The sequence below is a fragment of the Nicotiana tabacum genome, chromosome 8 (genome assembly GCF_000715075.1).
Source record: "Nicotiana tabacum cultivar K326 chromosome 8, ASM71507v2, whole genome shotgun sequence".
NCBI classification, from domain to species: domain Eukaryota; kingdom Viridiplantae; phylum Streptophyta; class Magnoliopsida; order Solanales; family Solanaceae; genus Nicotiana; species Nicotiana tabacum.
Window position 1 is genome coordinate 155,145,504 of NC_134087.1, and position 72,089 is coordinate 155,217,592.

General features: G+C 37.0%; 3 protein-coding genes across 4 annotated transcripts in view; 1 reads left to right on the plus strand and 2 right to left on the minus strand.

The window, feature by feature from the left end:
* Positions 1–26,118: 26,118 nt before the first annotated feature.
* Positions 26,119–36,702, plus strand: LOC107801795 (DExH-box ATP-dependent RNA helicase DExH10). Its single transcript, XM_016625185.2, has 16 exons — positions 26,119–27,263; positions 27,536–27,850; positions 27,959–28,063; positions 28,148–28,216; positions 29,225–29,392; positions 29,473–29,544; positions 29,630–29,746; positions 31,023–31,247; positions 31,378–31,536; positions 33,325–33,414; positions 33,537–33,629; positions 34,013–34,166; positions 34,740–34,888; positions 34,962–35,057; positions 35,947–36,039; positions 36,325–36,702. The coding sequence occupies exons 1-16, from the start codon at positions 26,208–26,210 to the stop codon at positions 36,433–36,435; spliced, it is 3,072 nt and encodes a 1,023-aa protein (XP_016480671.1). The 5' UTR covers positions 26,119–26,207; the 3' UTR covers positions 36,436–36,702.
* A 2,511-nt stretch (positions 36,703–39,213) lies between these two features.
* LOC107801792 (uncharacterized) lies at positions 39,214–46,579 on the minus strand. Its single transcript, XM_016625182.2, has 2 exons — positions 45,868–46,579; positions 39,214–39,445 (listed from the first exon to the last, which is right to left on the minus strand). Exons 1-2 carry the CDS (start codon positions 46,557–46,559, stop codon positions 39,286–39,288), a joined length of 852 nt encoding a protein of 283 aa, XP_016480668.2. The 5' UTR covers positions 46,560–46,579; the 3' UTR covers positions 39,214–39,285.
* Positions 46,580–71,160: 24,581 nt separating this feature from the next.
* Positions 71,161–72,089, minus strand: part of LOC107801794 (uncharacterized) — a 9,117-nt gene continuing 8,188 nt past the window's right edge. For both annotated transcript variants that reach the window (XM_016625183.2, XM_016625184.2), the window contains exon 7: positions 71,161–71,595. In XM_016625183.2, coding sequence (XP_016480669.1) covers positions 71,269–71,595 — 327 coding nt within the window. In that variant the 3' untranslated portion in view covers positions 71,161–71,268. The remainder of the gene's footprint in view (positions 71,596–72,089) is intronic.

Here is a 72,089-nt window from a genome sequence, read left to right on the forward strand (position 1 = left end):
CAACTTGCCTTAGATCATGCTAGACCAAATGTTCCAACTCCTACTTCATCTAGTTCGCAATCATCTAAAAGAATTGTGAGCCTAAAAGCACTTAGTTCTTGGACGAGGTTTTCATATTGGTGATAGTTCACAACTAAATGAGCTTCAAGTTTATTTGTCGCAGGGACTTGAATCAGAGAATCCCGACGGCTCCTTTAATGTTTTGGAATGGTGGAAGGACAAAAAAATACTATTCGGTTCTTTCAAGGATGGCTCGAGATATTTTAAGTATTCAAGCTTCAACAGTGGCATCGAAGAGCGCTTTCATTCAAGCAAGACTTCAAATCGGTGATCATAGAGCATCTATGAGGGAGAGCTTGGAAAAATCAGTACTCTTTAGAGATTGGATCCGTTCGGAAATAAGAAATTTTGGACTTGCTAAATCACAACTGGAGATAGACGAAGCTTATGAAGAAATGCTAGCGGAACTTGCGGAGGATGATGCTTCGCCCGGAAGCGGTGATGAACAAGCTTCTTTTCTGCCACCACCAATGGAAATTCCTCCGAATCTTGAAGGATTTATGAAATTTGTTAGAGATAATATGTAGACTAATATGTAACTTGTATTTTGGCACATCTTCATTAGTTTTTTTTCCTTTTAATGGTGGTATTAGCACCTTGTTGTGCTCATTCCATTGAGGGAAGGAAGACTAAAAAAGATATTGTCATTTTTTGTTAATGTCATAATAATAAAAATTATAAGGCATTCCCTTGAATATTTCTTTACAATTTTTTTGTGTTTAAAATTTGAATTAGAAGATTTAAGTCACAATTATATAATATAATTTACAAGAAATTGCCTTAGATAAAAATATTTTTTTTAAAAATAGTACGGAACACTTAGGCCCGTGGGCCCGGCCCACTTAGCCCGGGCCCATGTGGGCTTAGGCCTACAATGGGACGGTTCCACCCTCCAGGACCGTTAAGCCCAGGATCGTTCGGCCGGGGACCGCTTGGGCCCGGCCCGCCAGAGCCCAAGACCGTTTGGCCCGGCCCGTTTAGCCCATTTTGGCCCGGGCCTGGACCACATAACAGCCTTAGCACTCACTATCACGGTCTACAACTCCTAAAACTGCACACAAAGTGTAGGGAGTAATGTGAGTACACCAACTCAGTAAGTAATAAGAATAAATAAAAACTGAGCAGTAAGAAAAAATATAATCCACGTCATAACACCACAATAAGTACAGTGTGTTTCCGAACAGTATGTAAACCAAATCATTTCGTTAAAAAATCTAGTCTTCGGTAGAAATCATTTGAAGATGTGAAAAATCCATTTAAAACATCTTTCAGCAATTTTCAAACAAGTAATGAAACAGTGAGTAAAAAAAAGCATAAAAATATAGTCGGCCCCTCGGGTAAAACTCACTCGTATACAACCCATCGGGCAACATGAATCACAAACAGCCCCTCGAGCAACATAAGTCATAAACAGCCCCTCGGCAATCATTACTGTCACTCATATACAGCCCCTGGGGCATACCTCAGAATCACTCGTAAACAGCCCCTCGGGCTCAACATGAATCAAGAACAGTCCCTCGAGCAATATCATATCACTTATTCTAGGTACCCACGCTCACTGGGGGTGTTCAAACTCCGAAGAGGCTCCTACAGCCCAAGCGTTATAACAAGCCATCTCGTAGAATAATCAATCAGGCCCTCGGCCTCACATAACAACAAGCCACCTCGTGGCATAAATCTATCAGGCCCTCGGCCTCACAATATCATGAATCAGTGACAACTTTCTGCGGCGTGTAGCCTGATCCCATAATATCCTCACAACACATGCCCTCGGCCTTACTCAGTCAGAAACCTCTCAAGCCACTCGGGCTAACAATAAAACAAGGCGTTCAGCCCAAAATATCATTTATAGTATCAAAACTGAGTAAATATCTGAGTTATGAAATCAGTAAACACAGCATGATTGAGTACAGATATTAAATCAAAACAGTGAAGAAAAATATTTAAAATCCCCTAAGGGTCCAAACAGTTGGCACGAGGCCCAAATATGGCATTAGCCCAAAATATAGTAATACTTTCCAAAACACAATAGTATCAAATAGTTTTCAATCAAATACGCGACTTAATAGTCGTACGGGATGGACCAAGTCACAATCCCCAAACGGTGCACGCCCCCACGCTCGTCATCTAGCATTTGCGTCACCTTAAAGTAGTGAAACGATGTGAAATCCGGGGTTTCATACCTTTAGGATAAGATTTACAGCCGTTACTTACCTACCGGCCAAAGCTCTAACTCGTGATGCCCTTGCCTCTCGACTCGGCCTCTAAATGCTCTGAATCTAACCAAAATAAGTATCACATCATCAATACATGCCAAAGGAACAAAACCCACACGAAAATTATCAAATTAGACCCAAAAATCCCGAATTTGCTCAAACCTGTCCTCCCCCTCCCCCCCGGCCCACGTCTCGGAATCCAATAAAAATTACAAAACTAGAAACTCCTATCACTCCCGAGTCTGTACATACCAAAATCATCAAAATCGGACCTCAAATGGCCTCTCAAATCCCCAATTTTAACTCTCAAGTTCCAACCCCTAATTCTCCAATTTTCACCCTTAAATCCCACAAATTCCAAGCTTAATCTACTGAAAATCATCATAGAATCGAGTATTAAGTTCAGAAATCTTGCCTCAACAAGTTCCCCTTGATTCTCTCTTCAAAACCCTCCAAGAGCTTCAATCCCGACTTCAAAAATGGTGGAATGGGCTAAATTTCACGAAGGGGAACTTATATACTTTTGCCCCAGGGATTCCACACTTGCGGACATTACCTCGCAACTGCGGACTCACACCTGCGGTCCCAGGTGCGCATCTGCGAAAATCACTTAAAGAACCCGGACCGCATCTGCGCCCATAAACCGCACCTGTGTTGCCGCAGATGCGTCAAAATAACCGCATCTGCGATTCTTCTCCTGATTGCTAGAACACGCACCTGCGGTCTCCTTACCGCATCTGCGGTCCTCAATCCGCAAGTGCTGAAATGATAGAAGCATCAAAATCTGCAAATACACTTAAAGCCAAACTTTCCCGTAACCACTCAAATCCATCCCGAGGCCCTCGGGACATCAATCAAACTTGCCAACAAGTCACATATCACTATTCAAACTTATTCCAACCTTCGTAACACTCAAAATAACATCAAAATATCAAATCACCCTCGGATTCAAGCCTAAGGATTTTCAAACTTTCAAATTCCACAACCGATGCCAAAACCTATCAAACCTCGTCCGAATAACCTGAAATTTTGCACAAATGTCACAAATGACACGACGGACCTACTTCAATTTTCGGAATTCCATTCCGACCCCGATATCAAAATTTTCCACTGCTAACCGGTAAACGTCAAATTTCCAATTTCGCCAATTCAAGCCTAATTCTACCACGGACCTCCAATCACATTTCGGACACTCTCCCAAGTCCAAAATCACCTAATGGAGCTAACCAAATCATAAAAATCCAAATCTGAGATCGAATACTAAAAGTCAAAACTTGGTCAAACCTTTCAAATTTAAAGCTTCAAGCTGAGAATCATTCTTCCATATCTGTTCCGATTAACCTGAGAACCAAAACCGATGATTTACATAAGTCATAATACATCATACGGGACTAGTCATGCCCAAGATCTGGCGAGCAAAGTGCAACTGCTCAAAACGGCCGATCGAGTCATTACAGGTAAATATAGTCCAATATTTAGGATGTTTGTCCTCGTGCTTTATTTATTATATTTGCAAAAACATAAACATACTAAAAAAATTCACACAAATTTAAAAGGATATTCCTTAGTTTCGGAAGATGAAAGTTGAATTCATGGATAAGAATATACTTAGAAGCACATTGACCAGTATCATAATTTTTGCATGTATGATATTATTGTCAAAACTTCTATATACCATATGTGTGCTATTACATAAGCTATTCGGCGTATCTAAGTTTTTCAGTAGCATGATGACATATTTTTCTTCATAATTAACCTATGTACAATGGAAGATCAATTTTAACTTAGTCTATTATATATACGGCGATACTAACATACCTAAGAAATAATAAACTTGACAACAAACATGTATGGTAGAAGGTTATTTGGTATTAAAGTATTTAAGTATTCTTCTTGGTAGTAATTATTAGTATCATTTTCTGCCGAGTCAAAAACTGAAAAACATTTTGTTTTTACTATAAAATTTTGCAATCAATCTTTTATTTAGTTGAACAATATATTCATTTCTACTAGCTAAGATATCTTTTTAATTTATCGTGCGATTTTCACAAATTGCATTTTAATCTAATGATAGAAATATTTCTCTTATTAAATGCACTACCATTACCATTAGGATTGATAACCAAGTATTCAAGAAGAACCAAATCATCTTTTATTGGATGCTCTTCTTCGTTTCTGACACGAAGCAAAAAGACTGAATACTGGAACTGTTCTTACTTTATATTTCTTGTCAGTTGAATTTTTTCACTTGAGGCCAGAAATATAACTTTGGCAAGCTAGCTTTTACAGTCTCTGCTTTTGTCGATTTTTGAACTACTAGTAGTACTTGGCAGAAATCACCTCCTAAATCATTAATTTTCCACAAAGCGGTTCATTAATGTCTAATATATCTCTAGAACTCCGGGCAATTATTTCGATCGTTTGACACTTAGCCATAAGTGCTTCATCCCATATTATCAATTTTGCTTTCATTATAAATTTAGCATCATTGCTCTGCTTTGATATATTTGTGATGGTTATTTAAGTTGTTTGAAGAGGTATATCAAATCTAAAGTGGGTGGCCTCACAATAAAATCGTTCTTAGTACACCACTTGTTAGTATTGTTAATAGTATCATGCCTCTTAATATGATACTAGTATTCGTACTTGCGCGATGCGCGGTCGATATCAAAGAAAATTTTTAGTAAAAAAGTAAAAACTTATTTGTTTGATATAAAAAAATTGTCATATCGCATCGACATATTTAAAATCATGTATACTTCAATAGAAATTTATGCTTATAATTTTAATTGACACTTAATATCAATATCACGATCTTAATTACTTGTTTTATATGAAAACAAAAAAGTTCTTATCATATCCCTGATATTGACATTAATAAAAATTAATGATCTCACATTATGTCAAAAAGCTTTTAATTTTATATATGTTTGGTAACACTATACATACGAAATTTCATAAACAAATAGAAGTCATATTTACCGATTTCCACAAAGTCAAAATAGTAATAGAATTCTTTTAACTTCAGTTAATATCATTAAAACTTAACATCCAACTAAAGTGAAGCATATCATATAAAAAGAAACTGACCGAATATGAAACCTACTAAGTTCTAACTTTATATTTTTGAACTCTTTCTGCACCACAGCAAAAAATTATAGTGTCGAAGCCTTCCAAATGTTCCGGAAGTATAATTAAAAGGAGTCTTAAAGCAAAACATAAAATGAAGAATAATAATAATAATAATACAAATAAAATAGTTTGTATTTGAAAATGAAAGGGATAAGAGCTCTAGTTAGGACCTCTAATACCCTACTTCAAAAAAATGATTTTGGATTGTCCTTGGTCTCCAGCAGAGACTAACCACCAGTTTCGGTTCAATTAACAAAACGAACCCAAATCTAAAAATCCATAACCTTTCTTTTATATGCACCATTATCGAATAGTGGTGGATAATGTTCAACTTCTAGTAGAAATGACTCCCTATGTTAGATTAACTAAGCAACTAAGGTAGATAACGTTCCCCTTCAATCCAAGCTACATTATCTTCTACCGGTAATTCTGACTTTTCGGACCAACTAACCAGGCAGGTCTCTCTGCATTTTTGGAGTAAAATATGTAGCAAAATCGACCAACGAATCTTAGAAGAATTTCACATTTTCAGCGTATTTGTATACTTAAAACAAAGATCCTTCAGCATAATATCTTATCAAACGTACCTGAAACGGCTTCAACATGTCAAAAATTACCTCATATTATGTATTATTATATAAGAAGAAAAATAACTCATCTTCTGCTATATCTCAAGTATGGAACAACTAAATCACCATTCCTGACTTTCACAAGGAAAGCATTACATTAGCTAGGTAAATGGATCAGACCAGTGAATGGATTGGCATATTGAGAAATGCAAAATCTAGAAAGGAAGTTAATCAATTAATTAAAAAAGAAAATTTCAGCAATTTTTTAAAGTAGCATTATAAATAAGTTAAAAGATTGCCGACGTCTGTAAGTTTAACCATACATGATGAATATTTATTACCATAGGCTTAGAGCAGATGCCAAAAGAAGTTATAATGAAGGAAGAACAGATAGTATATCACTATGAGTCATGAATTTATCAAGTTTAAGATGAACATGTGTGTAAACCTATTCAGCAACAAATATTGTTGATTGCATATCCATCTTGCTAATCGCAATTTCTGCATATTATTGAGATATAAAGTAGATTAGCAATATGGAATAGAAGTAGATAACTAATTCTGAACTCCCAGGATTTTTTTGAATGAATTACACAACCTCTTAATCTAGGAAATAAGATACAAATATGACATGCATTTAGAACCATTTGGTAATTGTTGAATCGTATGTTCTGCATGCTCATATTAAAATTAATCCATATACTGCCTAGTGCCTATTAACTCTTTCTGATGACTATATGTTATTATGTCGTCTTTGTCACTATTCAACAGTTTGTAATATATGCCATATTTAGGACCAAAGTAGCTTCGGTGGGTACTAAAAGAATTAATATTATCCCCTTAAGAGATAAAAATTTTCTGAATTGGATGAAACAACTGAGACTACATGTCTTCCAAAGAAGTACTTCTCCTCTTTAAGTGTAAATCTGAAGAAATAACATGTGTATTTTGATTATAATAACAAAGTATCCTTTAAGGATAACAAATATGATAATAAGCATATAAAGAGATCTAAAATAAAGAACAGAAGGAAAAAACAAAACTTGAAAAATGAAACAATAGCAGTATTATTTTACACTTATAAGTATCCAATTCTTTACTCCAAATCACTTGCTTCTTTAGCATTGTTGTGAACAATTAATCTTCAAAATATCATGAACACTACCACTCTTCTTATTCTATACCTCGTAAGATTACCAGATACTCTAATACCTACTAAAATTTTGCAGTTTAGGGTCGTATGAAGTAAGATCCAATTCTATCTCAAAATGAAAAAGTAATATAATACGACTCTACACATTGACTACCAAAAAATATAAACAGGCATGCTCATGTCATATGTTCCTGGACCAAAAAAATTTCAGTGCAAATCATTATGCATTGCTCTAGAAGCAAATCATTATGCATTGCCCTTAACAGGGAATTATGGAGGTCGAGTATTAAAGTTGTAGGTTAGGGGAGAGTTGTAAATATTTCTACATCACAATAGAGTGAGACTAGCCAGTTAGGAGTTAGACTAAGAATGTCATTGGTCATCTATTGATGCAGGGCTTTACCTGCTAGTCTTACTATACCAGTCATCTTTTCCGTATGTCGTATTCTGTATTTCATATCTATTGTATTGCTATTATTGTATTGTTGTTATTTTATTATGCATTTTTATGGTACTAATATATCGGCTTCTGTTGCTTTTTGAGTCGAGGGTCTCCTGGAAACAGCCTCTCTACCCTTCGGGATAGGGGTAAGGTCTGCGTACATATTACCCTCCCCAAACCCCATGTGTGGGATTATACTGGGTTGTTGTTGTACTTATAGAAAGATATGTTGGTAGAATGGTTAGAATTATATAAAAAGTTCTAGAAATGTTACAACTGCAAAATAACTGCACAACCGATAGATAATGGATTGATGTATTGATTACTTTATGCAAAACCAAGGAATCCAAATAATATAAGAAAAATGGATATTTGAGACTAAAGGATCTCAAAGGCTATCACTTCAGATAAGTTTGTACTTTAAGGACTTTGTTGTAATGACAAATACTGATGCGTGTTTATGCACACATAACTTTAGCAACATTATATTGAATTTAATGTTAAAAATCTTAAAAATTAAACTTATTAAATTTAAATTTTAGATATCAACAAAGGTTTAGGTAATTAAGTCACTACTGAAGCACGGGCTAATTAGCAAATTGCAAAACAATCAAATTTTGCTTCCATAATCAAGTATAAAATCTACTAAAACTTATGCAAACAAACAGCAGTGGTCCTAGTCTCCTAGACCTTTGTAATTTGTAGTATTCTATAGAATGAAGTATCTGACAATTTAATGATTCAATGAAGTGAAACAAACCCCTAAGACTGAATAATTCATGAACGGGACTGGATTACAAAATTATTTTTAAATTTATATCTTAAAATACGCAATGGTTGATCTTTACTTTTTACCGATTGATCTTTAATATATAATCAACCTTACATCTCTTCAGTTGCTGGCTAATCAAATGTTGTTCGTTGTTGAAGTATGGACTCAATGTATAAATTAAAAGAAAATGGATAAAATATTTACCAGGGCATAGTGATATTCTTTCAATTGATTAGGCTTCAATTGATCTTTGTAAGCAATAGTCCTGCATTAAGCATATAAAATTTCAAAAATTAGCCACAACACTGCAACAAAGAGTGATGTATTCTAAGTTGCAGGAACAAACCTTGAATAAAGTACTGTATAATTTCAATATGAAGAGATAAGAGGAGATGAAGAGAAAGATATTGTTTTTTGGTAACGAAGAGGAAAATAGTTGCAAACACCTATGGTTTGGCTTCATCCCTCCTTACCTTCAAGAGGATGAGATCCAACATTATCGCTTTTAACACCATGAAGTCCAAAGTGAAACGCATCGTTCCTCATTCTCTCGATTTCGTGTTGATAACCTTTGAGTTTGGTGACCAACATATTCAAATCTCGTAGCGTCGATATTTTATATTTTCTACAATCGTTAGCCTTAGTAATTCCCACAAGTAGCTCAAAAGATGATACTTATAAATCAAGCGAACATTCAGGAAAAAAAAAAAAAAAAGCTCCCCAAAGCTGAACTATAATATGATCAGAATGCCATAAAAGTTCACATGCAGCTCCAACAGAATGCTATATCAGCAGGGTCAAATAACTTTATGCTCCTTGAAAAAGAAACAGAGATTTTAAGAATAAGTTTTTGTAAGCAATTTAGTATAAAACTAATAGCAAAAAGAACGTTTGTATAAATCCACTTTACTAAATATAGTTCCGGATGCTTGAGCTCTAAGATACTAAAATTAAACCTACAAAAGTCTTCCATTAAAAAGTGCTAGTAATCTACCAAAATATCACTAACAAAAAAAGGGAAAAGACAGTTACCTTTAGTTTACTTCTTCATAGAGAAGCATATGTTGTGGCAGCGTCGAAAAATTAAGAGACCTAATCTTATAGCAACAATTTTGATACCTTGCAATTAGGTACGATCACTAAAGAAATTATTCAAAACAATCAAAAACTAACACCCAAGAAATTAGCAACAGAAGAAGTTCAAGTTTTGTATATCATCAAACATCTTAGGTGTATAGTCCACTTCAATTGAATTTAGAAATTACCAATCGAAGAAGTTCAAATTTGGCATGTAAAGCAGACTACTTTGAGAATTTAGATAGGAAATGAAGTGCTCCACAAATAGCAAATTCCGTTATACTTTGAAATCCTATATTGAGTCCATGTTCAACTTCTTGACGGCTCCACCGGTTTTGTATAGTTTTGTTTTTACCATTTTTTCGATATCTCCGCCACAATACGCAAGAAACTAATTATTAAAAACTAATTGTTCAGTTTTATTATTGGGAAACAGTACAACCACTTGCCAAAAAAATGTGGTTTTTATTTTGCAAGCGGTTAAGGCACCACTACTTGCAAACTGTTAAATTTTTCTTTCTATCCTACGATTGTTACTTAAAAAAAGTTGTTTTATTATTTTAAATTTTAATTTTAATAAAAAATTTAGCTTTAACTAATAACTATAACTAATTATTACTCATAACAACTACTTTTTGTCCTAAAAACTAACATGTGTCATTTTCTTATTCCGCCACTTGTCACAATCCTATGCCAAACTTCCTTCCTTTTAATAATATATATAGATAGATATATAGATTTGCAAGTAATGCATGACATAGAAATATTATTTCGATTCCGCCGGAAGCATCTACAAAGAATAATCTCGTTATACCATAGTCGACTCTTTATAATATAGTCTTGGAAACTCGTTCTTGATTAGGATTTAGTTTTGATTGTGCTCCCCAAACGCTTGTGTAGCATTTTCATTCTTAATAATATACTAACCTTTTTACTTTGTGTTCTAACGCTCTTTTTATGCAATAATTTATGTACCCTAAGACTTTTTTTAAAATTGAATAAGAATTTTACTCATATGATGAATTTAAAAAATAATTGAATTAGATTCTCTTGCTAAATAATTAATTAGAAAATTTAATTATTTGGTTTTAACATACAAAATAATTTTTTTATGTTGATTCAGATCTTAATATTAGTTCATCTCTTGTTTTGAATATTTAATTTTAATAATAATTTTATCCACCATAAAATTTATTTTCAAAGAATAAAAGATTAATATGACATTTCACTTTTAGATCGTTATGTTTGTAGAATTATTAGCTGTATTAACTCTTACCAACCATTTTTTTTCTCTTTCTCACACATTTATATTCTTAAATATTTTCTTTGTTGTTGTTTAATAATTGGGTATTTTTCAATATTACCCAAAAAATTAATTAAGAAAATATTATTGAGTAGGAAAATAGTTCAAATATAATATAAAATATATTAACGTGGGGGTATCTTTTTTTCAATTTCAACTCTTTATGCAGTCCATTTAATTTTACTTTTATTTTTCTTAGTATTGGACATTATGAAGTGGTAATGTATTTCCAATACGAAGAATTTTATGAAATTAATTTTATTAAACCTTCCTATATAATTTTAATAAGAATTTAATAGACAAAATTTTATTAATTGTAAATATTAAAAATTAGCATAGAAGGAATTGTAGTAAAAAAAAATATGTTATTACTGTTATGCCCTTTCCCTATGAGTTATTTCGCTTAATAGTTTAGGGATATTTTGGTATATTAATATTATATTTATGCTTTTATAATAATAAATGCTCTCTTTTTCTAAATAAATTTGGACAATATAATACATTCTCAAATTAAATTAGTAATAGGACATTATAATACATTTTTAAATTAAATTAGTAATAGGAATTTTTAAGAAGTATACCCTAAAAGTAATAGGATTACATGACCAAAGATATTTACTCGTTCAATTTTATATGAATTAGTCATCCCGAAATTAATTATACTAATAGGATTCCTAAAGGTAATTATAACGACTCGACTGGTCATTTTGCTTTTTAGAACCTTGTTCCCCTAAATAAGACTTCTCGTACTTGCTTTTACTGATTTATGACTTGCGGGGATGGTCGGTTCGGGATTTGGAAGAGTTTGGGCTAAAATCGAAATACTTGATTCCTTAAGGCTTGCTTAAAAGGCCAAGTTTGACTTCGGTCAATATTTTGAGTAAACGACCTCGGAATCGGGATTTGAAGGTTCCAACAGGTCTATATGATGATTTCGGACTTTGGCGTATGTCCAGATTGAGTTTTGGATGACTCGGGAGCGTTTTGGCGCCTAATAGTGAAAGTTGATTCCTTAAGGATTTTTGAAGTCCTTTAAATTTGGTTTGGAGCGGGTTTTTGTGATATCAAGTTTCGAATGGAATTCCGAGATTGAGAATAGTTCCATAATGTCATTTAAGACTTGCATGCAAAATTTGATATCAATCCGAGTAGTATAAGTGTGTTTCGTCACATTGGAAGTAGATTGAAGAACTTGAAGTTCATAAGTTTAATTCAATTGGTTTTAGGGTGTGATTCATAGTTTTAGCTTTGTTTCGAACATTCTGAGGGTTCGAGCGAGTCCGTTTTATGATTCCGAACTTGTCGGTATGTTCGAGGGGGGCCCTAGGGGCCCCGAGCGTCAATTGAACGAGGCTTGAGCTAAGTTGAAAATGTGAGAAGGAGCTGAAGCTCCAGGCTTCTGTCATAACCGCACCTGCGGTTGGCCAGCCGCAGGTGCGAGACCACAGAAGTGGCTAAGCCATCGCATATGCAGCCATGGGTGGCCAGCCCAAGAACCACAGAAGCGGCCCACTAACCGCAGAAGCGGAACCGCGGGAGCAGTTGGCCTTTTGCAGAAACGGCCCAGCAGGCCCAACCCAGGACCGCAGAAGTGGCCCATTTTTTGCAGATGCGGTTGGCGCAGGTGAGGCCCATGACCGCATGTACGGAAATTGTTGAAGGTAGTGGCCTTCATTAAATAATGGGAGTTTGTCATTTTTGACACATTTTACTCCATTCTTGGGCAATATGGGAGCTTCAAAAGGGGAGATTTCAACCTAGCTTTGCGAGGTAAATTATTTTTACTTAATGTGAGTTTAATACATAGTTTATGGGTAGATTACAATATGTAAATTAGTAAAAATTGTGGGTTAAGAGTAAAACCTAGGGTTTTGACAAAAATGAGATTTAACCACAAAATTTGTTATGAAATATAGTAGAAATCATATATTCTTGATCCTTAGGTTATGAGTAACAACTTACTTCAAAAAATTTCGGAATCCGGGCACGTGGGCCTGGGGATGAATTTTATAAGCCTTGCATTTAAGGTTGGGAAATTACTTTAATAGCAAGAATATGAACTCTTAAGCATATATTAACTAGTTCTTACCCCATTTTGAATAGTTTTGGATCGTTCGGCTCTAATTTGAGAGTTTGAGCGCATTCTTGAATTTGGAAGTAAGCTTTGGAGCAAGGCAATTCTCCTTTCTAACCTTGTAAGGGGAAATTATCCCCATAGGAAAAATAATTGAATATTTGCCACTAATTGCAGAGGCTACGTACGCACGAGGTGACGGGAGTCCGTGAGTAACTACTATTATACTTAAGTTCGGGTAGTCTAGGACCCAAAAGCATGCTTTACTTGTCGTACTTGTAACTTTGTTGTCAATTTAAATTGTGTAAATCATATTGAACTTGGCAAATGAATTTCTCAAAAGTTAAACATCATTTTCTTGACCGTTAAAAAGAAGTTAACATTACTTTGGGTAATTGATTTCCTGATGAATTTTGATTGACTGTTTGCAGTGTTTATTTGTATTTGACCGCATCGCATGTATGATTCGCGAGCGGGGTAATAGATGCATCTATGGTCCGCGCCGTTCGACCTTTCGACAGTGCACACTTTATTATTATGTTGGATCGGGCCATACAACCTCAATATTATTTGTGCATGCTATTTGCTTGGTACCTTCTGTGATTTGAACTACTTTAAATGCCTTGAAATATAGATTGTTAACTGAACTGTAGGAAACTGAAATATTATTCATGAAAGAACCTGTCACTTCTTGTTATTAACTGTATTTATTCATGACATCCATGTTTAGCGTAACATTTAAATTATATTATTATTGACCCTAGTAAGTGTCAAGTTGACCCCTCGTCACTACTTCTTCGAGGTTAGATTGGATACTTATTGGGTACATATTGTTTATTTACTCATACTACGCTTCTGTATTTAAATGTACAGGATCTAAGGCAGGTGCATCTAGCTACCAGTCGGCACGCGTTCCTAATACTTGACCGAGATTCTACATTGAGCTGCCCCTTCTGAGCCGTTCAACAGCATGTCGAAGTCTCTTTTTTTGTTATTACTATCTATTTTATTTTAGGAGTAGGATGGTTATATTCTTTTGTACATTCTACTAGTTGCTCTCGTACTTGTGACACTAGTTCCTAGCATACACATTAGCAGACTATTATTTTTGGGATTGTATTCATATTGTTATGATCCCCTTTAGTTTTTCTCGATTCAGTCACCTTATAATTTGTTAATTAACGATTGTTTTGAATTTAAGTTAAGTAAATGTCGAGAATGATTATTTAAAAGAATGAGAACTCGCTAGTTGATTAGGGTTGGCTTGCCCAACAACAGTATTGGGCGCCATCACGACCTATAATGGAAGATGGGTCGTGACAATATGGTATCAGAGCACTAGGTTCACGTAGGTCTCACAAGTCATGGGCAAACCTAATAGAGTCTTGCGGATCTGTACGGAGATGTCTGTACTTTTCTTCGAGAAGTTATAGGGTGTTAGGAAACTAATCTTTATTCATTTTCTATAGTGCAGTTGATGGTATACTAAATTTAATTCTTCTATTCTCTCATAGATGGTGAGAACGCGCACGGCAGACGTTCCAGACTCGGGAAGAGCTGCTTCCCCTATTGCTAGAGGACGAGGCAGAGGCTAGGGAAGGGCACCGGCCCGAGGTAGGGGACGAGGGCATCTCAAAGTTGCCCCAGTTGCACCACCGATGGATCCTGTGGGGGATCCTATTATTGAGGAGCAGGGCGAGGTGCCCGCAGCAAAGCCTACGCCGGCGAATTTCATAACAGCACAGGGCTTCCAGGAGGTCATAGGCCGGATGCTGCGTTTCATGGATTCTATGACCCAAGCTGGTTTATTTCCAGTGGACCCAGCCATATCTCAGGCGGCAAGGGGAGTATAGACCCCTACTGCTCAGGCTCCTGGGCATGCAGTCGTAGTGTATCAGACTCTGGGCACATTACCCGCAGATGGGGCCCAGCTAGTTACCGCAGTGGTACCCAAGCTCAGACCAGCTGCGGACGGCGATCTACAGAAGTTATTGGACAGATGGACTAGGCTACACCCTCCTATCTTCAGAGTTGAGCGTCATGAGGATGCCCAAGATTTCATTGATAGGTGTAGGGACATACTGCACAACATGAAGATATTGAAGTCTCATGGGGTTGACTTCAGTACTTTCCAGCTGGAGGGTAGGGCCCATATGGTGGCAGTCTTATGTTCTTGGCAGGATAGAGGGTTCTCTTCCTATTACTTGGGGTCAGTTCACATAACTTTTCCTGGATAGGTACATTCCACCCTCTGAGAGGGAAGAGTTGCGGTATCAGTTTGAGAAGCTTGAGTAGGGTCAGATATCAATAACCGATTATGAGACGAGGTTTTTTCAATTGTCCCGCCATGCACTGATGATACTTCCTACTGACGCAGAGAGAGTGTGTAGGTTTGTTGCAGGGTTGCATTCTAATATTAGGGCCAACATGGCCTGAGAGGTTGAGATGGGGACTCCTTATCAGCTGGTAGTGGATATTGCTCGGAGGATTAAGGGCTACCGTCTGAGAGGTAGAGAGCATATGCAGCAGGACAAGAGGGCTCGATTCTCTAGAGAGTTTAAAGGTGCCCCGGTTAGGGGCAGAGGTCAGTTTGGGAGGGGTCAACCTAGCAGGCCCCTATATTCAGCAGCACCACCTCCTCGATGTACTCTATCGCGCCCCTATTTCAGCGCCATACTAGAGAGTTCTTACCGCCGCCAGCTATCCAGGGTCCTTCCAGTGGGTATTCAGGTCCTCAGAGTTCTTCCAACTCCAACTCCGGAGAGTTCATACTGCCCACCAGCCATTCAGGGTTCCTCTAGTGGGTATCCAGGCCATCAAGGCCATACTTCAAGGCAGCAGTCTATGGTGCCGAAAGGTTGTTACGAGTGTGGAGATCTGGGTCACATGAAGAGGACCTACCCCAGACTTGGGGGCAAGCCGGTGTAGTAGGGTCAATAGCCTATGATTACATCACCGGCTGTCCAGCCGCCTAGAGGCAGGGGGAAGATTGGTAGGGGACATCCTAGAGGTGGAGGCCGGACAGGGAGAAGTCAGCCAGCTACTATTCAGTCAGGTGGAGGCCAGCCAACCGGCACTCCAACCAGATTCTATGCTTTTCCGGCCAGACCAGATACATTGGCCTCAGATGCCATTATCACAGATATTATTTCCGTCTGCGGTAGGGATGTTTTAGTACTATTTGATCTAGGGTCTACCTATTCATATGTGTCATCTCTATTTGCCCATTTCCTGGATATTCCTTGGGAGTCCTTGGGTACTCCTATCTATGTGTCCACTCCTATGAGCGATTCTGTGGTTGTGAATCAGATCTATCAATCATGTGTGGTTACATTCTATGGTTACGAGATAGAGTGGACCTTCTGTTACTTGACATGATCGACTTTGAGGTCATCTTGGGCATGGATTGGTTATCTCCATATCATGCCATTTTTTATTGTCATGCCAAGACTGTTATTTTAGGATGCCAGAGTTACCAATATTGGAGTGGAAAGGTTCCTCTGTTAGTTCATCTAGTCGGGTTATCTCTTTTTTGAAGGCTCGACATCTGGTCGAGAAGGGATGTTTGGCGTATCTGGCCTATGTTCGGGACACCACTGTAGAGTCTCCAACAATTGATTTAGTGCCAGTAGTCTAGGAGTTCACCGATGTGTTTCCTTCTAACCTTCCAGGCATGCCGCCAGATCATGACATTGATTTCTATATTGACTTGGCTCCAGACACCCAGCCTATATCTATCCCAACGTACCGTATGGCTCCGAAAGAGTTGAAAGAGTTGAAGGAGAAGATTGAGGAGTTGTTAGCAAAGGGGTTTTTAAGACCAAGTGTGTCACCTTGGGGTGCACCAGTGTTGTTTGTGAAGAAGAAGAAGGATGGGACTATGCGGATGTGCATTGATTACCGTCAGTTGAATAAAGTCACCATAATAAACAAGTACCTGTTACCTCGTATCGATGATTTGTTTGACCAGTTGCAGGGTGCTAGGGTGTTTTCTAAGATCGACTTGAGATCGAGGTACCACCAATTGAAGATTCGGGACTCAGATGTTCCAAAGACTCCATTCTGTACTAGATATGGTCATTATGAGTTTTTAGTGATGTCCTTCGGCTTGACTAATGCCCCAGCAATGTTTATGGATTTAATGAACTGGGTGTTCAGGCCTTATATTGATTCCTTTATTATTGTCTTCATTGATGACATCTTGATCTACTCACGTAGCCTGGGGGAGCACGAGCAGCATCTAGGAGTAGTGCTCCAGACATTGCGAGAGCAGAAGCTATATGCTAAGTTCTCCAAATGTGTGTTTTGGATTGAGTCAGTAGCATTCTTGGGGCATGTTATATCAAGAAAGGGTATTAAGATGGATCCGAATAAGATTGAGGTAGTTCAGAGTTGGACACGTCCTACTTCAGTGACTGAGGTCAGGAGTTTCCTGAGTTTAGCAGGTTATTACTGCCGATTTGTGCATGTTTTTTTATCCATTGCATCACCTTTGACTAGATTGACCCAGAAGGGTGCTCCCTTCCGATGGTCCGATGATTGTGAGGCGAGCTTTCAAAAGCTCAAGACAGATTTGACTACAACACCGATTCTAGTATTGCCTTCTGGATCGGAGATGTATACGATATATTGTGACGCTTCATGCGTTGGCTTGGGTTGTGTATTGATGCATAGGGGCGAGTTATTACATATGATTTGCGTTAGCTAAAGATTCATGAGAAGAACTACCTCGTGCATGAACTAGAGTTAGCAACGATTAAGATATGGAGGCATTATCTATATGGAGTGTCATGTGAGGCTTATACCAATCATCGCAACTTACAGCATTTGTTCAAGCAAAGGGATCTCAATTTGAGGCAGCGTAGATGGATTGAGTTACTGAAGGATTATGACATCACCATTCTTTATCATTCGGGCAAGGTAAATGTGGTCGCGGATGCCTTAAGCAGGAAGGCAGAAAGTGTGGGTAGCTTGGCATTCATATCAACAGAGGAGAGGCAACTAGCTTTGGACATTCAGTCATTGGCTAACAGACTTGTGAGGTTGGATATTTCAGAGCCCAGTCGGGTTTTTGCATGTGTTATTGCCCAGTCTTCATTATTGGGGCAAATCAAGGCCCAACAATGTAATAATATGCATTTAGCATTCCTTAGAGAGATGGTACTACATGGTAGTGCCAAGGAGGTTTCTATTGGCGAGGATGGTGTTCTGCGACTCCAAGGTCGCTTATGTGTCCCTAATGTCGACGGCTTGAGGGACAAGATTCTTGAGGAGGCATACAGTTTGCAGTATTCTATTCATCCAGGTGCTACGAAGATGTATCGTGACCTGAGACAATACTATAGGTGGCGGCAAATGAAGAAAGACATAGTGGAATATGTAGCTAGGTGCTTAAATTGTTAGCAGGTCAAGTATGAGCACTAGAGGCCAGGTGGCCTACTTCAGTAGATGCCTATACTTGAGTCGAAATGGGAGCACATTACTATAGACTTCGTAGTTGGGTTGTCGCGGACCTTGCGGAAGTTTGATGCAGTTTGGGTCATTGTCGATAGGTTGACCAAGTCGGCACACTTCATTTCGGTTGTGACTACCTATGCTTCAGAGAGGTTGGCTCAAATCTATATTTGGGAGATAGTTCGGTTGCACGGTGTGACTATTTCCATCATATCAGATAGAGGCCCTCAGTTCACTTCCCATTTCTGGAGAGCCGTGCAGAGTGAGTTGGGGACCTGTATAGAGCTCAGCACAACATTTCACCCGTAGACCGATGGGCAATCAGAGCGGACAGTTCAGATTCTAGAGGACATGCTTGGAGCATGTGTGATTGACTTTGGAGGGTAGTGGGATCAGTTCTTGCCTTTGGACGAGTTTGCTAACAACAGCAATTATCAGTCCAACATCGAGATGGCTCCATTTGAGGATTTATATGGTCGGCGATGTCGATCTCCTATCGGGTGGTTTGAGCCTGATGAGGCTAAGTTATGTGGTACAGATTTGGTGAAAGATGCCTTGGAAAAGGTAAAGTTGATCCAAGAAAAACTTCGCACAACACAATCCAAACAGAAGAGTTATGTAGATCAGAAGGCGTGGGATGTATCATTCATGGTCGGGAAGAAAGGCAAGTTGAGCCCGAGGTTTATAGGCCCATTTGAGGTGTTGAAGCGAGTTGGGGAGGTTGCTTATGAGCTTGCTCTACCTCCCAGCCTATCAGGGGTTCATTCAGTTTTTCACGTGTCTATGCTTCGGAAGTATCACGCCAACTTGTCTCATGTGTTAGACTTCAGTACTATTTAGCTAGATGAGAGCTTGGGCTATGAGGAGGAGCCAATTGCCATTGTTGATAAATAGGATCGCCAGCTGAGATCCAAGAGGATTTCTGTGGTAAAGGTCCAATGGAGGGTCCAACCAGTCAAGGAGGCGACCTGGGAGTCCGAGGAGGACATGCAGAGCAGATATCCACACTTAATTAGCACTCCAGGTAGGAATCTAAACCCGTTCGAGGACGAACGTTTGTTTAAGAGGTGGAGAATGTAACGACCTGACTAGTCGTTTTGCTTTCTCGTATCCCGTTCCCCTAAATAATACTTCTCGTACTTGCTTTTATTGATTTATGACTTGCAGGGATGGTTGGTTCGGGATTTGGAAGAGTTTGGGTTGATATCGTAATACTTGGTTCCTTAAGGCTGGCTTAAAAGGCCAAGTTTGACTTCGGTCAACATTTTGAGTAAATGACCTCGGAATTGGGATTTGAAGGTTCTAACAGGTCCGTGTGATGATTTCGGACTTGGGCCTATGTCCGAATCAGGTTTTGGATGACCCAGGAGCGTTTTGGCGCCTAATAGTGAAAGTTGATTCCTTAAGGATTTTTGAAGTCCTTTAAATATGGTTTGGAGCGGGTTTTTGTGATATCAAGTTCCGAAGGGAATTCCGAGACTAGGAATAGTTCCATAATGTCATTTAAGACTTGCATGCAAAATTTGGTGTCAATTCGAGTGGTATAAGTGTGTTTCGTCACATTGGAAGTAATTGAAGAACTTAAAGTTCATAAGTTTGATTCAATTGGTTTTAGGGTATGATTCTTAGTTTTAGCGTTATTTCGGATGTTCCGAGGGTTTGAGCGAGTCCGTTTTATGATTCCGAACTTGTCGATATGTTTGGGAGGGGCCCCGGGGACCCCGAGCGTCAATCGGACGAGGCTTGAGCTAAGTTGAAAATGTGAGAAGGAGTTGAAGCTCCAGGCTTCTGTCATAACTGCACCTGCGGTTGGCCAGCCACAGGTGCGAGATAGTAGAAGTGGCTAAGTCATCGCAGATGCAGCCATGGGTGGCCAGCCCAGGAACCGCAGAAGAGGCCCCCTAACCATAGAAGCGGAACCACAGGAGCGGTTGACCTTCTGCAGAACCGGCCCAGTAGGCCCAGCACAGGACCGCAGAAGCAGCCCATTTTTCACAGATGCGGTTGACGCATGTGCGGCCCAGGACCGCATGTGCGAAAACTACTGAAGGTAGTGGCCTTCATTAAATAACGGGAGTTTGTCATTTTTGACACATTTTACTCCATTGTTGGGCGATTTGGGAGCTACAAATGGGGAAATTTCAACCTCGCTTTATGAGGTAAGTTATTTTTACTTAATGTGAGTTTAATACATAGTTTATGGGTAGATTACAATATATAAATTAGTTAAAATTGTGGGTTTAGAGTAATACCTAGGGTTTTGACAAACATAAGATTTAACCACGAAATTTGTTATGAAATATAGTAGAAATCATATATTCTTGATCCTTAGGTTATGAGTAACAACTTTCTTCAAAAATTTCCGGATTCCGGGCATGTGGGCCCGGGGATGAATTTTAGGAGCCTTGTATTTAGGGTTGGGAAATTACTTTACTAGTAAGAATATGAACTCTTAAGCATATATTGACTAGTTCTTACCCTATTTGAATAGTTTTGGATCGTTTGGCTTCGATTTGAGGGTTTGAGCGCATTCTTGAATTTGAAAGTAAGCTTTGGGGCAAGGTAAGTCTCCTTTCTAACCTTGTAGGAGGGAATTATCCCCATAAGAGAAATAATTGAATATTTATCACTAATTGCGGGGGCTACGTACGCACGAGGTGACGAGAGTCCGTGCATAACTACTATTATGCTTAAGCCCGGATAGTCTAGGACCCAAAAGCATGTTTTACTTGCCGTAGTTGTAACTTTGTTGTAAATTTAAATTACGTAAATCATATCGAACTTGGCAAATGAATTTCTAAAAAGATAAATATCATTTTCTTGACCGTTAAAGAGAAGTTAACATTACTTTGGGTAATTGCTTTCCTGATGAATTTTTATTGACTATTTGATGTGTTTATTTGTATTTGACTGCGTCGCATGTATGATTCGCGAGAGAGGTAATAGATGCATCTATGGTTCGCGTTGTTCGACACTCCGGCAGTGCACACTTTATTATTATATTGGATCGGACTGTACGACCTCGACATTATTTGCGCATGTTATTTGCTTGGTATCTTTTGTGATTTGAACTGCTTTAAATGCCTTGAAATATAGATTGTTAATTGAAATGTCGGAAACTGAAATATTATTCATGAAAGAACCTGTCACTTCTTGTTATTAATTATATTTATTCATGACATCCATGTTTAGCGTAACATTTAAATTATATTATTATTGATCCTAGTAATTGTCAAGTTGACCCCTCGTCACTACTTTTTCAAGGTTAGATTGGATACTTACTGGGTACATATTGTTTATGTACTCATACTATGGTTCGGTACTTAAATGTACAGGATAAGTGCATCTAGCTACCAGTTCGGCGCGCGTTCCTGATACTTGACCGAGATTCTATGGTGAGCTGCCCCTTCTGAGCCGTTCAACAGCATGCCGGAGTCTCTCCTTTTGTTATTACTGTCTATTCTGTTTCAGGCATTAGGATAGTTATATTCCTTTGTACATTCTACTAGTTGCCTCCGTACTTGTGACACTAGTTCCTGGGACACACATTAGTAGACTATTATTTTTGGTTGTATTCATATTGTTATGATCCCCTTTAGTTTTTCCCAATTCAGTCACCTTATAATTTGTTAATTAACGATTGTTTTGAATTTAAGTTAAGTAAATGTCGAGAATGATTATTTAAAAGAATGAGAACTCACTAGTTGATTAGGGTTAGCTTGTCTAACAACGGTGTTGGGCGCCATCACAACCTATAATGGAAATTGGGCCGTGACAGTAATCATGTAGGATTCCTAACGTGTAGTATTATGTCCTAAAACTAATAGGATTGTAAGGCTTACATCTAGAATTCTGATTATGTCTTTTTATTATGAGTTATTACGCTTAATATTATAAGGTTATTTTTGTAAACCGACATTGCATTCATGCTTTTAAATATTAAAAATTAGCATAGAAGGTATTGTAATCCAAAAAATAAGTTATTACAGTTATGCCCTTTCCCTATGAGTTATTCCGCTTAATATTTTAGGGCTATTTTGGTATATTAATATTGTATTTATGCTTTTATAATAATACATGCTCTCTTTTTTCTAAATAAATTTGGAAAATATAATACATTTTCAAATTAAATTAGTAATAAAAAGTTTTAAGAAGTATATCCTAAAGTAATAGGATTACATGACTAAAGATATTTACTTGTTCAATTTTATATGAATTAGTCATCCTGAAATTAATTATACTAATAGGATTCCTAAAGGTAATTATGTAAGATTCCTAACGTGTAGTATTATGTCCTAAAACTAATAGGATTGTAAGGCTTACATCTAGAATTCTGATTATGTCCTTTTATTATGAGTTATTATGCTGAATATTATAATGTTATTTTTGTAAACCGATATTGTATTCATTTTTTTATACTATATATATGGTACGTGCGTTGCACGTGTACTTTAGCTCCAATGAGTAAATTATTTCTAAAAGTCACATAAATATTATTAAAAATTGTGTTTGAGTTATAAATTAACAATATAATTAAATAGATTGGAATTGAATGTTTTGAATAGTTAGAGCACGAAAGAGGTTGCATTTTGTTTTATAACTTTTAAAAGATGATAAAACTTGTTACTCAAGGGAAAGTTAGAAAATGTTATAAAATAAAGACCGTAAAGTAAAGACATGTACAGAGAGAAATTGTTATATTATTTGAATTCAAACTGATGTACATAATGAACTGAAATCTCTTCTATTTAGAGAAGAAAGGAAGTTGCTGTGTAAGCTGTTACTATACCAGATATGGATAATCTTCTATCGAGAGCAATGTTTATTCATAACGGAGTACTGAAAGGATAAGCTTATTATACCCGATATGGATAATCTTCTATCGGGGTAATGTTTATCCATAACTGGGTACTGAAAGGATAAACTTATTATACCCTGTATGGATAATCTTCTACCGGGGTAATGTTTATCCATAACTGGGTACTGAAAGGATAAGCTTATTATATCCGGTATGGATAATCTTCTACCGGGGATAATGTTTATCCATAACCGGGTACCGAAGTGATAAGCTTCTTCAGGAAGCTTATTTCTAATAAAGTACTAAATAGATAAACATATTTACGGTGGAGTCCCATATGAATAAGCTTCTTCAGGAAGCTTATTTATAACGGAGTACTAAATGAACATCCATAATATAATATATTTATAACAGAAAACTATTTGTAACACTTTATAGTCTAAAGATTGACTAATTTTGGACCAATATATCACCCAAAATAACTAAAATATAAAGACTTAGAATTAAATAGTTATATTAAATAAAAAAGAACCATAATATTTCATACCCTAAAGTTTTGCAAATAATAAAGATCAACAAAACTAGAAGAAAATATCTAATTAGAAAAAAAAAATACTCATATAAATAATTCTTTTTTTGAATTATGTATCTAGTCATTACTCATTCATTACTTCAGGTGAACAACGTATTTGGCTAAACGAATCATTTGAAATCCAGGTTTTATCGTATAGTATTATTTTTACTATAGCAATATTTTAAAGTGAGCCAATGCAAATCATCGGTACAAGTTAACCTCAAAGTTTAAGTTCTTTTATTTCTACTCAATCTTAATGATTCCTTTTTATTATATAAAATATTAAGAATTTTAAATTGGTGAATTTTATTTTCGTTTTGATATATTCAAAAATAAATAACAAACACGAAATCTATCATAGTTTTATATCTTATGTTGAACGCTTAAAATATTTAAATTTGATTGGGATAACTCAAAGTTCAAAATCTCAGTGCTACACTACTTATTATTACTATGAGTTCATTCATAATTTTCGACTGGAGTACATAAAAAAATAGCCTCCATATATAAAGAAACGATGTGAAAATTTCATAACAATAAAAGTGATAATTTGTAGTTAAATTCAAAGTCTTGATTTTTTGAATAAATGTTTAGTTCAGTAAAATTTTAAAATAATTGTAATATTTTGATCCAACTCTTACATATAACCAAACATCGAAAATGAAATATTCGTAATACTAAAAATAGTTAAGACAATAATGTATGATGGATAAAAATTAAGATAAACAATATAGTATTTTTTTAAAATTGTTTTTCTTGTTTTAAATGAAGTTGTTATTGGGATTCAAAATTTTAAGCAAAAATAAATATTATAATTCAAATATTTTCTACTCAATTCGTCCTTTTATTTATTTATTAACAGCTTAATTTTTCTGACGCGTATGTTTTATTCCTTTCATTTTCTCGCCATCTCTTCTTTCCTTTCATTTATTTGTTTTGATTTCTTCTTATTATATTATCCTTTCAAAGGAAATATTAGTTTGCCTCGTATCCAACTTCAAAGTGAAAATTCCAAAGTATTAACTTCGTATTAGTTCATTAAAGAAGGAAATTATATTTATTATACATGATTCAAATGAGGAATTTTTTTTATATAAATATGATCTTACTCTAATTTATTTCTAAGTATTAGGACTTCCTATATAATTCTAATAAGGAAAGATTTGATATTGATAGTTTTAGTTGATTTGAAAGTCCTAAATAGTACAAAATTATTGAATGACTATTTTGTCTACTGGAAAATTTAATTTTAAAGGGTAAAAAAGACGAACAATATTTTGTTAAGGGCCTTCGTGCTTTTAATATAGTATATACGGCAAAGAGCTAAATATACTCCTCTACTTTCAAATATTGTTTACCTGTACCCTTCATTATACTATCGGGCTATCCATACTCCTACCGTCATACTTTGGAATAAAAATACCCCTATTGTCATACTTTGAAACAAAAATACCCCTATTTTGGATGGAGTCCCACGTGACAACACCAGATTAAAACGACCCATTTCTTTTTTTTACCCGATCCGTTTTTTAAAAAACCCACAACCTGACCCCTATTTTCATTTTTTTCCAGTTTTTTTTTTTAAAAATTTCAGTTTTTAAAAAAACGAAAATATTTTGTTAAAAAATAAAACAAAAAAAATTCTGTTTTTACAAAATAAAATTCTTTTAAAAAAAACTGAAAAAATGAAAAAAAATATTTTTCAAAAACAAAAATATTTTGTTGAAATAAATGTTTTCAGTTTTTAAAAAACGAAAATATTTTGTTTTAAACTGAATTTTTTTTGTAAAGGGTTTTAGCTTCTTTGGTTCTATAATAAAGGATTTTTTTTATAAGGTATATGAAATTTTATTTAACATATGAAACGAAAAAGAAGGAAGAGAGTGGTGGGTGTGCATGTGGGGGGGGAGGGGGGGGGTTATTTTGGGTAATATAGCAAAATTAATGTGTATAAATATGGAGATAAAAAGAGATAAAACAGAAAAAAAATATTTTCGTTTTTTAACAAAATATTTTCGTTTTCTAAAAACTGAAAACATTATTTTCAACAAAATATTTTCGTTTTTGATTTTTTTTTTCCTTTTTTCAGTTTTTTAAAAGAATTTTGTTTTGTAAAAACTAGAAAAACAAATTTGTAAAAACAGATTTTTTTTAACAAAATATTTTTGTTTTTCAAAAACTGAAATTTTTTAAAAAAATGGAAAAAAACGAAAATAAGGGTCGGGTTGTGGGTTTTTTAAAAACGGATTGGGTAAAAAAAGAAATTGGTCGTTTTAATCTGGTGTTGCCACGTGGCACTCCATCCAAAATAGGGATATTTTTGTTTCAAAGTATGACAATAGGGGTATTTTTGTTCCAAAGTATGACGGTAGAGGTATATATAGCCTAATAATATAACGAATGGTACATGTAAACAATATTTAAAAGTAGAGATGTATATTTAGCCCCTTTCCGTAGTATATATATATACTACATAATGATTTGAAAGTAGATAGGGGTACTTAAGGGACTACTTAACCAACTCCCAAACTTAAGGGATGATTGTTGTTATTTTCTCGGTGAAAAATGTGAAAGCACGGCTAGATGCCCTGCGGATCTCAACTTTACCACCGTGTGTTTGTGGTAAAGATTTTAAGACGGGAGGAGGGTTTAAGCCAAAAAGAGTTGGAAATGGAGTCGTCGTCTCCAACATTGGGGAAACGGAAACTAGAGGAGGAGCACGAAGCAGCAGCAGCGTCACAAGAATCTGCTTCGAAAAGGCGAAATTTGGCCGCGGTCAGAACCTGCGTGCACGAGGTAGCAGTTCCCAGTCATTACACTTCAACCAATGACGAATCACTTCACGGTACCCTCTCAAACCCCATCTATAACGGTCAAATGGCCAAAAATTACCCATTTAAGCTGGACCCATTTCAAGAAATCTCCGTAGCATGTTTAGAACGAAAGGAATCAGTCCTCGTATCAGCACACACTTCCGCTGGCAAAACTGCAGTTGCAGAGTATGCAATCGCTATGTCTTTTAGGGATAAGCAGAGAGTAATTTACACTTCACCTTTAAAAGCCTTGAGCAATCAGAAATACAGAGAGCTGAGTCACGAGTTTTCTGACGTGGGTTTAATGACCGGTGACGTCACTCTCTCGCCGAATGCGAGTTGTTTGGTGATGACGACGGAGATTTTAAGGGGTATGCTTTATAGGGGTTCTGAGGTGTTGAAAGAAGTTGCTTGGGTTATATTTGATGAAATACATTACATGAAAGATCGCGAGAGAGGGGTAGTTTGGGAAGAGAGTATTATATTCTTGCCACCAGAAATTAAGATGGTGTTCCTTTCGGCTACCATGTCGAATGCCACGGAGTTTGCTGAATGGATTTGTAATATTCATAAGCAGCCTTGTCATGTGGTGTATACCGATTTTCGGCCTACACCTCTGCAGCATTATGTGTTCCCTATGGGTGGTTCTGGATTGTATCTTGTGGTTGATGATAACGAGCAGTTTAGGGAAGACAATTTCTTGAAATTACAAGATACTTTTACGAAGCAGAAACTGCGGGGGAGCGCCAATGGAAAGGCTAGTGGAAGAATTGGAAAAGGTGGCTCTGCTTCTGGTAGTGTGTCCGAAATCTACAAAATTGTTAAGGTGTGCAGTGTAGTCTCGTAAGATTAGCTAAAATAATACACTCTCCGCTTCAATTTATGCATAATAGTTTGACTGTACAGAAAGAGGGGCTTTTGAAACTTATAATCTTAAACACGCTATAATATTTGTGTGACTATAAAAGCTTCTCATTGAGGGTAAAATTGCAGTTTATAGATAGATGCTTCCAAATACAGAAAACGTGTCCTATTCGGGATGGACTAATAAGCAAATAGTATCACATAAACTAAAAGGTTAATTTCTCAATGTTTCAGATGATCATGGAACGGAAGTTTCAGCCAGTGATTATATTCAGTTTTAGTAGAAGAGAATGTGAACAACATGCAATGTCTATGACCAAACTTGATTTTAATACTGAAGAAGAAAAGGAAGCTGTGGAGCAGGTATTCCGTAGTGCAGTGGCGTGCTTGAGTGAGGAAGACAGAAACTTGCCAGCAATTGAATTAATGTTGCCACTGCTTCAGCGTGGGATTGCTGTTCACCACTCTGGTTTGCTTCCTGTTATCAAGGAACTTGTTGAGCTTCTCTTCCAAGAAGGACTTATAAAGGCTCTTTTTGCCACAGAGACGGTAACCCCATTCCTTGCATATCTTATTAGCTTGTGTTAAATTTATCATTACAGGATGGTGATTATACTATTTCCCCTTTGTTTTCCCTCCTAATAAATTTTTTAACAGTTTGCCATGGGACTAAACATGCCTGCAAAAACAGTAGTGTTTACCAGTGTAAAAAAATTTGATGGTGATAGCCATCGTTACATTGGATCTGGTGAATATATACAGGTGAGCACGAATTCCATATACACAACATTAGCAATATTTTGTTTTCAGCTTTTGATTATTATAATGTATCTCTCTTTCATGCAGATGAGTGGAAGAGCAGGACGTCGTGGCAAAGATGAACGTGGTATTTGCATTATCATGATTGATGAGCAGGTGAGTTAATAATAGTATTATCCTCTAAGCAAGCATCTTCTTAGGTACCTGCTACTGTCTTCTTGAAATTTATGTCTATTTTCTTCTTCTACTTTTTTTGAGAAATCAAAAGTATTTTCTTTGATTTCATACTAAGTTGGTGGCGGAATTGCACCTCACTTCTACAAAATACAACAAATAATATTCTTTTTTTGATAAGTACAACAAAAATATCCTTTTTACACCAAAATACAGAAGGAAGAAAAGGGAGTTTTTGACTCGACCTTCACAATGAACTTTCAACTGCTCAAACATTCTACTATTCCTTTCTCTCCAAATAAACTAGAAAGGGTGAGAAGCAGTCTTCCAAGTTTCTTTCCTTCTGGGATCCATCTTTCTCATTCTCCAGCTTGCATAACTTCTATCCTGAGTTCTAGATAGAATCCAGAGTATGCTAAACATGGAAATACTATAGTGGAGCTTCAGTGGATGACTCATCCCGCCAAGGTTTTTCAGGGGAAAAAAAGAAGTCTTCCAAATCATTTCCCATTGCTAAGATTTTTTCAGGTACAGCTTGATGAAAAAGATTTGTCAAATAAAATTGCTTCAGTATGGAATCTGTAAGCTGATTTTACTAAAAACACTCCATCCTTTTCCCCTATCCAGTATAGAGTATTTTCTACCAAGTTCTGAAGCTAGGAAGTATGTAACTCCTGCAGCAATTGGGTCATCCTTTCAGGCTCCCACTCCTAGTCATTAAAGTTCTTCTGAAAGTCAAAACGTACCCTTGTTTTGGTCTATACTGTGGTATTATAGCTTGCTTGCTGCTAGTAAAGCAAAACAGATCTGGATATCTAAGGCAGGAGCCAATTCCTCTTTCCTCTTTTCACTTCCTACAGCTGTAGTTAATTTGTGTTGCTTATTGCTGGGTACACCTATGCATGAGGCATACTTAACTATGTCTAGGACAGTCTTATGTGATGGTGTTAGCTCTATAGTGATAACTTACATATCGTGTGATGGTTTCAGATGGAGATGGATAACCTCAAGGACATGGCTTTGGGTAAACCAGCTCCGTTGGTCAGCACTTTTAGGCTGAGTTACTACACAATTTTGAATCTAATGAGCCGGAGTGAAGGTCAATTTACTGCCGAGCATGTTATCAAAAACTCATTTCACCAGTTTCAGTATGAAAAGGTTCGTTTTTAGAAAAAACAGCATTTTCTATGTCACTACTTTATATTCTATGATTGACAGTGACACTGTCTCTTTGTTAGGCCTTACCTGACATCGGGAAGAAGGTTTCCAAGTTGGAAGAAGAAGCTGCAACGCTTGATGCCTCAGGGGAGGTATAATGTTTGTTTTTCCTTTTATTCGAGAATATAGACTTTTTTTCTGCAGTAGATCCTAAAATAGCTTCTGTTCAACTTGTAGGCTGAGGTTGCAGGGTTTCATAAACTAAAGCTTGAGATTGCCCAATTTGAGAAAAAATTGATGGCTGAAATAACAAGGCCTGAAAGGGTTCTGTATTTTCTTCTTCCTGGTAGGCTGGTAAGTGGTTGTAGGCATCTCTAGTATTCTGCTGACTTCCGACTTGACCTGGACATATGTCACTTGGCCCTTCTCCGACCCAATCTATGAGTGGTTGTCTTCCCTTTTCTTTTCTGGATAATTCATGCATTGGGTTGAACTGTGTTTAGTCTCTGGAAATATTTTTTTTGACATTGCTAATGCCTCCCCTTTGTTAGTGTACATGGCCTTTCATCTACTGCCATATCCTGGTAAACTTTGAAATGAAATATGTAACAATGCTACTTACTATTGGTAGCCGGAACCGTTTGCATGGACGTATGCTTCCCCAATGGGATATGAGCTGCAAGCCCCTTGTATTGCCTTTTGCAACTGCAATGTTGACATATCTTAGAATTCTTTCTTCTTAAACTTTACTCGTGAATGCTAGATTCACATTTCTGGATTAATTGAACTTGAATAAGGAAATTATTATAGAATGTTTTATGTGATACATTAGGATATTCTGTATTTAATTTTAGAATTACTTTGTAACCCTTCTTGCATGCTGGTAATTAATCAAGTAGTAGGAAGTTCTCTTGATTCTTTTTTCCACATTTTCCTTTTCTTGGTCTAATTACAGCTCTCTTTCACCTGCCAAAACCTGATTTGGGATATTAGGAGGGTAAAGTAGAAGTTCAGAACCTGTTATGGTAGTTGGGACATTGAGTAGGTAAGGTTAAAAGTTTATAGCTTTAAATGATGGGTCAATGTTGAATTGCAAGATGCTCTATATTTGATTATATCCGAGTCATACTGAGAAAGTGAAGTGCATAAGTAGACAGAGGAGTCCATTTCTCCTGATGAAATGTCATTGCTGCTAGTCTGTGTGCATTTCAAACATAGTAAAGATGGTGAATCACACGAAGAGGAACCGTCCATGCTAAAGTTGCTTCTATCGGGGAGCGGTTTCACTTGAATCCCCTTTGTCGGATTTTCTTTTTCACAAAAGGGCAAAAGATATTTTTTTTTTTGGTTATATTTGAACTGTTGAATCCCCTTGACATAAGGGAAAGTTCTTGTAAGTGGAAGAGGGGTTAAAGATATGCTTTAGGTCACAGGTTCATATCCCGGGTGTGACATTTTTGAATCCCTTTGTTTAAATTCTCACTCCGCCACTGACTTCTATGGTATTTTGTTCGTATTGCTGTTTGTATTGACTTGAAATTCATTCACCTAATACACTTTTTGGTAACTCCATTAGAGAGTTCATGTTTATCTTTTGCACGGACACTGAGCATTGCATTGTTAATGGCAGGTTAAGGTACGGGAAGGTGGAAAAGATTGGGGTTGGGGTGTTGTGGTCAATGTGGTGAAGAAGCCTCCAGCAGCATTGGGTTCTTTGCCTGCTGCCCTCTCTGCTTCACGTGGCACTGGCTATATTGTGGATACCTTACTTCATTGCTCGCTGGGTTCCAGTGAAAATGGTTCTCGACCCAAACCATGTCCCCCTCGTCCCGGGGAAAAGGGAGAAATGCATGTGGTGAGTACATAATACTGCTGTGTTGTAGTTTTCTAAAAGTCATATATTGCACACAAGTGAATTGGATCATGAGCAATAGTTGTATTCTTGGGTGTGTTTCTGGGACATGACACAACATTCCAATTTGTAGGTTCCTGTTCAGTTACCCTTAATTTCTTCTCTCAGCAAGCTTAGAATATCTGTTCCTTCTGATCTTCGGCCTTTGGAAGCGAGGCAAAGTATTTTGCTTGCAGTACAGGAGCTTGAAAAACGTTTCCCCGAAGGCCTCCCGAAGCTTAACCCTGTAAAGGTATGAATTTTCAGTTGCTGGTTTCATTCTTGATTTGTAATTTGTCATTTTAAAAAGGATCAGGTCATTGAGGAGCATACTCTCTTTTCTCGTTCCAGGATATTTATCTGACTATAATAGCTATGGGTCAGAAACATTGCTAGTGATGTATATTCAAAAACCGAAGGTCAAAAGCCTAAATTACGTGTCGCTCATAGGGATATTTTACTGACAGAAAGCTGTGTGTCAGGAACATTGCTAGTGATTTTTAAGCAAAAACTGCAGTCAAAAGCTGGAGATGAGTATTGCTTATAGGAAACTGTATCTGACTGTAATGCAGTAGAAATTATGGCACGGGGTGTCTTAAGAAACAAGGAAGGCTCTATATGCTTTGTGTTGGTTTGTAGGGTTTGGTAATATCATATAGCTGCCTTTAGCAGTTAGTCAAAGTGAAAAGATGTCCTATGTTGGTGACTGATCCGCCCTGTGATTGTTGTTCAAGCTACCTACTTGTAAGGCATTTGTCAATTAATTCTTTCAGTTGATGCTTTTACGACTAGGCTGGATAGACACTAAAATAAAATCCTATCAATAGCATTTCAGTGCAAAATGGGAGATATATACCACATAGATATATTAATTGATTTCTTCAAGTCCTTAAATGAGAGATAGGCCTGTATTCTTCTGCAGCTTAACTACATACACCTTTGGTGCATTTCTTTTTGTTTCTTTAGTAAGATACTAAAATTCATAACTTATCCAAAAGGAAAAAGTTTCACAGCTGATGCCTCCTTAAAGCACAAAAAAGAAAACAAAATATGAAAATAAAAGATCACAGATAAAAGAAAGAAAAATTACAGAAAAGAGTAAAGCGGGGAAGTAATATCTTAATAAGCTAAACGGACCATTGTTATCATTTTGTATGTTCTTGTTGCTGAGTTCATTGCCAATTTCCATATTACAGAGCTTCCGTAATATGTAGGTGAGAGAAAAATTACAGAAAAGAGTAAAGCGGGGGAAGTAATATCTTAATAAGCTAAACGGACCATTGTTATCATTGTCTGATCTTGTTGCTGAGTTCATTGCCAATTTCCATATTACAGAGCTTCCATAATATGTAGTTGAGTAACAGTTCTTCTGTGATATGGGTAAAAAATTCTATGTTTGTATATTACTTTGGTTGTCACATAAGTTTAGCTTCACAAGAAGTAGTAGTTTGTATTTGGTGGACAATTTGGAGAGAAAGAAACTCAAGATGCTTTGAAGATTTGGCTAACTCTGAACAAAGGATCAAGCTGAACTGTATATTTTTATTCTACTTTTGGTGTAGAGAAACCGTTGTACGAGATATATAGATCTCTAGTAGATCTCATTGGTTCCTTGTAGCTGTTACAAGATTGTTTTTGCAACTTTCTGGGTATTGTAACACTGTTTTTACTCCTTAGCAGTCTTTGTGCTAAGGACTATCTTTTAATATAATGAAATCTGTTACCTTCTCAAAAAAAGAAAAATAAAAAGAAAAAAGAAAAAAGAAAAAAAGAAGTAATAGTTTGTTCTCTTTTTGATATCTGTATGTATGGCCTTAGCACAGCCTTTGTGCTACAATTATATAATATGTTGCCATTCCCAGAGAAAAACAAGAAGTGATAGTTTGTTTCTTGTGTTAATCATTACTATGATGGAGTTTGCTGGTTATGAAATGATCCTTGCAAAACATTTTAGTATATCTTTTACTATATGTTTATTCTTCAACTTTGAGGCACTGATTAAAACAAGGGTTTGGTGCTTTCCTAATTCTTAAATTTGTAGGACATGGGCATTGAAGATCCTGAAGTTGTTGATATGGTAAACCAGATTGAAGAACTCGAGAAAAAGCTGTTTTCTCATCCACTTCATAAGGTATGACAAGAAATTTGGTATTGAATGATCTGTTAATTCAGTGATGAGACATTAAATCTATAAATCACAGTTTACTTACTGTCACTGCTTTTGCCATTTTCTGTTGCATACATGTGAGACAGTCACAAAATGAACATCAGCTTAAGTGTTTCCAGAGGAAGGCTGAAGTGAACCATGAAATTCAACAGCTCAAGTCAAAAATGCGTGATTCACAGGTAAATCTCCTATGTTGCTTGCTTGTCGACACTAAAGTAATTTTTTTCCTTTCTTTATTCCTTTTTTTTTTTTCTCAATTCGGCTGGGTCAAGTCTGATCCATTAGCCGGGTTTAAGTTCTTGTCATTTAAAATTCTAACATTGTCTATCTCATGGCACATAATTATTAGCTTTCATTCTTCTCTTGTTACAGTATTTAATTATTATTGCTTCTCTATTTTGCTTATCCATCTTTTATTAATATTTAGTTTTGAGATTTTTCCTATGTCTTCAACTTTTCTAGTAAGTGATCCTTAGAGTACTTAACAATTATAGCTCTTTTTACTGAATTTTCTCTAATTTATTTACTTAGAAGTTATAACAAAATATGGCAAATTTTTCAGCTTCAAAAATTTCGGGATGAACTTAGGAACCGCTCCCAAGTCCTAAAAAAGCTGGGTCACATTGATGCTGATGGTGTTGTGCAATTGAAGGGACGGGCAGCCTGCTTGATAGACACTGGAGACGAACTTCTTGTGACTGAATTGATGTTTAATGGTAATATAATTGTTGTTCGGACTCTTTGTGCAATTACTAGCTTCTTTGTTTAGGTGGAAACAAATAGCTTTCATTTTGAAAAATGAGATCAGATGAAGGCTATGTTGTTTTGAACTTTGAATCTTAAAATGGAAACTGTATCAAATTAACCTGAGTGATTTGCATTTTTTATGGTTTATTGCATGGGGCTTAAACTTGATAGAACTGCTGAAGCTAGATAAAATATTTTACTCTCGTTTCTTGGATCATGTTGAAGATTTGTGTACAATTATGATGGGTTGTTCTGGAACTTAAACTTACAGATCTGCTGAAGTTAAAAAAAAAAGGTTTTATTCTTGTATTTTTCCTTGTAGCCCTATAGTATAGCCCAAAAACTGCATACTTTTGCTAACTGAATTTTGAATACTCTGGTCACTGTAACTTCACCTTAGGTAATCAGGCCCTTTTAATGTGGTTTAATTTCCAGAGAGACATGGGGCCAGGCGTTGGAATATCTTGTGGCATTCCTTTGGTGGTGCAAAGAGTGGGTGGTTAATCGCTGATATCTGGTGTTTTGAATGATTTTGTGGGCAGGTACATTCAATGATCTTAATCATCATCAAGTTGCGGCTCTTGCAAGTTGCTTTATCCCAGGCGACAGATCAACTGAACAAATACTTTTAAGAGATGAACTTGCAAAACCATTACGACAGCTACAAGATAGTGCAAGAAAAATAGCAGAGGTGAGTTGAAAGAGGAATATGACACCTTCTATATTTCCATGTCAGAAGCATGGATAACACCAAAACTTTGCAGATACAAAACGAATGCAAGTTGGAAATAAATGTCGATGAATATGTGGATGCAGCAGTTCGACCATTCTTAATGGATGTTATTTACTGTTGGTCAAAGGTGAGAAAAAAAGATACACGTTTCATGTTTATTTCCCAAAATGATTCATGCCCTTTTCCCAGCACGAGTATCAGATTTATCTTGTTGAATGCTGTTACCATCATCTTGCTAGTCAAACTCTCAAGGCAGTTGGAAATTAAAGCCTGTTTGGCATTCTCTTCCATTCAAAGAATTTTGTCATTAATAGAACATCATCTTGCTGACCATTGCCTTACAAGGTCCCTAGCACCCCTCCTTCCTTTATTGTTTGCTCGTCCTGGTTGATAGGTACACCCTTGGTCTTATTTATGTGACAGTGTTTTATTGGGCACGGTGTTTAAGAAATTTAAGAAGACTTTTAACATGTAAACCAGATATATGAAGTACCAAAAGTTCTCCTTTTTATTTAAATGAGTGATGATGGGGGTTCCAACGTCACATCATTAAGGGTAAATGGGGATACTAAAATTAAATAGTTTCCAAAAAGAAAAGGGTGTTGATCATTTTGGGACAGACAAAAAAGGAAACCATGTCACTTAAATTAGGACAATGTTGGTTGTGGTTATGCTGTAACTTCTTGTAGTATTCTTGTTTTGTTCATCTTTTTGCTCAAGGTCCAAGATCATAATTTACATGGATCGAATCACCTTCAGTCTTAGTACGTGATGGATACATCAGCTGTTCAATCTTCAAAGGGATCATCTTTTTTGCATCCGAGGTCCTTTGCTAGAAAAATGAATGAGGTTGCTAATTACCTGAAATACCTTTAATAGGAACAAGAAGGCTTACTTTGAATCTTCCACAGTTGACTAGGCTCTTTCCCTGCCCCAATGAAAACCTAAAAGAAAAGAAAACACTGGAGATTTCATCTTGCTCTAACTTTTGTTAATGTGCATATACTTTCTCGTAGGGTGCATCTTTCGCTGAGGTTATACAAATGACGGACATCTTTGAAGGTAGCATCATACGGCTGGCTAGAAGGCTTGATGAATTTTTAAACCAGGTAACCGATTAGATCATCAGTTGTGTTTATGAATAATACGAGATATTAAGTATCATTGTTCATGGCCATCTACTTAGCGCATCAGGAGAGGACTCCCATTAATGAATTTTCTTTTGATTATACTTATTTGTTCAATAAGCTACAGTAAACAAGCATGTCAATGGTACCTGTAGATCTGTAATATTTTTTACAAATATGAGTTTCCTTTCCCTTATACCTAACAGCTACTCCGGCTTATTAAATTGTAAAGTCAAATTCTGAGACTTTTTATCTTGGGACTTACAGTTGAAAGCTGCTGCACATGCTGTGGGAGAAACAGATTTAGAGAATAAATTTGGTGCAGCAAGTGACAGTCTTCGGCGAGGGATAATGTTTGCAAATTCTCTCTATCTATAAGAGATATTTTAGAAGTAGATCAGAGCTGGAAGTTCTCATTAGCTAGCTGTATATCAATGCTGTGTAGTTTCTCTCCCTGTTATGGGACTAGCTGACAGATTGTTCTTTTATTATTTTCCTATTTTTCAAAGAAATGGTGTCTTATTTCTAGTGATACCTTGTCTAGTTGAATGTTGCAAATCTATAAGCTTGCTGTCTCATTAAGATTGTAAGTGATACACTTTAGTAGCAATTTAGTGCCAGAAGGTACTTTTTAGTGGAGCTTCATTCCTTTTTTCGGAGATCTTGAAGATTAATATCGTTAGTGGTGCCAAAATACAAGAGTGGCAAAATACGTGAATTACGACTTTATTCAGTGCCCCGACGTCCCAACATATTAACCATCTCGCTCCTTAACGATATTAACCTTTCAAGAGATTATAATGCAAAGATATACTCATTTCAACTTGAAGGATTATGGATCATCCAAATATGTTTGATATTTTTGTGCCCAATAAATAATGCCTTTGGTGATTTTGGATTTTACTCCTCAGGTAGCTGTAATATGTGTCCCAAATTTTGAAAGAAAAATGCCTCGTAGGTTCTTGAGGAAACTACAGGAATAGCCACAAACAGATATTACTTATTCAACAGTTAGCCATTAAGTCATTTTACCAAAAATAGCCATGAAAAGTTACAGATGATCTATAATATTAAAAAAAAACTTAGGTAAAAAAAGGTTTTCTTAATGAGTATGGTTGGAATTCGTTGAAAACGTACAAACAAGGAATTTGAAATTGGAGGTGATTTGGACTATGTTGAAGTCAAAATTCGTTATTAATGATATACAACATTTATAAAATTAGGCAATTTTATTTTTCAATGGAAATGGTTAAAATTTGTTAGAAAATACATAAATGATATAAAATTTGAGGAAGATTGGAGGTGATTTGGACTGGTTTGGAGTCTAATTCATAGTTAAAATTGAGTTTGAAAATTTCTCTACAACTGTATCTAACGTGTATCTCATACATAGGTATACATGGATACATAGGAAATATATATCAATACACATTTAATACACACCGGATACACAAACAATACATTGGAGATACACAGTGAGATATACATATCATCTTCTTCCATGTTCATCTTCTACCTCAAAGTTGACTCAAATTTCAGTTCAAACCACCTCAAATCTCTATCAAGTCGTCCTCAAATTGAGATTCAAACTCCTTGAGATGTACCCAATCTATTCCAACAACACTCGCTCAAAATAAATTCCAATTTCAAATTCAAGTTTACGTGAGCTTCAATTAATTTCATTGGAGTCCAAAGCCCAACTAAGAACGGTTGTGATGATGAAGTTTTAGTTCATTTGCTAAAACTTCAGATTAAACATGCTTAAGTTTTTTAGTTCATTTTGCTAAAACTTCAGATAAAACATGCTTAAGTTTTTTAGTTCATTTGCTAAAACTTCATACTAAACATGCTTAAGTTTTTGTCTTGCCGTATGTAATTTTCTAATGAGTTTTTGCTAATGTATGCTGAAATTATTTAGTTCATTTGTTAAAACTTCACACCAAAACATGCTGAAGTTTTGTCCAGCAGTCTACAGTTTTGTCATGAGTTTTCTCCGAAACTTCAGTCTAAACAAGCTGAATTTTTTAGTTCATTTGCTAAAACTTCAGACTAAACATGCTTAAATTTTTGTCTTGCAATATGTAATTTTCTAATGCATGCTGAAGTTATTTAGTTAATTTGCTAAATTGTCCTGCAGTCTACAGTTTTGTCAATAGTCCTGAAGGGCAAAATCGTCTATTTTAAACATTTTTAACAAAAAAATGGGTACAGATGCAAACGGAAAAATAAAACGGGTATAAGTTAAAAGGGGGCAACCAAATAGGCGCCCCATGCAATTTTTACAAGCCATTGTTCTCTCTATTTGCTTCAACAGAAGGGATGTTTAATTGTCAGTGGACTAAATGAATGACCTAGTTGTTGCAGTTATGAACTATGAATATTTACAAGTACTTCAGATTTGGAGAATTAAAACACTGAAATTAAGAAAACGATCAAGTTATGCAGAAGATGAAGACCAGTGAAACGGAACATATCATCAGTAGGTTGATATTAGGACTTGCAAGGAAAGAAAGAATAATGATTAATTTTTATAGATGAACTTGTCTAAACTAGTCTCCCGTAGGTAGTCAGTCCCCTATAAAGAATTAAGGATATACCGTCCCCTTTAATTTTATTTTATTTTTTCATTGAGGAATTCCTTTACAACAATAACAATAACTACTCATCAGTTTCAGACCAGTTATGTGAACTCCCCTGTCAGTAATTTTTCTTATCTATTTATTTAATAAAGATCAACCGCCTATTTGTGGTTTTTAAAAAATGAAAATACAATTCAGTTCTTGGTTTACAGGTTGGATGGTGTGTCAGCTTCACTTGTAAATCAAATAGCGCTTTCTTAAAACACCCAGCGAACAAAAGGTAATAGGTACGAATCCTAGGGAAGAAATCAACAAAGTCTTCCCTTTTGCAACAGAACTTTAGCAGAACACTCTTTATTAAACTTCATAGAAATTTAGTCGTATCTAAATGCAAATAGAATTCCAACTTCATAAACTTATGTTTGTGTGATATTTAGATGTAAAAGTTATGGTGTCTATTGTCTATGGGTTTAAGAAAAATAAGAAGCCCTCTTCCTTCCTCTCAATAGGGGCAGGATGAACAACACTCCATTCAGAGAGATTGCTTGCTCAAAACTGGACATAAATCTTCTTATGACCAAATCTTATTGGGTTAGCTTTCCAAAATCGTTTCCTTATTTATTAGTTTGAGTTGCGTACCATACAAGACTTATGCCACAGCAACACCCGTGGAAAACTGCATTGGACCAGAACAAGGGGAGGCTGAGTACTCGGGCGATTTCATGGCTCCAGAACCACACTTGTCTTTCTGCTCATCAATTGAGATTTGCTTGCAACGGCACTCTGAGCTACAAAATGCCTTCTCTCCTCTGCATTAGCATTACATAAGAAAAGAGGTGATCTCAGCAAGAATTCCTCAAGCTTGACAAGACAGGGACAACATAAGAAAAACGATAAATATATATTTCTTTCCTTACTCTATATGTAATATTCACCAAATAGAAGATACACACCACCATGCATAAACAAACAAGATATATTGCAGTACCTGGACAACCAAAATCTAATGAACAAGTGAAAAACATGCGGTACTTTCCTACCTAAAGCCCCTTAAGCTTCAATATTACATCGACAAATAAAGCTACCTGAATTATTTCCAGCTAGGACAACTCAATAGCGCAGCAAGAAGATAAAAAGAATCTAAGAATGCTCGGAATTAAACAGCACATAACTAGGAGATATTAATTGACAATGCAAAAATCAAAAAAGAAATTAAAAATATCACCATCCTCATAACAAACACAATATCAACATCTGCCACAAGCCACACAAAGGCTAAATTCAGCTAAGTTGCTCGGGTACAGGTGTCCAATAAGGATGCTGATCTAGAGGTCGGATCCTATATAGGGGTACGAGTCATAGATCCACGTATGGATATGGGTGCAAAAATTCGGCTAAAATTAATTCAAATATCTAAAAATAGAGTTATAAAAATATGTCTACATTATGAGACATTATGTGAAAAACTTAAAAGGTATTCCGAGAAGGAGAAAATATTGATCAAGTGTAACGACTCGACCGGTCGTTTTGAGATCTAGCACGTCGTTCAACAGTTTGAAGCCATGAGCAGCTTCACTTCAGGTATTATGACTTGTACGCGGGGTCGGAATTGAATTTCGGGAAGTTCAGAGTCGATTTGGAAAGAGAATTCTCATTTTAGAAGCTTTAAGTTGAAAGAATCGACTAAGATTGGATTTTTGAGTAAACGACCTCGGAATCGGGATTCGAAGGTTCCAATAGGTTCGTATGATGATTTCGGACTTGGGCGTATGTCCGGATCGGGTTTTGGAAGACCCGGGAACGTTTCGGCACCTATGGTGGGAGTTAGCATTTTTGGAAGAATTTCATAAGTTTGGGTTGAAGTGCATTTCAATATTATCGATGTCCATTTGGGATTCCGAGTCTGAGAATAGCTTTGTATGGTGATTCTAGTATTGGAAGCACGATCGGAAGTGAATTCGGAGGTCCGTGTTTGGAATCATTTGGCTAAAGATAGAAATTTGAAGGTTTTTGAGGAGTTTGACCGGAAGTGGACTTTTTGATATCGGGGTCGGAATTCAATTCCGGAAGTTGGAGTAGGTCCGTAATGTCGAATGTGACTTGTGTGCAAAATTTGAGATCAATCGGACGTGATTTGGTAGGTTTCGACATCGAATGAAGAAGTTCAAAGTTCTAAAGTTCATTAAGCTTGAATTGGAGTGCGGAATGTTTTAGTGTTGTTCCATGTAATTTGAGGCATCAACTAAGTTCAAGTCATGTTATGGGACTTGTTAGTATACTTGGTTGGGATCCCATGGGGCTTGGATGAGTTTTGGAGGAGTTTTTGGAAAAGTTTGGCGTTTTGAGCATAAGCATGTAATGATCCAAAGGTCCATTTTTAGTTCTAGATATCGAAACTAGATTTCGAGACTTCCGGGATTTTGATAATGAATTATAGGAGTGATCTGGAAAGTTTGGTCTAATTTCATCAAGTCACGGTTGAGTTTTTAGCGCAAAACATGAGTTAATTGTTTAACGAGCGAAATTGGTATCGCATTGAGTAAATGAGCTCCGAATTGAGTTTCGATTGAAGGAATAAGTTCGTATTATTATTTGTGACTCATAGGAACAAGAATCGTCGAATTCCGAGTTCGTATGATGGAGTTAGAGCATTTTTAGTGAAATTAAAAGCTGCTGAAATTTCTGGGCAGCTGCTGTGTTTTTCGCAGGTGCGTGAACAGTACCGCACCTGCGTGAACAGTAACCGCAGGTGCGAAAATTCTGGACAGTGTATAAATCGAGCAGTCCGAGATTTTTACTCATTTTTGGAGCTATGGAGCTCGGATTAAAGCGATTTTTTAGGCGATTTTCACCATATTGATTGGGGTAAGTGTTCTATATCCAAAAGTGATTATATTTAATGATTTCATGGTTATTTTCATCAAGTATTAGTGAATCAAATGGAAGAAATTGGAGAAAATTTGTAAACTTTTCAAAAACGAAAATTCTAGATTTGGAGGTCGATTCGTTATCGGAATTTGATAAAATTGGTATGGTTGAACTCGTATCGGAATGGATTGTCGGATTTTGTGAGTTGAGATAATTGTTAATTAATGGATTATGAATCCGAAGACTTTTTAATAAAAAGGAACTTTTATCTGTTCGCGACTTATTTGAAATTATTGTCGTTCTTAATAAATCCATGAATACTCGCATTAAAAATATATTACTATTGGACCACTAGTAAATGTCGAAGTCGACCTCTCGTCTCTACTTCTTCGAGATTAGACAGGATACTCATTGGGTACACGTTGTTTCGTACTCATACTACACGTGCTGTGCATTTTTGTTGCACAGGTTTATGTGTGGCTAGTGGCATAACGGCATGGTTGATATGGAGACTCAGGTGAGTTGCATTTATCGAGACGACCGTAGCCAGCAGAGTCTCCTTCAGAGTATTGTACTGTATTTTCATTTCTGTCCACTTGTATTTCAGACAGTTACTGTATTTTATTTCATTCCTAGTAAATGCTCATGCACTTGTGACACCGGGTTCTGGGATAATCACGGGATTTTTCAGTAGTTAAATTTTGTAAAGACACCCTCATTTATCCAGCGGAGTTTATCATTTATTATTTATTTGTTTAAAGGAAATGATTTCAAAATAATTAAAATGAGAAATTGCTAGTAAATTGTGGTTGGCTTGCCTGACAGTGGTGTCCGGCGCCATCACGACCCTTAGTGGAATTTGGGTCGTGACATCAAGAGGATAATTCGAGAAAGAGATAAAAGGAAAAGGACTAACATAGAAATTTTTATATACAAGTTTCCATTTTCGTCAACTTCACCCTAGTTTTTTTTTATTTGTGGTGCTTGAGGCAGCTTGTGCGCACCTCGACTAATTCTACGGATACCTGCTACCTCCCACCAACACCAGATATACCATGTAACTCTGTCTATTGGACAGATGGAAAGAAATCACCAGTGTATTCGACTCCGCTGGTATTTGAACCTGAGACCTCATATTCTCAACCCACTTCAATGACCACTAGGCCACACCCTTGGGTGCCTAGCTTTTGTTTTGATTTAAAAAATTATTGTATTTGTCCCGAATTTCTTCGTTGATTTTGGTCAAAGTACCCAAAATCGGTTGACTAGATCCGGTACGGGTCCCACACCCACGTCGTGTCGACGTGGGTGCGGTACCAAAAGTGAAGAGTCCGAGCAACTTAGAAATTTAGTGATGAGTTCTAAAATAAAGGAATACAACCTTCATGGGTCTCAAAACACATAATTAATATTTACCACAGAGACTTAGGTAATAACTCTGCAAATGTTTCCAAGAAAGCAAATTAAAATAAAATCATGTTTATACTAAAAGCTCCGAAGCACTTGCTTAGTTTAAGCTATAAATATAACAAAGTGATACAAGCACGGCATCAACAATTTACTTGGGTAGATTCTGAGTGACTGGCAGCCAGAGAGAAATAACTGTGTAAATTAAGCACATTTTTTAACCTAAATCTAGTCAGAATTTATTCCCCTTCTTCTGGATATACACGTATAAACTAGTAAAATATGAGAAGTATATGTCCAGAATTATTTTCTACTTGGAAGAAGATACCAATGGCCCAAGAATGATGATAATTATATAAACCATAGACAGAAAGGCTCAAAAGAAGCTATGAGTAGAAGCTCAGAAATCTCTGTTAACCTTAACTGTCGCAAGATGTTCAAATATAGGTAATAGCAACTAAGATCTTCAGCACTGGTGTTCTGACAAACAGGTAGGCACCAAGTATATCCCCGTAATAGAAAGATATCTTCATTTGCATCCAACATGCACGCTGATGATATTTGGATCACCTTAAAGTTGCAATTGGCAATAAAACATTTTTAAAGATAATCCTACAATATAAAGTCGTGCCTACAAAGGTTCTATAGTGTATCCATTAAAACTTCCAAGTTCTCCAAAATCACCTCAAGTTTTGATATTATTTTCTTGCCTATGATCTTCAGTTGAAATGTTTATATCATGCATATGATCTTTCCCTGCCATCTTCTAGGTAAAGAAAATGGAACATGGGACAACTCAAGCCAAAAAAGTTTGGTCACCAGGTGGGGATTGCCAAATACCATATAAGAAGACAACATCTCATTCCCTCAACTAGTGTGGTGGAATACTTAAACCGCCAGCACATAAAGGACTGGACATCTAGAACTTGGACAACGTAAAATGTGAACCCAACATTAGTAAACCAAGAATTCAGGTAGTCAAGATAAGTTTAAATTAAGTGTGAGAGGACTTATGAATGGTTCGGTCGGGCTGGCTTAGAACCTCCGAGTGCCTATCATATTCCTACTAGGGGAGGGGGTTGTGACATATACTCAACTCTAGAGTAACAAAGTGATTTTGTAAGAACATCTGCTAACTGATGTCACAATGCACCTCAATTCAGTCTTTAGTTGAATAAAATGACAATTCTTTCGTGAAGCATTGATTCAAAGCAATGTGTATTGTAGCTTTGATTGTAACAAATCAATTTTATTATGCATCTCCCCACACCTCAACTCTTGGATAATTCGCTTTAGCCAATATAAGCTCATGTGTTGCCAAACTCATCATTTGGTAAACTGTATTTGTAGTTGGTCTAAGTACTACACCATGCTTTTTGCTATTCTATGATATTAGATTTCCTCCAATTAGAACACAATTGCCTTGAAGTGAACATCTGAAGATGATCTCACCAGTCTACATCAGGATACCCAAAAATACTTGCATGTCTTCTATCTTCATACAATAAACATTGTCCATATGAAGCTTTGATATACCTTAGAATGTGAGTCACTACATTCAAATGAGTATTACGCCAAGTTTGGAGAAACTGTCTTCCCAAATTGACGGTAAGCAAAATGTCAAATCGCGTGATCTTAAGATACTTTTAACTTGCCAAGCATTCTGTGACAACAACCTGAGCTCTTCAAAGGCTCCCCTTGTATAAGAACAATCTTAATGTTCAAGCCTATAAAAGTATCGATAGGTTTGCAATAAAATAAAGATAGAGCATATACTACCTGACAAAGTTAGGGTCATTTGGTTCAATAGTAAGTTCTGCGGGGATTAGTAATGCAACAATTGTATATGTGGTGATTAACAATGAGAGATTTTTATGCGGTGATTGATAGCAAAGGTATTGTTACGCTGTGATTACTAATGATGCGATTGTTATAGATGAATTAATTATTCTAAAAAGGCATTTTTGTCTTTAAATAGTCTAATTTCTGCATTGCTAATACACGTATTTTTATTCCACATTTTATCCTGTATTAAATAAGAAATAGATTCCCACATAATTTAATGGAGATATTATTTAGTACGCCAACAAAACACCGTGTTATCTTATGACGATTTTTACTGATATTATTTATTCCTACACTCCAACCAAATAATGTACTGTCTTATGAGAGTTTTTATGCTGGGATTAGTTATTCCCGTACTCCAACCAAACGTAGAGCATCTCTGTTTCAAACTCTCTAAACCCAAAAGGGCATAACAGTTTCCTCAACCAATACCGAGCAGATGGAAAATTTGGACATCCACAAATATCCAATCAGATTCACGTGCCCCTTTGCAGTATATGCTTCATGATAAGTAGATTGAAAAAAAAGAGTAAATGGCATAGGATATTCATGATTCTAACCCAGAACTTAGCCAACGAATATAAAGGTAGAGAGGCCACATTCAAAGAAACAGTTATGTTTTAAGCTTCAGCAATATGAATTGAATGATCAGTCTCAGACCATAATTCTCGACCACCAATACACCAATACACCAATACAAGATCATTCAGATATTATTTTAACTGCAATTTGACACCAAAGGATAAAAGAATATGAATTACATTCTGAAAGCAGGTGAAATACTATCCACATAAGGTAAAAAGCCAAATAAGATCAACATCATTACCGATAGGACTTGAGGATACTCCGGTTGGGTTATGCAAACTACTTCCCCGTGGTCTAGCTATCATATTCATCGACAAAAAAATTATCAAATGAATTTCCATTACAATTGAAACGATCGAAAAGGAAATAAAAGCTATTAGATGCTCTAAGGTTGACTTGAATATAGAGCTTCTTAACATAATTTTCAGTTAAATCCTTTAAATCATAGATTCAAGAAAAGCAGCACAAATTGTATGACCAAAATTAATACAAGCTCAAAAGCAAAATGAAGAGTTGCAAAGTGAACCTGTAAATGAAAATGTCCAACCCCTGAAGCTGCTTCTGACAAAAAGAGCAAGTATTGAGAAAATCCGCCGTCCTAAAAGCTTCATGCGGAGCAGAGGCGGCAGCAGCAGCAGCAGTTGATTTTTTCTGATAGCCATTCCCTATGAATTGGTCATCAAAGTATTCCCTTTTCTTAAACAAATTGTTAGCCTTATGAGAAATCACACAAGTGTACTCTTCACACATCTCCATGTCCTCCTTATTCTTCTTAGGAATAAAATTATTAGCCAAAATTGGGATTGGGTTTGAAGTTACTCTAGGGGAAATAGCCAGAATTGCAGTTTTATTATTATTATTATTATTGGACATAGCTGCAACAATTCCAAGCCCAACACCATTACCATTAGGGTCTTCAAACTTGTTAGGAGAAGATTTGGGCGAGTTAGTGTTGTTATCAGTGAGGGCAAAAACGGAAAGATAGATCGATATTTTCTTCTTCTTGTGACCCCTCACTTCAGCCATTTTGGGAACAAAGAGAAACTCCTTATAGGGTCTCCCTCTGTTCCTTAATTTCAATTGAGGTTTTACAGATTGAAAAGAGAGAGAGAGATGGGTATGGAAGAAAAGCACCAGTTTTCTTCCTTTTTGGATTCGGAAAACCTGCCACCTCTGGTTTTCAGGGAGGTGGAGAATATAAAGAGTCACGTAAATCATAATTGTAGTACTCTCTCATTTCCAATATTTTCATTTTCATGGTTGGTTTACGTCTTACCAAACCACCCCTCCCAGGCTCCCCCCTACCCCCATGATCAGATATATCTTTATCAAAGATTTCTTATTTCGAGATGCTATGCAAACCTATTTTTTTAATCCGTACAAAAAAGAATTACTCATTTCCATATTTAGAAACAATTTATCTTAATGCAACGATTTATAACCACACAAAATATATGTAACTCATTTTACACCACAAGTTCAAAAGTCTTATCTCTTTTCTTAAATTCCGTACCCAATCAAATGAGTTCACATAAATTGAAAAAGAGGGAGCAGTAATAATAGCCGCTTGAATTAGTTTTTTAAGTTTAACTAAGCCTGTTTGGATTAGCCGAAAAAAATAGCTTTTAAACAAAAGTGCTTAAAAGCGACTTTTAAGTGTTGAAACTTATTTTATAACGAAACAGTTAGCTGGATAAAACTGCTAAAGCTTAAAAAAACTATTGAATAGTTTGGTAAACAAGTGCTGATAATTTTTATTAATATAATTCTTGAACAACTATTTTCCACCACTTTCAATCAAGTAAACTTTTTACTTCTTATGAAATTCCAAGCGTGCTGTGAAACATATTGGATGAATATCACATTTGTTTACTTATAAACAAGGGCGGATCCACCCTTTAGGGTGGGGTGGTATGACACTCGCTACGTTGGTAAAATTATTATATATTTATGTAAAATCTTTTTTTAAACTAGGTTAAATATTTAATCTCGCCACCCTAATTGCAAACTAGACAAAGATGTCATGGTTGGTACACCTTTTTGAAAGCTTTTCTCGTGTGTAAAATTTAAATTCGAATTTATCTTGAACCTTTTCTGACTTTCCCTTTTTGTTGTGCTTTTTATTTTTTTGTCCATGTCATTTTCCTTTTTGTCTACTTTCCAATTTCTTATTTGTCGTTTTTTACTTTTTATATTTTTTCCCCTCAATTCCATTATTTTGTCTGTGAATTTTAGCAAGAAAACTCAAAAAAGAGTATCCAAAATTTAAAAATTTCATAAAATAAGCATTTCTTTTTATCTCAAATCTTTTAGTTTTTTCTTTCAAAATAAAAAAACTTGGCTTGATAGGAATTTTGGATTGAGATCAAATTTAATTTTTATAATTTATTTTTTTACTATAACATAAAAATTTATGTTATTTTATGATTGTAAAATATCTTAAATCTTTTTACTATTAAATTATGATGAATATTTCGCAAGCATTGCCTAAATAAATATGAGATTTATGCTTTTAATTTTTGGGATCTTGTAATTTATCTAATTTTGAATTTACTTATGGGGTATAATTTATCTATCGAAGATATTTTTTTATTTTTTTATTTTGATTGGTGAAATTCCCTTATTGAAGATGTAATTTTACTTATGCAAATTTATTTTTAGCATACAAAAAAGATGTACTTCCCCAATGAAAATATTAATTTTACTTGTATTATTATTAATAAATATGTATCCTTCTTTAAAATGCAAATTACATTTACTTCTTGATGTCTGGAATGTAATTTTCATACAACAACAGTAACATACCCAGTGAAATCCTACAAGTATGATCTGGGAAAGAGATATAATTTTCATATTTGCAAATAAAAAATGCCTATTAAATTGTCCGAATAAACTTAAAAAATGAATCGAACAAATGTTCTGAACAAGCTCTATATTAGTTATAGGTGTAAATCAAAGGTAATTGTGGCACCCGCAACCTTCAAATCCTAAATCTCCTTTGCTTATAAATAGAGATAAATTAATTATAAACTTCCAATGAGTAAATTTCCCTTCCGATACAATAAATCAAATGAATCGAGCTCATTATCCTCCATAAATAAGAAGAAAAAATAACAAAAATGATGCATTCTAACTAATTGTTCTGAAGCATCTCATATTGGTACTTCAATAGGAAATATTCTTTGTGCATTAACATTGCAGGCGTCCAGGTTTTTCCATGCAACCTCATGAATTTCAACCTTTTCAATTTCAATACAACCTCCATTAGTTAAACTAAAACATAAAGCTAAAACTTCAAATATATCTCTAAATTCAGTCAAATATAATATTCATATAATTACAAGTATCAAACTTCACAAATTCTATTAGCAATCAAATCACGAAGACCCATCCAAAAGAGATCACTTTGTTCTTCTATATTTCCCACATTTATATTGTTATTAGCTCTTGAAGATGTACCGATATCAGGATCAATAGATTGAACATATTTGTCATTCTCATTGCTCAAAATGCATCATCGACATTGCATTTTTTCTAATATAGTTGTGAATGGCTATAGTAGCAAGTACGATGTCTCTTTGAGTGTCAATGTGATATAAATGCATGCCTTACATAATAGATCACTTTGCTTTCCAAACACCAAATATGCGCTCCACAATTTTTATATAAGAAGAATGCAAATAGCTAAAATTTTCAATTCGTCCTCTTGGTTCTCGCAGTTGTTGTCTTGCACTGCGGCGAAATTCTGCTAGGTGGTATCTCACATTATCCTATTTATATGGAGTCATATATCCCTTCATGTGCGGATATCCTGCATCAACTAGATAGTACTTGTTTCCAAATAGACGTGGAAAATTGAGCTCTGATCTACGAATGACCTCACCAAATATACGAGAATCATGAGTTGTTCCCTCACCCAACTCATGCAAATGTAAAACACATATTGAAGTCTACAACAACAAGGATATTTTGAGTTGGATAACCCTTATGTCCAATATATAGTATCACTTGACCTTGCGGTAATCTTGCTTTAATATGTGTGCCATCAAGTGCTACAATTAAATTTAAGTTAAGTTAGTTACAGTGAGAGAAATTAAGTTATATGTTTAATAAAGCAAAGTTATGTTAAAATAGTTTCTTACTCTAAAGAAAGGGAGATATCATTAGTTACATGGCTTGTGAGCTCCTGCACTATCGTTATAATTTAAATATGACCTAAAAGGGGAGCTAGAAAGAAACGTGAGGGTTTCTAATGAGTGTTCCTAAAGAGCTAGGGCTCGGCTTAGGCAAGTCTTAATGTTGGCCTAGAACGGCTTGCGTTCTTTGCCAAGTAGAGCAGGCTATGATCAACTTGTGGTCATAAGCAGACAAGAATTCCTTTGTATATTTAATATTATTGTAAATATTATAATTTTTTTATATTTACTTTATGTTCTTTAAATACGATGTCTAAAACTAAGGTAAAGCCGAAGACGCTAAAATTTGGCTAGGTATTGGAAAAAGCTGAGTTAAGTTGGGACTTGACTGTCGCACAAAGTGAATCTAGGTCTTAGGAAGATCACCCATGTGACACCTACTACCCTTCAACTACTTTAAACTTCAAATTGGTATTAATACCACCATTTTAGCCATCTAAATGGAAAGTGTTCTGCACTTCCAAGAAGTAGGTGATAAGTGTAACACTCTGTAAATTCGGATTAGTTGTCGATGCAGTAAATGAGTATTAGTGTAACCTTTTAGATATGTGAAGTCTTATCGGGATGAGTATGAGTGAAAATAATTGTTTTAGAATCAAGACCGAGAGTGAGGTGCACAAAATTCATTAGAATCGATTAAGTTTATAGGAGGTCCGTCTTATAGCCTTAGACAGTGCAAGGCCTTGAAAACTCACTAACTTCAATGCCCCTGACAGTGCAAGGCACTGTCCAGGGCATCAACCTCAGTACCCAAGACAGTGCAAGGCACTGTAGTTTTGGCGCCTCTGATGGCACTTTGCACAGTTATTTTGGCGCCCCTGACGATGCCCCGCGCCGATGATGTTTATCCGAGCTAATTTTATTTCCTCCTAAATTTTTGGGATGCGTACTTATTTAAACCCTACATTTGTTCCCTACAACTCTAAACACGTACATTTGCTCTAGAAAGAGAAGCTCTCAAGAACCTAACTTCACCAAGGTCCCTCCATCATCCAAGGTAAGTTCTAACGATGATTCTAAGTTAATTTCAATTCTCCAACACTTCATTAACATGGGTAAATGCTTCAAATCATTAGATATTCGATCGAGACATCATTGTTGAGAAAAGAAACCTTAGAACTCGAATTCAAGAGGATTGAACTTCAAAAAGGTAATTCTTCTAGTCCCTAATTATAGCTATGAATTGATGAGTTTTTGGGAGAATAGTAAATGGGTTGGATAAAGAGAACCATATGAACTATGCTAGAGTTTTGAGTTGTTGACTTAAGATTGTTATAATTATTTGCGTGAGGAGAAATGGTGTTAGTTACATCTATTTGGGATTGTAGAATCTCCTAGAGGTAGTAGAATGAGAATTGGGTGAAGAAAGCATCATTAATTAAGGATATGAGGCTTTACTCCCATAAGGTGTTTGGTAAACTGCCTAAGTGACTAAAACATGAGCCTTAGTGCTAATATTGGTTCCTCTTGATATATATTGACATAGATTATTGTTGAAAGAGGCAACGAACATGTGATACGCTTAGAAAGGCCAGAGTCAAGGTATGTGAGGCTAACTCTCTATGTTTGGGAATGTTAATGATTCTCCCTACACTATGTTTCTTTTAAAATGTTACTAATTGTCTCAGGAATATAGTCAAGCCTAGTTCCTTGAAAGTTGCAAAACTTCTATTCTCTAGCTTCGTAACTCGTTAATGACTTTCATTCTGAACGTTGTGAGCTCAGTGCGTAATCAATATAGACTTAGGTTTGATGCCCATGAGTCTCAGTCTAGATTACTTAGCATGTCATAAATAGTTGAAGTTTCAATTTTCATAATCACTTTATACATGTCTCAGTCTAGTCATATTCAGTATTCCAGTATCATGTAATTCAATATGATTCAGTATTTCAGCATCACATAATGCAGTATAATATTCAGGTCCTGAATTTAAATCCCTCAATATTGAACACATGTATTTGGGCCTGACTCCGTAGTTTATATGTTTTATGCATACTTGGGCAAGAGGCTGCAGTTTATGCTTTATGCATGTTTGGGCCTGAGGCCGTAGTTAATGCATTATGTATTTTTGGGCCTGAGGCAGTAGTTATGTATACGTATACTTGGGCCTAAGGCCGTAGTTTGTGAACATATATATTTGGTCCGAGGCCGTAGTTTATTCAGATAAACAGGTTGTTCATCTGGAAGAGGGAGTATTCATATCCTTACTTCCTTTGTTCATTTCAGTTATCAGTTATCATTTCAGTTATTAGTTATTAGTTATTAGTTATTAGTTATCAGTTATCAGCTATCAGTTATCATTTCAATTTCAATTTCAAAAGTTATCATTTCAGTTATCAATTATTAGTTATCAATTATCAGCTCAGTTTTACTTTCAGCATTTACAGTTCTTTCTTCTAGTTATTTTACATACCAGTGCAATTCAAATGTACTGACGTCCCTTTTGTGTGGGGCCTGCATCTCACGATGCAGGTAATGATTTACAGGTTGACAATTCAAAGCGCTAGGATTCTCGTACCAACTAATTGGTGATCCCCCAGTTCTTTCGGGGCATTATCATTACTTTACAGTCTTTCTATATTTATAGATAGTTAGTATTTTCAGTACTTCATTAGAGGCTTCATAGACTAGAGTAACAGTTAGACAAAGTCACATGCTTTTCATGTTAAGTAATGTTGACTACAGAGATGTTTTAGACTTGTATTAATGTTTCAACACGTTTATTTATATCATTCAAACTTTCAGTATATCAGCATGTGTTAGTTTATCTTGCACGTTCAGTATATTATGATATCATATGTTGATTCAGCCAGCCAGTTGGTTCACTCGGTTACATGTATTAAGGCACCGAGTATCGTGCTACGTCCAGGCCCAGGTTCGGGGCCTAACAAAGCTTGGTATCATAGCATTAGGTTCAAGTGTCCTATGGAGTCTATGAAGCCGTGTCTAGTGGAGTTTCCTTTATATGTGTGTGCCGGCCACATATATAAATGGCTAACCTTCAAGACATTCAGGATTGTCTCATTTCTTTCTACTCTAGATCGTGCCATGAAGCTTAGAGCAATAGGTAACCTTCTCTTCTTATCGAATTCTAGACGTATCAAATGCCCAAGCGACGGGCAGGAAAAACCCAAGGTCCTAGAGATGATGATTGCCCATTAGGGGTATAATTATGGAGTACAGGTTGGTAACAAATGAGATTTGAGAGGATGTTAAAAATTGGATGCAATGGATAATAGTACAGATTATAGTATTACCTAATCAAAAAGTAAAACAAAAAGAGTTATCATGTTATATGGCAGTTTACCTCAGTTACCAGTTATATAGTCTTTCAATTAGTAGGTTTATGGTTATTCAATATGCCAGTATTCAGTTATTCAATTACCAGATCTCCAATTTTCAGTGTATCTAAATTTGACTTTTGAGTATACAGTGATGCCTATGGGTGATACAAGAAAATGTAAGTAACAGATATATCAAAATCTTTGCATGTTTTTTTAGGTCCAGATTAAAACTCAAGACTCGCCGAATGGTGCAAAAAGTGATTTATCAAATAATAGTATATTCTGAGAGACACGTTTATGTATGGTAGTGTATCTATATGTGTTTTACCTTACGGAACAATTTTATTTTAATTCTTGAAAATGGAGCCACAGGTTGGATGATGATAGTTCAGATGTTAGACTCCACGGTTTAACAGGTTAAGAATTTAATCGTAGCAGGCATAGATTGATCATTATAGTTTTGGACACAAAATAACCTAAGGGCAAAAATACCTAGGAGTCAGAAATATGTGATATTACCAGAGATGTATTTTTCATACGACTCATGCATATGACTAAGAAGACATGATGTACGAAATGAGAATCAAGAGCAGTCGAAATTGAATTTCAGGGAATGATTTTAAGTTGTTAAATATATTCAAATCAGAATTAAAAAGTACCAAGTTAGTAAGTTACTATAAGAAGCAGCTATTATTGTGAGTTAAAAGATATGATAATTTCCCCCTTAGGTTATGTGACTAAGTGTTTACCCCGAATGTTTATAGTCTGATATAATTTTGAAGTGTATAGAAAATTTGGGGTTAGATTTTCCAATTTCGTTTAAGACAAATGAAATTTCCCTAAGTGTGATCCATGTACAAAAAAAAAAATAGTATGCAACCATATAATATGGTCAGATGGTGAGGGAAGTTAGAAATAACCGTATGGTTCACTTTTGTTATTTAAAGCAGAACAAGAAAGCATGATGCTAGCAGTATAGTAAGTAAGTTTTGAGTATATATAGTGAATTAGCAACTTCAGCAGAGCTAATAGAGGTACAATTTGATTTACTTAGCTAGGTTAACACTAGTGAGTGGATACAAGTTTGAAACACCAAACGCGTGTTAGAACCAAAAGAGTTTAAGTTAAACCCAGAATATAGTGGTAGTGGAAGAAAATAATCAGCTAGGCAGTAAGAGAGCAAACTACTGAAGAATAGCCTTTAAGAGTTATCAAAAAGAGGTTTCCCCCAAGATTGACAGTGTGAGCAGAGTTAAATCATTAAGATTATGGATGATTGTCACGACCCAGATTTCTCACCATCGGGAGTCGTGATGGAGTCTACTCATGAAAGATAGGCAAATAGAGTGTTACATATTTTATTACCCTTTTTCCTTACCCTTTTAACAATTTCAAATTAACATATGATCAACAGCGAAATAATAATAATAATAGAAAGAAATGCGAAAGACGAAATCTAATAATTTAACTTAATACAAATACGATTCCATAGAAATAATCCACCCAGAACTGGTGTCACAATCTCACGGACTATCTAAGATTACTACAAATAAGGTCTGAACAAAGAAAATACATGTCTGTCTCTGAAATAAGTAGGAATAGAAAGAAAATAGGATAGAAGGGGACACCAAGACCTGCGAACATCTGCAGGACTACCTCGGGTCTCCATTGGACTGAAGGCAGCAACCTCACTATGGTCAAAATGCTCCAGCACCAGGATCTGCACACAGTGCAGAATGTAGTATCAGCACAACCGACCCCATGTGCTGGTAAGTGTCGAACCTAACCTCGGCGAAGTAGTGAAGAGGCTAGGACAAGACTACCAAATAAACCTGTGCAGTTAAATCATATACGGTAAATAATGATAACAGAAACTAGCAGTTAAAGATGGGAAGGGGAAACATGTTGCAGGGAATATCAAGTACTAACAGAATTTCAGTAGAGAAGCATAAAGAACACCATAATTTCATGTCAGCAAGAACAAGGAAAAAAGTAACGAATCAATATTCACTTTTATTCTTTCTTGTTACAGCGTGCAACCCCATCCCAATCATATAATACTGTTGCGACGTGCAACCCGATCCAAATCATATATTACTGTTGCGGCGTGCATCCCGATCCAAATCATATATCACTGTTGCGGCATGCAACCCAATCCAAATCATATATTACTGTTGCGGCATGCAACCCGACCCCACCTGTCCACCCTTATTACTCCTTGTTGCGGCGTACAACCCGATCCCATATAATATTATTGCGGCGTGCAACCCGATCCCAATATACAAATCAATACCAATCACAAAGAATCCCGGTTAGGGAATAATAGTATAAGAGCAATATCCCGGCAAGGGAAACAATATCATAAGCAATATCATCCCAGCATTTACAATCATCATATTAAGCATGGACACAACATAATGGAGTCACAACAATCATAGCATAAGACTCACATGCATGCTTGACACCAACGTATAGATACTCGTCACCACACCTATACGTCGTGCTCAACACTTAGTACATAGAAAATAAGACCACAACTCTTATTCCCTCAAGCTAAGGTTAGACCAAACACTTACCTCAATGCCACGAACACAATCAAGCCTCAACTCCCGCTTTACCTCTCGATCCCACCACCAACCCACTTGTATCTAGCCACAATTTACTTAATAACATTAATAAATGCTAAATAAACTAATTCTAATGCATGAAAATAGGTTTTCCAATGTTTTCCCCAAAAAGTCAAAAATCGACCCCGGGCCCGCTTAGTCAAAACCCAAAGTTCGAACCAAAACCCGATCACCCACTCACCCACGAACTCAAATATATAATTTGTTTTGAAATCGGACCTCAAATCGAGGTCCAAATCCCCAAAATTTAGAGATCCTAAGTTTTACCCAAAATCACCCAATTTCCGATGAAAAACCCTTGATTTTGAAATGAAATCATGTAAAAAGATGGATTAGATTGAAAGAAATGAGTTAGAAATGTCTAACAAATGATTTGGAGAAGAACCTTTCTTTGGAAAATAGCCCAAGATGTTTTAGGGTTTGAAAAAGTTTGAAAAATGAGAAGAATCCCGTCAAAATCCCACCTAATAGGTCTCAGTTGTCGCAACTTTGAAATCCTGTTAGCTTCGCATTTGCGAAGGAATAGTCGTATTTGCGACCAAAATGTCGCATTTGCGAGAATGGCCTGCCCAGACTTGGTTCGCAATTGCGACGCCTGGGACGTACTTCCCAAGCTGAGATCTTCGCATTTGCGAAGCCTGATCTCGCAATTGCGAGATCAGAGGCCTGTTACATAGCTGCAACATACCAGCAATTTTCCTAAGTCAAAATTCACTTCGTGGCCTATCCAAAACTCACCCGAGCCCTCGGGGCTCCAAACCAATCTTGCACGCAAGTCTAAAAATATCATATGGACTTGCTCGTGCGATCAAATCATCAAAATAACATCAACAACTACGAATTAAGCCTCAAATTCATGAAATTACTCAAGAACATTGAAATTCTCATTTTCTCAACTAAAGGTCCGATTTATACCAAACGAACTCCGATCTTACTAAATTCCACAGATACAACTTAATTATTATTTTAAACATGTACCGGGCTCCCGAGCCAAAATACGGGCCCGATACAATCAAATTCAAACATCTCTAAATTTCCAAAAACTCTTATAATTTCAGTTAAACAATTTTTTTAAAAATTCATTTCTCGGGCTTGGGACTTCGGTATTCAATTCCGGGCATACACCCAAGTCCCATATTTTTCTACGGACCCTCCAAGACTATTAAATCACGGGTCCGGGTCCTTTTACCTAAAAATATTGACCGAAGTCAACATAAATTCAATTTTAAAGGCAAAATTAACATTTTCCTCAAATTTTCACATCAAGCTTTCCGGAAATGCGCCTGGACTGTGCACGTAAAACGAGATGAGACAAAAAGAGGTTTTCAAGGCCTCGGAACACAAAATTTACTTTCAAAATGAGTGATGACCTTTTGAGTCATCATATTCTCCACCTCTAAAACAATCGTTCGTCCTCGAACGGACATAAGAAAAGTACTTGAGTCGGTAAAAAGGTGAGGATAACGGCTCCACATATCGAACTCGGACTTCCAGGTCGTTGCCTCAATAGGCTGACCTCTCCACTGCACACGAACTGAAGGGAAATACTTCAATCTCAACTGACGAACCTGCCGGTCTAGAATAGCTACCGGCTCCTCCTCATAGGCCAAGTCCTTGTCCAACTGGACAGTGCTAAAGTCTAACACGTGGGATGGATCGCCGTGATACTTTCGAAGCATGGACACATGAAACACTGGGTGCACAGCTGATAAACTCGGTGGCAACTCAAGTCTGTAAGCCCTAGGGCTTAGCTTGCCCTTCTTCCCAAATCTCATCACGCCCTTCATGGGTGACACCCGAAGCAACACCCGCTCTCCGACCATGAATGCCATATCACGAACCTTACGGTCGACATAACTCTTTTAACTGGACTGAGCTATACGAAGCCTATCCTGAATGATCTTAACCTTGTCCAAGGCATAATGTACTAGATTCGTACCTAACAACCGAGCCTCTCCCGGCTCAAACCACCCAACCGGCGACCGACACCGCCTAACATATAATGCCTCATAAGGAGCCATCTGGATGCTCGACTGGTAACTGTTGTTGTAGGCAAAATCTACTAATGGCAAGAACTGATCGCACGAATCTCCAAAGTTAATAACACATGCTCAAAGCATATCCTCCAAAATCTGAATAGTACGCTAAGACTGTCCGTCCGTCTAAGGATGAAATGTTGTGCTCAACTCGACCCGTATGCCCCACTCACGCTGAATCGCTCTCCAAAAATGTGAGGTAAACTGCATACCTCAGTCAGAAATAATAGACACGGGCACGCCATGAAGACGAAAAATCTCCCGGATATAAATCTCAGCCAACCACTTAGAAGAATAGGAAACTGCCACAGGAATGAAATGCATTGACTTAGTCAGCCTATCCACAATAACCCATACTGCGTCAAACTTCCTCTGAGTCCGTGGGAGTCCAACAACAAAGTCCATAGTGATACGCTCCCACTTCCACTCAGGAATCTCAATCCTCTAAAACAGACACCAGGTCTCTGATGCTCATACTTTACCTGCTGACAATTCAAACACCGAGCTACATATGAAACTATGTCCTTCTTCATTCTCCTCTACCAATAATGCTATCGCAAGTCCTGATACATCTTAGCGGCGCCCGGATGAATAGAATACCGGGAACTATTAGCCTCCTCTAGAGTCAACTCATGAAGTTCATCCATATTAGGCACACAAACTTGACCCTGTATCCTCAAAACTCTATCATCTCCAACTGTAACCTGCTTGGCACCTCCATGCCACATTGTGTCCCTAAGGACCCACAAATGAGGGTCATCATACTGCAGATCTCTGATACGCTCAAATAATGAAGAACGAGTGACTGTACAAGCTAACACACGGCTGGGTCAGAAACATCCAACCTCACAAACTGATTGTCTAAAGCCTGAACATCCAAAGCAAGTGGTCTCTCACTGACCAGAATATACGCAAGACCGCCCCTGCTGACTGACTTTCTACTCAAAGCATCGACCACTAAATTGGCCTTCCCCAGATGATATAAAACGGTGATATCATAGTCTTTCAATAGCTCCAACCACCTTCTCTGCCTCAAATTTAGCTCCTTCTGCTTAAACAAATAATGCAGACTCTTGTGATCCGTGAACACCTCACATGACACGCCATATAAATAGTGCCTCCAAATCTTCAGCGCGTGAACAATAGCTGCTAACTCCAAATCATGAACTAGATAATTCTTCTCATGGATCTTCAACTGTCGCGAAACATAAACAATGACCTTGCCATCCTGTATAACTACCGCACCAAGTCCAATAGGAGATGCATCACAATATATTGTATATGGCCCTGAACTTGTAGGCAATACCAACACCGGCGCCGTAGTCAAAGCTGTCTTGAGCTTCTAAAAGCTTGCCTCACACTCGTCCGACCACCTAAACTAGGCACCCTTTTAGGTCAACCTGGTCATCGAGGCTGCAATAGATGAAAACCCCTCCACAAACTGATGGTAATAGCCCACCAAACCCAAGAAACTCTAGATCTCTGTAGCTGATGTGGGTCTAGGCCAGTCCTTGATTGCCTCTATCTTCTTTGGATCCACCTAGATACCCTCTGCTGATACAACGTGACCCAAGAATGCAACTGAACTGAACCAGAACTCATATTTTGAAAACTTAGCATATAACTGACTGTCCCTCAAGGTTTGGAGAACGACTCGAAGATGCTTCTCATGCTCCTCTCGGCTGCAGGAATAGATCAAAATATCATCAATGAAGACTATCTCGAAGGAATCCAAATAAGGCTTGAACACTCGGTTCATCAAGTCCATGAAAGTTGTTGGGGCATTTGTCAACCCAAATGACATCACTAAGAACTCATCATGCCCGTACCGAGTGCGAAAAGTTGTCTTAGGGACATCGGATGCCATAATCCTCAACTGATGGTAGTCAGATCTCAAATCAATCTTTGAAAACATTTTGGCACCCTGAAGCTGATAGAAAAAATCATCAATCCTCGGCAATGGATATTTATTATTGATTGTGACCTTGTTCAACTGCCGATAATCTATACACGCCCTCATCGATCCGTTCTTTTTCTTAACAAACAACACAGCGCACCCGAAGGCGAGATACTAGGTCTAATAAAGCCTTTATCAAGCAGGTCTTGCAACTGTTCTTTCAATTTTTTCAACTCTTGCGAGGCCATACGATATGGCAGGACAAAAATGGGCTGGGTGCCCAGAGCCAAATCAATGCAAAAGTCAATATCCCTATTGGGTGGTATACCCGGCAGGTCTGAAGGAAATACCTCTAGAAACTCACGAACAACAGGCACAGAATCCATAGAAGGAACCTCGGCACTAAAATCACGAACATACGCTAAATAGTCCAAACATCCCTTCTCAACAATACACGGAGCCTTCATATATTAGATAACCCTGCGGGTGGAATGACCAGGAGTCCCTCTTCATTCTAAACGAGGTAAACCCGGCATGGCTAAAGTCACAGGCTTGGCATGACAGTCCAAGATAGCGTGGTAAGGTGTTAACCAGTCCATCCCCAATATGACATCAAAATCAACCATATCCAAAAGTAACAGATCTACTCGGGTCTCAAGACCCCCAATCACAACTATACACATACGATGGACACGATCCACCACAATAGAATCACCCACCGGTGTAGACACATATACAGGAGCACTCAAAGAATCACTAGGCATGACCAAATGCGGGGTAAAATAAGATGACACATAGGAGTATGTAGACCTTGGATCAAATAGAACTAAAGCATCTCTACTACAAACCAGAACCGTACCTGTGATAACTACATCGGAGGCCTCATCCTCTGGCCTAGTTGGAAGAGCATAATATCGAGGTTGGGTCCCACCACTCTGAACTACGTTTCTGGGATGGCCTCCTGCTGGCTGGCCTCCACCTCTAGCGGCTTGACCTCCACATCTAATACCTCTACCTCCATCTTTAGAACCTCTACCCCCATCTCTAGCTGGCTGAGCGGGCGGTGAAACACCCGGTGCCTAAACTATGGCACGGGAACCCTGATGCTGCGACTGAGAACCCACTAATCTCGGACAAGACCTCCTGATATGACTATACTCACCGCACTCAAAGCATCCACCTGAGTGCTGCGGTTGAGGAAACTGAGATTAACTCTGACGGGCCGGCTGACCATGATGATAGCTCTGAAGAAGAGGTGCTCTGATAGGAGCTGGCTGTCCTAAAGGAGGTACATAATAACCACGCCCCTGAAGCTTCATGAGATGCCTGTAATGCTAAATGAAATAGCCTGGAAGGATGGCCCCTACCAAAAGAATCCCTGTCTTCAGACGAGGCACCACTGAACCTGCCAGAATGATGGGGCCTCTTGTCAGACCCCTGACCACTCCCCTGTGATAAAACCACCTCGATTCTCCTGGCCACATTGGCCGCATATGCAATCAAATAGGCTAAACGAGTCCCTCAATGAACCTCCTTAATCTCTCTCTCGGTAGGAAGTATCAGAAGAGTATGACGGGCTAAGACAATGAATCTAGTCTCATACTGAGTGACGGTCATAGAACCCTACTGGAGATGCTCAAACTGCCTCCGATAGTTCTCCCTCTAAGTGACCGGAAGAAACTTCTCCAGAAATAGCTAAGAAAATTGATCCCAAGTCAAAGCAGGTGACCCAGCTGGTTTAGCCAAACAATAATCCCTCCACTAAGTCTTGGCAGATCCTGACAGAAAAAAAGCAGCAAAGTCGACCCCATTGGTCTCCACTATCCCCATGTTCCGTAGAACCTCATGACAACTATCCAAATAATCCTGGGGATCCTCAGAAGATGTACCGCTAAAAGTAGTAGTGAAGAGCTTGGTGAACCTGTCCAACCTCCACAAAGCATCAGCAGACATAGCTGCTCCATCACCGGTCTAAGCCACAACTCCTGGCTGAACTATCCCAACTGGCTGAGCTGCTGGAGTCTGAAACTGGGAAGCCATCTGCTTCGGAGTGCGAGTAGGTGGAGTTTGTACTCCTCCCCCAGCTTGAGAGATGACTGGTGCTATAGGAAGTAAGCCTGCCTGGGCGACACTCTCCATAAGGCCCACTAGACGGACCAGAGCATCCTGAAGTACCGGAGTGGCGATGAACCCATATGGGACCTGAGCTGGTCTTGCTGGAACTAACTGGGCTAGAACCTCATCGTCAAAGTCAAGCTGAGGCTCCGCCGCAGGTGCTGCTGCTCAAGCTCTGGGCTGAACTTTGCCTCTACCTTGGGCCCTAGCACGGCCTCGACCTCTGCCCCTCGCAGGAGATGCTACTGGGGGCTCGGGCTGCTAGTTAGCTGATGAAGCGGTACGTGTTCTCACCATCTGTGAGAGAACAGAGTGGAAGTTCAATTAGCATTGAGAAATCAAGTCGCACGACATGAAAGAATAGATGCGAAGTTTTCCTAACTCTATAGCCTCTGGGGGATAAACACAGACGTCTTTGTACCGATCCCTCAGACTCTACTAAGCTTGTCCGTGAATTGTGAGACCTAAGCAACCTAGAGCTCTGATACCAACTTGTCACGACCCGGATTTTTCTACCATCGGGAGTCGTGATGGCGCCTACTCATGAAAGCTAGGCATGCTGAGTATTACAGATTTTGTTACCCTTTTTCCTTACCCTTTTAACAATTTCAAATTAATGTATGATCAACAACGGAATAATAATAATAGAAAGAAATGTGGAAGGCGAAATCTAATAATTTAACTTAATACAAATACGATTCCATAGAAATAATCTATCCAGAACTGGTGTCACAATCTCACGGACTATCTAAGATAACTACAAATAAGGTCTGAATAAAGAAAATACATGTTTGTCTCTAAAATAAGTAGGAACATAAAGAAAATAGGATAGAAGGGGACGTCAAGGCCTGCGGACGTCTGCAGGACTACCTCGGGTCTCCGCTAGACTGAAGGCAGCAATCTCACTATGGTCCAAATGCTCCAGCACCAGGATCTGCACACAGTTCAGAGTGTAGTATCAGCACAATCGACCCCATGTGCTGATAAGTGTCGACCTAAACCTGTGCAGTTAAATCATATACGGCGAATAATGATAACATAAATTAGCAGTTAAAGATGGGAAGGGGAAACATGTTGTGGGGAATATCAAGTACTAACAGAATTTCAGTAGAGAAGCATAAAGAACACCATAATTTCATGTCAGCAAGAACAAGGAAAACAGTAATGAATCAATATTCACTTTTATTTTTTCTTGTTGCGGTGTGCAACCCGATCCCAATCATATAATATTGTTGCGGCGTGCAACCCGATCCAAATCATATATTATTGTTGTGGCGTGCAACCCGATCTAAATCATATATCATTGTTGCAGCGTGCAACCCGATCCAAATCATATATTACTATTGCGGTGTGCAACCCGACCCCACATGTCCACCATTATTACTTCTCGTTGCGGCGTGAAACCCGATCTCATATAATATTATTGCGGCGTGCAACCCGATCCCAATATACAAATCAACACCAATCACAAGGAATCCCGGTAAGGGAACAATAGTATAACATCAATATCTCGGCAAGGGAAACAATATCATAACCGATAACACCCCGGCAAGGGAAAGAATATCATAACCAATAACATCCTAGCAAGGGAGACAATATCATAAACAATAACATCCCGGCAAGTGAATCAACAATATATCTCTCCTCGTTTCCACAATCACTTTACAACATAAGTCTCAACTTGAGCCAATGCTCAATAATGGTCAATTACCAAGAATACTTTCATAAGCCTTGTTCAACATTTACAATCACCATATTAAGCATGGACACAACATAATGGAGTCACAACAATCATAGTATAAGACTCACATGCATGCTTGACACCAACATATAGATACTCGTCACCACACCTATACGTCGTACTCAACACTTAGCACATAGCAAATAAGACCACAACTCTTATTCCCTCAAGCTAAGGTTAGACCAAACACTTACCTCAATGCCATGAATATAATCAAGCCTCAACTACCGGTTTACCTCTCGATCTCACCACCAACCCGCTTGTATCTAGCCACAATTTACTTAATAACATTAATAAATACTAAATAAACTAATTCTAATGCATGAAAATAGGTTTCTCAGTGTTTTCCCCAAAAATTCAAAAATTGACCCCGGGATCTCTTGGTCAAAACCCGAAGTTCGAACCAAAACCTGATCACCCAGTCACCCACGAACTCAAATATATAATTTGTTTTGAAATCAGACCTCAAATAGAGGTCCAAATCCCTAAAATTTGAAAATCCTAAGTTTTACTCAAAATCACCCATTTTCCCATGAAAAATCCTTGATTTTGAAATGAAATCATGTAAAAAGATGGATTAGATTGAAAGAAATGAGTTAGAAATGTCTTACAAATGATTTGGAGAAGAACCTTTCTTTGGAAAATAGCCCAAGATGTTTTAGGGTTTGAAAAAGTTTGAAAAATGAGAAGAATCCCATCAAAATCCCACCTAACAGATCTCAGTTGTCGCAACTTTGAAATCCTGTCAGCTTCGCATTTGCGACCAAAATGTCGCATTTGCGAGAATGGCTTGCCCAGACTTGGTTCGCAATTGCGACGCCTGGGTCGCATTTTCCAAGCCTGAGATCTTCGCATTTGAGAAGCCTGATCTCGCAATTGCGAGATCAGAGGCCTGTTACACAGCTACAACATACCAGCAATTTTCCGAAGTCCAAATTCACTCTGTGGCCTATCCAAAACTCACCCGAGCCCTCGGGGCTTCAAACCAATCATGCACGCAAGTTTAAAAATATCATACGGACTTGCTCGTGCGATCAAATCATCAAAATAACATCAACAACTACGAATTAAGCCTCAAATTCATGAAATTACTCAAGAACATTGAAATTATCATTTTCTCAACTAAAGGTCCGATTTATACCAAACGAACTCCGATTCTTACCAAATTCCACAGATACAACTTAATTATTATTTTAAATTGTACCGAGCTTCGAAACCAAAATATGGGCCCGATACTATCAAATTCAAACATCTCTAAATTTCCAAAAACTCTTATGATTTCAGTTAAACAATTCCTTTCAAAAATTCATTTCTCGGGCTTGGGACATCGGAATTCAATTCCGGGAATACGACCAAGTCCTATATTTTTCTACGGACCCTCCGGGACCGTCAAATCAAGGTTCCGATTCCGTTTACCCAAAATGTTGACCGAAGCCAACTTAAATTCAATTTTAAAGGCAAAATTAGCATTTTCCTCAAATTTTCACATAAAAGCTTTTCGAAAATGTGCCAGGACTGCACACGCAAATCGAGGTGAGCCAAAAAGAGGTTTTCAATGCCTCAAAACACAAAATTTACTTTCAAAACGAGTGATGACCTTTTGGGTCATCACAATGATAGTTGTGAATACATTAGCTTTCCGTTATGTAAATAATTAAATTTTTCCTAGTAAGAAAGATTGCTCAGAAGTAAGTCGGAAGATGAGTCGTCATTGATGTAAAGTGCAAAGAATTGCAGAAGACAAGGAAAGTTGTTCGGATCCCAACGAAAGGAAAAAATGTGCAAGTATAAGACCTTAACCTTTGGTCTAAGGGGGAGTTATGAAATTCATCAGTAAGTCCAGTTGGAGATTTGAAACCCGAAATGTTAGCATGGATATGAAATGATATAATTACCATAAGGAATATGCCTAGCGTGTGCAAGAAACACAAAGTAAGTAGAATGATCACCGAGATTAATTATTGATGATAAAGTGATCACATAAAATCTATAAAAGCATGCCTAGTTATGTGTAATGGGGGTAGTTCCATTGCACGAGATTCTAATCTTCGATGTACTAGTCAAAGACTTAGCTCATAACAATATTAAAAGTGTTTTCAGGAAGTGCTTAAGAAGATAATCAAGTATGGGAAGTATAGCTAATGATTGAGGTAGGTAAGAGAACTCTGGTTAAAGAAGTTCACCGATTAGCCCATCTAGGAGTTCAATTTTCGGACTCCAAAGATAGTGGAGTTGTTGTCCAGAATAGGACTTGTTCCTCCTTAGTAGCCGAAGTGAAGGAGAAATGGTTTGATGATCCCTACTTGTTATAGCAGAAAGAGGGGATTGATAGTCATAAGATGTTGGTTTTGAACAAGGGGCAGATGATGATACTTTAGGTACCAAGATAGATGGTGTGTTCCAACCATAGATGGACTTAGCAAGGGAGGAAGATGTTAGAAGCCCATAATTCCAGGTATTCTATCCACCTAGGTTCCCCAAAGATGTATCATGATCTCAAGGAGATTTATGGTGGAACGACATGAAAAAGAACGCCGCAGACTTTGTTGCCAAGTGTCTGAATTGTCAGCAAGTGAAAATCGAGTAGCAGAAAACCAAGTGTTTATCTAAGAATACACATATCCTTTAGAGAAATGGTAAATATGGACCTTATAATAGGATTATCTCGCTCATTCCAAAAGCATGATATGTATGGGCGAAGGTGTAGATCAACAATTGGTTGGTTCGAAGTTGGCGAAGCAGAGTTGTTGGGACCAGATTTGGTCTATCAAGCTATGAAGAAATTTAAGTGGATTCAAGAAGATTTGAAGACGACTCAGAGTCGCCAAAAGTCCTATTCGGATATGCATCGTAGAGACCTAGAGTTTCAAGTTGATGATTGGGTATTCTCAAAGCTTGGCCTTAAACGGTGTTATAAGATTTAGGAAGAAAGGCATGCTCAATCCCAGGCATATCGGGATGTATAGGATCCTACGAAGGGTCAGGCAAGTAGCTTATGAGTTAGAGTTTCCACTAGAATTGGCATTTGTACACGTAGTGTTTTACGTGTTATGTTATAACATTCATGATAGTTCAGTACTAAGATACTTATGTCATTCCAATACTCATGTCATTCTAATACTCAGATATTCATGCCAGCTTATTACTCAGATATTGATGTCAGTTTAGTGCTCAGATATTCATGTCAGTTCAGTACTCAAATATTCGTGCTAGTTTAGTATTCTTATATCCATATTTGTTCGGTATTCACGTATCCATGACAAAGAAACATTCACGTATATGTTTCATGTTATGTATATTATGATGCCCTGTGAGGCTTGTATTATGCTCTATTTGCTAGCAGGTGTTTTGGAGAAATATTGAAGGTAACTAACCTTCTCACTCAGACCTTATATTATAATATCCATAACTTTTAGTATTCAGTCAGTTCAGTAGCCATTCAGTTTAGTACCTATTCAGTTCAGTATCTCAGCAGTTTAGTAGTCGTGTATTCATTTAGTTTAGTATGCATGCGTGCTCAGTTTAGTGTTCACATGTTTCCATCAGTCTCATTTAAGGTCTAGAGTTTGTCGTAGTTACAATTAGGACAATCATTCGAGGACGAATGATCCCAAAGGGGAGATAATGTAACACTCTGTAAATTCAAATTAGTTGTGAAAGCGTTAAATGAGTATTAATACGGCCTTTTAGACATGTGAAGTCCTATCGGGGTGAGTATGTGTAGAAATAATTGTTTTAGAATCAAGACCGAGAGTGAGGTGCACAAAACTCATTAGAATTGACTAAATTTATAAGAGGACCGTCTTATAGCCTTAGACAACACAAGGCCTTAAAAACTCACGGCCATAGACATATCAAGGAACTGTACAGGACATTAAACTCAACGCCCATAATAGTGCAAGGCACTGTCCAGAGCATCAACCTCAGCGCCCCAAACAGTGCAATGCACTGTAGTTTTGGTGCCTCTGATGGCACCTTGCACAGTTATTTTGGCTTATTTTGGCACCCCTGATGATGCCCCGCACCGATGATATTTATCCGAGCTACTTTTATTTCCTCCTCAATTTTTGGGACGCATACACTTATTTAAACCCTATATTCGTTCCCTACAAGCCCAAACACGTACATTTGTTCTAGAAAGGGAAGCTCTCAAGAACCTACCTTCCCCAAGATCCCTCCATCATCCAAGGTAAGTTCTAACGATGATTCTAAGTTAATTTCAATTCTCCAAAACTTTATTAACATGGGTAAATATTTCAAATCATTAGATATTCGATCGAGTTATCATTGTTGAGAAAAGAAACCCTAGAACTCGAATTCAAGAGGATTGAACTTCAAAAAGATAATTCTTCTACTCCCTAATCATTTATAGCTATGAATTGATGAGTTTTTGGGAGAATTGTAAATTGGTTGGATAAGAGAACCATATGAACTATGCTAGAGTTTTGGGTTGTTGACTTATGATTATTATAATCATTTGCGTGATGAGAAATGTTGTTAGTTACATCTATTTGAGATTATAGAATCACCTAGATGCAGTAGAATGAGAATTGGCTGAAGAAAGCACCATTAATAAGGGATATAAGGCTTTACACCCATAAGGTGTTTGATAAACTGCCTAAGTGACTAAAACATGAGCCTTAGTGCTAATATTGGTTCTTCTTGATATATATTGATATAGATTATCGTTGAAAGAGGCGACGAACATGTGATACGCTTAGAAAGGTCAGAGTCAAGGTATGTGAGGCTAACTCTTTATGTTTGGGAATGTTAATGATTCTCCCTACATTATGTTTCTTTTACAACATTACTAATTGCCTTAGGAATATAGTCAAGCCTAGTTCCTTGAATAGTTGCAGAACTTTTATTCTCTAGCTTCATAGCTCGTTAATGACTTTCATTCTGAACGTTGTGACCTCAGTGCGCAATCAATATAGACTTGGGTTTGATGCCCATGAGTCTCAGTCTAGATTATTCAGCATGTCATAAATAGTTGAAGTTTCAATTTTCATAATCAGTTCATGAATAGATGCCTCAGTCTAGTCCTATTTAGTATTCCAGTATCATGTAACTCAATATGATTCAGTATCAGCATCACATAATGTAGTATGATTCTCAGTTCCTGAATTTAAATCCCTGAATGTTGAACACCTATATTTGGGCATGAGGCCATAGTTTATATGCTTTTTGCATACTTGGGCCTGAGGCCGTAATTTATGCTTTATGGATGTTTGGGCATGAGGCCGTAGTTGATGCTTTATGAATTTTTGGGTCTGAGGGTGTAGTTATGTATAAGTATATTTGGGCCTGAGGCCGTAGCTTGTGCACATATATATTGGGCCCGAGGCCGAAGTTTATTCAAATAAACAAGTTGTTCATCATTCAGAAGAGGGAGTATTCATATCCTTACTTCCTTTGTTCAGTTCAATTATTCATTATCATTTCTGTTATCAATTATCGGTTATTATTTATCAGTTATCAATTATCAGCTATCAGTTATCAATGCAGTTTCAATTTCAACAGTTATCATTTCAGTTATCAATTATTAGTTCTCAGCTCAGTTTCGGTTTCAGCATTTACAGTTCTTTCTTCCAGTTGTTTTACATACTAGTGCAATTCAAATATACTGACGTCCCTTTTTGCCGGGGGCCTGCATCTCACGATCCAGGTAATTATTTACAGGTTGACGATTCAAAGCGCTAGGATTTTCGTACCAGCTAATTGGTGAGCCTCAGTTCTTTCGGGGCATTATCATCACTTTTTAGACTTTCAGTATTTACAGGATTTCAGTATTTACAGACAGTCAGTATTTTCAGTACTTTATTAGAGGCTTCATAGACTAGAGTAACAGTTAGACAGAGTCACATGCTTTTCATGTTAAGCAATATTGACTACAGAGATGTTTCGGACTTGTATTAATGTTTCAACACTTTTATTTATATCATTCAGACTTTTAGTATATCAGCATGTGTTAGTTTATCTTCCGCATTCAGTATGTTATGATATCACATGTTGATTCAACCAGCCAGTTGGATAAATAGCCCTTTTTTTTTTACCATTTTTTATCTTTACATCTCCCTAGGTTCGGGGCGTGACAAGAAGCCTAAAATTTAATCTCATTTGTTTCATTAAAAAAATTCTCTTTTTTTATTTTCCCCTTTTTTCCCTTTTTTTTTGTCTGTTTCTTCCTCTTTCTTTTCACATCCATGCTCCTCCATCATTTTCATCTCCTCCATTTCCACCACAGTTACGAATACAAGTCGTGGGACTCGTGAAAGGAGAAAAATCATTAATAGAATCTCATTTAGTTTGTATTTACTGGTACTTTCTATAAATTATGTCATAATCGTGAATACAAGAAATTATAGTACATCAGAGCAAACTAAGATGTATCAATATAATTCAAATGATCTAGGGTATTAGAAATACTTCTTATGGTCTACTTGAAGATCTTCATGATGAGACGAGAGGCTATATATTCCTGGCAGATGTACAACAAAGTGAATTCATAGTATGTTGGTCATATAGCCTGTTGATGCGGTATGAAATGAAAATGAGAAAAAAGAAGGAGAATATGTTTTTCTTTAGTTTGGATGAAGCTCGAGCACTCCTTTATGGTGAGTCGCAGATGTCAAAAATTTGCTATTGGGTCAGGTCCACAGGTCATGGGTGCTAATTAGCTAGTCCTCCTCTAAAATCCTACTAATATATAAATACACCATTTTTGACGTAGAAACAAATACATTTTCAATTAATAGATAATGTTTATGGTTTACAAAGAAAGAAAATTATCTGCATCTTCAAAGTGGATATCTATGTAGTTTATGAAAAATAGGAGTTCATCTACTTTGTGAGGATTCCTAATGATTGGTAGTTTTAAGTTATGGTTACAAGAGATTCGCTTCCGCATGGAGAATTTTTTTAATTTCCTAGCCTAGTTCTTTACATCGATTTACATCATTATCCCTTTTCATATTTCATCTTTAGAATGAGAAAGCTAAGCCTACCCGAAATAATTAAAGAAAAAGATAATTAAACACACAATAAAGTCTTTACTAATAATAAATAAATGAAATAATAAATAAGTCGAGCTTAAAAACACAATGTTAAATTACGCAGAATTATCATCAAATTAACTCCCACCGAGTCCTATAAATCTTTAAAGCTCCAAGAAGACAATTGTCCCAACTCACGAGCCCCATAATAACACCTTATAATGAACAGAAGATAACGAAATTCTTCAAAGTAGCCATTATACAATAATTGAAATGAGTGGCCTTTTTTTTTCTCCTACTTTTTAAATTCTTAAATTCTTTTTCCCCTTCAAGCCTCCTTGAGGGGGGGGGGGGTGCAGGCCCCTACCAGTGTATTGATACCCAATAACTGTACAAAAGAGAGGGGACATGTTGTCTAACCTCTTGATCCTAAATGAGGAATGTACAACACTATTTCTGTAAAAAATTATATAGAAACTTGGAGATCCTATCCATGACAAAATGGCAGTGCAATCTAAACTATCACTATGCTTAAAATGAAATGGGGAGGACTACTCCTTAACAAGATATAACATTGAAGAGACAATATATGTTGCCTACCTCCGCCCCCTTCTTTTCACAAACATATAAAGGCAGCCTGGTGCATGAAGCATCATGTGTGATGCATTCACGTAGGGTAAGGAAAAGGGTCGTACCCCGAGAGAGTGATGGTAACCAACCTAGCATAGAGCAAGTGTCAGTGGCTGATTTTTTGCTCGAACTCCTAACCTATATGTTACACATAGACACTTTTACTTTTGCTCCAAGATAAAAATATAGTAATTGATTAGTTATTAACCTTGAGCACAACATTACTTGCACAAAGCTCTCAATTACCTGAAGTCTCTCTTTTTTTTCTTTTTATTTCAGTCATATGCAAGTAATTCGTAGAAACTCAAAAAATATATTACTTTCTTAATATATAATAAAATTAAGCAAAAAATAGATAACATACCAAACATATCCCTCCCCCTTTCTTCTCTATTGACTGAAGGTTCATCTCAACTCAAAGAAATAAACGTAAAATATTATCAAAACCACAAGTATCCTAAGTAAGCTTTGATACTTTATGGCCTTTTGAGAGTGAACTAAGGACTTTAGTGCAGTCTTCTTGGCCTCAGATTTTTTTTGTGCTTTTCTTTCCGAACGCTTTCTCCTTTGTGCCTCTCTTTCAGCCTTTTTTTGAGCTGCTTTGGCCTCTTCCTTTGATGCCATTCTTAATGCCTCTTCCTTCGCAACACAGGCCAATGCCTCTTCCTTTTGACGCCTCGCTTCTACTAGTTTCTTCTCATCTTCCTTCCTCAAATTCTCAAGTTCCTTAACCTAAATACCATAGAACTGTTAACACATATATAGCACATAATTATACAAAACTATATGATGGTATGACTTTTGGACGCTATCAAACTGCCAAGTTCAGGGGTTGAAGACTATCAAAGTGCAGAGTTTAGAAGATAATTAGGACCAAAAATTATTTCAGGTACGCACCAAATAAAAAGTGTCAAGTTAGGTGTCCTGAGATATTATATATGCCAATGTACATCAACAACAACATACCCAAAGCGGTCCCACAAGTGGGATCTGCGGAGGGTAATGTGTACGCAGACCTTACTCCTACCTTGTAAAGGTAGAAAGACAGTTTCCGATAGACCCTCGGCTCACGATGAATGTATGTTGAAAACCTAGCAATACTTTCACAAGTGGAGACAAAAGGTAAAAACATATATTATACGAAACTTAAAACTAAAAACGTATGTTTGTGGTGCAAATATAAGTAAATGCGCACACTAAAGTACGACTAATTAAGGTTTAAATGA

Excerpts from the sequence above, each read along its gene's own strand:
- LOC107801795 (XM_016625185.2), top strand. The coding sequence starts at position 26,208 with ATGCCCTGCGGATCTCAACTTTACCACCGTGTGTTTGTGGTAAAGATT. Across the intron at positions 29,545-29,629 it reads CGCTTGATGCCTCAGGGGAG|GCTGAGGTTGCAGGGTTTCA; the intron begins GTATAATGTTTG and ends TTCAACTTGTAG. Across the intron at positions 35,058-35,946 it reads TTATTTACTGTTGGTCAAAG|GGTGCATCTTTCGCTGAGGT; the intron begins GTGAGAAAAAAA and ends ACTTTCTCGTAG.
- LOC107801792 (XM_016625182.2), bottom strand. The coding sequence starts at position 46,559 with ATGATTTACGTGACTCTTTATATTCTCCACCTCCCTGAAAACCAGAGG. Across the intron at positions 39,446-45,867 it reads TTGGACATTTTCATTTACAG|AGGAGAGAAGGCATTTTGTA; the intron begins GTTCACTTTGCA and ends ATGCTAATGCAG.